Genomic DNA, 72,089 nt, shown 5'->3' on the forward strand with positions numbered 1-72,089 from the left:
TATATATTATATTATATATATATATATATATATATATATATATATATATATATATATATATATATATATATATATATATATATATATATATGTATGTATGTATAATAGTGTTGTATGTTTTAGTATTACTTTGAGTTATAATATGAGTTTTGAGTGAAATAAACCCATAAACTGCCAAACTTTGATGCTGTGCTAAGCTAAATACAATTAGCACTGAGGGTTAAGTTCCTTTTGAATGCAGTTCAGTGATTAATTGGTTAATCAAGTGTAAAAAAAAAAAGTTCTGACAAGGTTATTTTAGTATAAGTGATTAAATACTGGGGTTTTATCAATAGATTGAGTTTGTATTGTTTCATTTCATTTTAATGTGTCTACATTTCAATTCATTAATCTAAAACATAAAAATGAGAAATATGTATCTGTCAACTGATAATGATACAAAATTAGTACACCCAAATTTATATGTATATATTAAATAAATAATAAAAAAAAAATCCAATATTTCAAATGTATTATCTTTCTATTTCTAAACTATTTTTAAATATGTCCATTTATTTCTGTTTTGTTTAAATGCACCAAAATATACAACCTATATTTACCAAGCAATGGATAATATTTATTATCAAAATGGCGTGCATTCATTTATCTTGATTCATTTATGTAGCACTAGGGTTGGGTTTAAGCACTAGGGTTGGGTTTAAAGACAATGCCATCGTCCATCGGCAATGGCCGATAGACATTACAATGCTAAGCTTGCATCGAGATCCTCCACTCCACCCCAGTCGCAAACCCACTCACAAAAAATACACACTTAGGCCCCGTTTACACTAATACTGTATGTCTTAGTTTTAAAACGGCATTTTAGAAAGAAAACGATCCACATCCACACTGGCGTTTCACCTAGCATTTCTGAACAGCCCTCTGTCCACACTAAACCACTGAAAATTCACATCACATGACCACACGCACACACAAACACAGACACACACACACACTGTCAGCGCACGTCTGAGCTCCAGCAGTCAGCGGATGCTTTGAGCACAACACCCCAGAGAACAGTGCACGTTGCACAGTTTATCAAGGATGTATCGCTGGATCTCGTCTCACTATAGTTGTTGTGAGATATCTTGACTCTAACGACTCTTCTGTTTTTTTAATCTATCAGGTAACGTGTCACAGAGTCAGTACACTGCTTCAATCTTTCACTTTCATGCTTGTACTTACAGTAGTAATTTTAGCAAAAACCTCAGATACAATATAAAACCCAAAAAGTTAAGGTGACTCACTGTTTGAGGAAACCGATTGCAATAAACCATTTAAGCTGAAAAACTAATCCTAATGAGTACTGTGAACTTAATCCATTTGAGTAAAAGAAGCAATTTGAGAAGAGTAAAACCCTATAAATGAAGAGAATTCAACCCAATTGAGTACTGTAAAAGCCAATAAGTTAAGGCAACTCAACCCGTTTAAGAAAACGATTGCTACAAATCATTTGAGTTAAAAAACTCATCTATATGAGTACTGTGAACTTACTCCATTTAAGTTGAAGTAATAAAGTATTTAATTAACTCATTACCTTCAACACTGAGTTCAAAACTCTTTTCAAATGAGTTGAATTACCTTTCAGTAAATTTCGAGTTAACTCATTTCAATTGATAAAGTGGACTGTTGGGTTTTACAGTGTACTGTTGCTTGGTTCCTGTTGGTTGTGCACCTTTTTTACCAATCAAGTTTGTCGACGCCATTATAACGACAGATCACTCTGCCTATTCATGCCAGAGTCCTGCGGAAAAAGTGATTGAGAGGTGGTATTTTGTGTGTAACTTATCCTTATCCTTATTTATTTATGATTTGGTTATGAGTAAAATAAAGAGCATGCGAGTCAGGTAGTTGAAACGGTTGGCTACAAATAATTAATTTGTTATGAATTGATTCAATATTCATAAATAATTAATTCAACGTCAGCTATGATGACAAAGCCATCGTGTTTCACATTAAACATCGTACGATGCCAAATTGGTTGACATCGCCCAACCCTATTGAGCACTATTAGTGTTGTATGTTTTAGTATCAGTTGATTATAACAGCCCTGGAATTCTTTTGGCCACATTAATTGTGTAAAAAATCATCATATGATGAAAAGACAGAACTGGAACAAAGTGAGGGTGAGAAAAAGATGACAACATTTTTCCGTTTCAAATTTTGCTTTGTTAAACCTATGAAACACAAATAAGAACTAAAAATATCAGCGCTGTCATTGGATAAAAATAGATCAACAAGACTAGTCTCATCATTTCTTTGCAGCAAAAGACAGCGAGCATCTTTCATGGAACACAAATTGGATTTCAAACTTTTTGAACAATTTCTGACTCAATGCAGATGAACAGAAGAAAAAAACACACCTGAAACAAGCCAAAGATAATGAAGGAGAAACAAAAGGTCAAAACTTTCTATATATACACAATCCAAATAAACCTAATGAAGGTGAAACAAAAGTGCACTATAAATACGCAATCCAAATACTTTTTAAAAATATGCATATAATCACCACTGACATAATGACCAGATATAATTATTACACCAGAAACCAGCTTGTCATAGTCTCGAAAGAGCATCCAGCAAAGCAACAATTTCTGGCCAAGTCTTGGAAGGCCATGGCTTTTTTTGATGTCACCGAAGAAGGCGACTCATACCTGGCAATTGCCTCTCAAGTGAACCATGCACCTCCAGAAAATGGCCATTTATCAGAAACAAATGAGATGTCATAGGTCAGAACAGCACCCAGGCCTTGCATCCTCCACAGGCTTGCTATTTGTCACACCAAATGAGCAAAACAACAGGCTCTGCAGAGAACACTGCGAGGACAGCCTCTCCAATTAGTCAACTGATACAACACTGCTGCTATCGCCATCAGCGAGCCAGTCGGCAGCAAATGGTTTCCTTTTAAAACTTTACTGTTGCCATGCACAGAGCTGGGATTTAATTGAATACATGCAAGCTTGACTGAAAACATACTAGCTACATTAGGGCTGCACAATATGTTGTTTTAGCGTCATATGTGCAATGTTTAGTTGACACAATTCAGAACACGTGATTTGTGGGGTCACTGCAATGTTTAACCATAACATTTAGTTTAAAGTTCAATCCTCACTATTAAGAGAGAATTAACTATGACTTTTGCATTAATACATTTCTAATTTAATGCTTATAAATAGCTAGTTGGGTAGTGTTTAAAGGTTGCATGAAATTAAAATTAAAAGTTTTTTTAGATGTTAGTATCAGTATCGTTAGATATCTATAAGCTAGTGTGCTCCAAAACATTGACAAAATCCACATTTAGAAGATATAAAACTGATATAAACATGTAAAGCTTGCAGTCTGTTACTACCCGCCTTAATGGATCTATTTTTTTATTTACGTCAACTCACACTACAGTTTCTCATTACATCAAAACCAATCAAACACTCTCTAGAATCTGACATGCCCCGCCCCCTCCAAGACCTTCTCATTTGATTCACTTGAGCTCAACCTCTCTCACTGGCAGAGCAGTGATAAAGCAAAATGCTATTGGCTGCTTTATAAAAATGGTCCCACCCTCTCTTCGTGTTTCAGTTAAGATTATGTCAAACATAAAAAAAAATAAATGCATATTTCAAAGCACTTCATGGGACCTTTAAGTAGGAATGCAAAGATATAAATTTTTTAATCGATACCGATAATGATAGCTCTTTAGATTTGGAGGCCAATAGCCAAACTCTTACTGTTTATGATTTTTTTTGTAGGCAATAAAGCCACTTATTTGTAAATACTTTTATTTAAATGTTTTATGTCTTATTTGTACAGTTTAAAAAGTCAACGACGCACAAAAACCACCTAGATGTATATATGTAACTTCATACTTTTTATTATTAAATTTATTGTCCACTTATTTAAATGTCCTTCTGTCAACTTGTGTTGGTGTATGCATGTACCCTGAGCTCCCGAAAACCACAAAACAAATCAATAAATAAAAATAAGTCCCTGTGTGTTTGTGCACATTTTGTGAATAAAGCTCATTCTGATTCTGATTTAGAATATACTATAGGCCGATATAAATATACATTTTTCACATTTTTCTACATGATGGCCCTGTATGTGTTTGCTTATGTGCAATCATGCAGAAAAATGAAAAAAAATTCTGAAAAGTTTGTTTCTGAACTTTATTTACAAACCATTAATTAACGTTCTTTTATATAAATAAACGTTATTGCCTGAAAAAAAGCAACAAAGTCATTAAATATTAATGAAAATTAAAAAAAACAATAAAATAAAAATGTGCTATAACAAATAAAATGTTTTTGTTGTTGTTTCTAGATACAAGACTTTGTATGAATTTTTAACAGAAAGGCCAACTAGAAGTGTCACAGGCTACTTCATCTGTGAAAGTAAGTGTATGTGGAGTGTTTGTTTGCCGTTTAATAAAAATACTAAAAATAATATACAAATATAAAAGTAATATAAAATATTATTACAATTAAATTTATATAAAATAATATAAAAATATAAAAAATATAATATATAATTTAAAAATAAAAAAATAATAAAGAAAAGTATTTTAGCTTTCTCACACATACATTTGTTTCTCTTAGTGTCTTCTTTTTTAATGGCAAAAAAACTCCCACACCGCTGACATCTTCTCAACTCTCTAGTCAAGCAGCATTAGCTCTTGTAAGGCACATGTCTGCTTTGTTTTACATCACAGATGTGACAATAAAAAGCATGTGATGTTCATCCAGTGGAAATAATGCATGATTTATTAGCTTAAAGATATCAACCTACTTTTGTTAATACTAACAGTTTAAATTAAACAGTTTTGTTAATTTAAAATAGCTTTTATCGGCTGATATTGATAAGGCCGCTTATATAGTGTGCATCCCTATTGTAGATTTAAGTTAATATTGAGTAAGATTAGGGATGTAGAATATGATCATGCAGAATATGTACTTTATAAGTACTAATAAACAGCCAATATGGTAATAATAATGCTAATAAGCATCCTAATAGTGAGAATTTGTCTCTAATACTAAAGTGTTACAATGAAAGATGATTATTTGTATGTGTTAAAGGCCTGTGAGAACTTCAAGTCAGTTAAAAATGATAACAATTGTATTTATTAATATAATAATGACTATTCAGTGCTATTTTACATTTGTTATGCAATTTTTGTGCCTGATTAATGTTAGACTCCCCCCTGAAAACCATAAAGCAATGCTCATTTCATTTGTATCTTTGCTATGTTGTATTTATCTATGCTTGTAATTTGCTTATAATTTGCTTATAATTTGTTAAACCTTACAGAAACATCCCAATCAATCTGAAATTCACAATTACTTCCAAAAGAGCTATTTAAGTCATTTGGTGAAATTGTATTCATATATATCAGAAAAACTAAATATCGCAATGTCAGGTTTTTTTTTTTCCAATATCGTGCAGCCCTATGCTTCATGCAAGCGTTTGTGGCTTATTGTGCTTCTGATCACGTTTGGCCTACTCTGCCGTAAGTGTGCTGAATTACTTAACGAAACAATGAAATAAGTCACCAGAACAGAGCAGCGTAAATTATTCATTAATGCTTGGAATTTTTAACATTTAAACCGCTGCAAACTAGATTTAAAAGCATAGCCACTGAATTTCAGGCAAACACTGACACATCATGTGGAGGCTAATTTGGATTATAATTATCCGGGAAAAAAAGTGTGCTCCACAAATTGGCAATGTTATTTCAAAAAGTCCTTGGAAGTGAAACAAATGAAATAGTGGAAGAGAATGAGGCGCGGATGAAATAAGCCAAGTCACTGATGCGGTGTTGAGGGAAGCTTTTATTCTCCATAAATCTCGAGATTTCATTGTTTCTCATGTTCCAAGAATTTCAAGGATTTTTTTTTTTCAGTCTACGAAGGTGATTTGACTTTCACAGTTAAATGCCACGTTAATGAACATGACTATGAAAGCCTGGGAGAATTGTGTTGATATTTTAAATGAGTGGATTGGAAGAAAAAGGAGTCTTTGAAAACAAGAACGGTGATTTGCAGCAGTGCATCTGGCTTATGATCACTATAAATTCTATTTTGAAAAATCTAAGAAGGTTTTGTCTGGTTCTTTGTTTGTCAGTTGGCTCAGATACACATTGATGTAGCGCTCCAGAACGTCTGTTTCAATTTGATTGTAAGGAAGTGAAAATGATTCATTATTTAAATGAATCACACATATGGTAATACCAAAGCATACATTTGCAAAAAAAATGAATGGATTAAATTGATTAGTCTTAGTAAAGTCATACACCACCTGACAAAAGTCTTATCCAAGTTTTAGGAACAACAAATAATAACTTGACTTCAAGACTATCAGAAGTGGCTTATATGAAAGACGAAGGTCTCTAGATTACGCTTATTTTAACAAAATAAAATATGATCATGCCTTTATTTTTAATGATTTAATTAGGACAGTAAGGTCTGACTTTGCTTAGACAAAAGACTTGTCACCTAACAGAAATAATGTACAGCATAGAATATAAAGTCATGCTGCAGTGGAAAAAAATTTATATTGTATATGACTCCCATGAGCTTGGATGACTGCAATGACAATTCATTTCTGCAACGACTCAAATAACTTATATAAAGTCATCTGGAATGGCAAAGAAAGCATTCTTGCAGGACTCCGAGAGTTTTTCACGATTCTCTGAATTCATTCTCAATGCCTCCTCTTTCATCTTACCCCAGACATGCTCAATAACGTTCATGTCTGGTGACTGGGTTGGCCAATCCTAGAGCACCTTGACCTTTTTTGCTTTCAGGAAATTGGATGTGAAGGCTGAAGTATGAGAAGGAGTGCTATCCTGCTGAAGAATTTGCACTCTCTTGTGGTTTGTAATGTAATGGGCAGCACAAATGTCTTGATACCTCAGGCTGTTGATGTTGTCATTCACTCCGCAGATCTCTCGCACAACCCCATACTGAATGTAACCCCAAATCATGATTTTTCCTTCACCAAACTTAACTGATTTCTTGGGTCCATGAAAGTTCCAATAGGTCTTTGCAGTATTTGTGATGATTGGGATGCAGTTCAACAGATGATTCATCAGAAAAATCTACCTTCTGCCACTTTTCCAAATGGTCAACTAGAAGTCAAGCTATTAATTGTTTCTCTTACAACTGGAATTGATGACTATACTTTTGTCAGGGTGTGTATATGGAAAAACAGCTACGGAAAAAAATAGATGCCACTTCAAAATTCACAGTTTCTTTGGATTTATTATATGAGCTAAAGTAAAATGCTTGTTTATTTGTTTATTGATTTCTATTAAACGTCTAATAAAATCTCCTCTAAATTTCTATTTAAATATTTAAAATAAAATGGAATATTTTGTGATGTTCTATAAACAAATTTCTGGAGTTTTGATGAGGCTAATACATTATTGACAATCATTTTATCATCCAAACAGCCAAAAACCAAACTCTGTTTCTCTTGACTTCAGCATCCCTAACTTAAAACAGATGAGGGGAACATTTTTCTGGAGCTGGGCTAGACACTGTGATCAGACCCCATCACTCTTTCTATCCTGATAAGGGGAATAACACAAGTTAGGGTCTTTTAAAGCTCAGAGCCCTCTCCCCCGGACAGCACACCAAATATGCATAGTGTGAACTCGTGAAATTCCAGAAAAAAATAGCTGGTCAAAATAACAAATGTTTACATTTGTTGTGACTGAAAGTGTGGTAGTTGTTCATTATTATTATTATTTTTTTATTTTTTGCCTCGCCATATTTATTTTTATAGCTGTAGATAGATAGATAGATAGATAGATAGATAGATAGATAGATAGATAGATAGATAGATAGATAGATAGATAGATAGATAGATAGATAGATAGATAGATAGATAGATAGATAGATAGATAGATAGATAGATAGATAGATATGAATGAATGGAAAAGTATAAAGGTAAAACTGCCGTTGTGCTTGGTGGAAGTTGTGCTTGTCCTTCACGAGTGCGTCCTGAGCTTCATGAGCTCCTCAGCCAGGCAGATGTCTGCAGACAGCGAACACTGTTAACAATGTGGGGAGCTGTTCTTGGCACTGCGCAGCCATGACACTTTGCCCACGCACTCTCTCGCACACATGCTGTCCGCTCATTCCGCGCCGGTGGGGGAGGATAACTCAGGTTTGAATGTCAAAGAGTCAATGTATACAAACAAGTCTGGAAAATTGATGATGCCGGTGTATGCATGTGGTCTGTAAAGACTATTAATATTCCCTGTGCATATTCCATACGCTTCTCCAATGGGAGTCTGCTGGACTTTGAAGGTGGTGAGAGGAGGGGAGGAGAAACCGCTGTCTGTAAACTCTGGCTCTAGATGACATTATTAATCTCAATTTAGAAAGTCTGCGAATGCGCATCGAGCTGCGACAAGAGGAAGCGATACAGTAGCAGAGCTCCTCCCGACGGGGTGTTCCCAGATTAGAGTACATATAGCCTGCGCGTCCCCTGCGACCCATCAGTCCATCGATGGTGACCTTTCATACAGATAGCCAAAAGTTAGCTGTCAGCTTCTCGCCATTACACCCCAAAATCATCCTGGAGCAAAAAATTGATTTTTGTTTTGCAGCAGCCAGGCAGTTTATGGAGGGCAATTAAGAGCTGTTTTCCTCCCCTGGAAGTGGGCTCCCAATGCCGGGACCAACGGTTTGCCAAAATGGCTGTAAGAGGATGTCTAGCAGCTGCGATGTTTGCTAAATCGAAGCAAGGCCGATAGTCGGCAGATCTTTAAGGACTTGAAAGTCTTTTTCAGTAATAATAAGGCATGCAATGACAGCTGCCATCGTTCCACTTATTGAGTAAGTGCAAGCCTAGTCACATAGGAGAGCAGCCCACCATGATGGGAAAGATGTCACCGAGTAAGGAAGATGCAATTAAAGGCTCACCTGAGAGAAAATGAGTGCCGATGTCTCGGCGGGCTGTTATGAAGCCCCACGTGCTGAGTATTAGAGATAAAAAGGTTCATCAGAAATTCTTTCTGAAAAAGGCAGGAACGGTCGCCGCGAGGATTAGAAATCCCTTGTTATGATATTCATTAACATAATAAAATAAACAAATGAAATCTGTGGGGCATTAAAATTATAATCCACATCAATGGCTTTTCTGAGCAGTTTCTCCCCCTCGCAGAGAAGACATGCAGCATAAAACGACACCACAAATGAATTTCTTTTTTTAGGAGAAATGAAGGGGTAGTTCACCCAAACCCAAATATTCTGTCATCATTTAGTCTCCCTTTGTTCCAAACATTTTAAAAAACAAACAAAGATAATTTGAAGAAAGCTGGAGACCTGTTTTCATTGACTCTCATGCTATTTATTTTTCCTACTATGGAAGTCAATAGTTACAGGTTTTCAATTTTCTTTAGTGTTCAGCACAATAAAGAAACTCATAAAGATTTGGGACCACTTGAGGGTGAGTAAATATTGAGCCAAATTTCATTTACGGGTGAACTATCCCTTAAGTATAATTTAGAAGCACAATCATAAATTGTTCTGGCCAAATTTCAATATAATGCTTGCTGTTCTTAAAATTAATTTCTGCTGTCTGTTGTCGTTATTCTTTCTTCTGAAGTGGCTTATTATTTCCACTATGAGGAATACACAGACAAAATTGAGTAATCCACCCATAAAAACATAACACGGAATGTCAGAATATTGGCAAACTTTGGATAAATTAATCAAAAGCAGTGTACACCTAATCAAACCGCAATATGGATCATTGCCTTTGAATTCTAAACTGCAAGAGATTATTTACTACAAACTAATTATAATAATTCATATATTGTTGTTAAAGTGATTTGCAAGATTTCAATTTAAAGAGGCTTTTTTTCTGAGCAGTTTTTCCCCCTTGCATAGAAGACCATGTAGAATAAAACAACGACACAAATGAAGCTAAAATGCAGCCATGTTGATGATGATCCAAAATGGATGTCAACTGAGAGGTCTAGCTTTGTGCTCCACATTCATCTCAGGGCTTCACACTTACATTTATTTTTTAGGAGCACTAAGGGGATAGTTCACCCAAAACTGAACATTTTGTCATCATTTAGTCTCCCTTTGTTCCAAACATATTTGTCTGTGAAGAGAGAAAAAAAGATAATTTGAAGAAAGCTGGAAACCTGTATTCATTGACTTTCATATTTCTTTTTCCTACTATGGAAGTCAATAGTTACAGGTTTAAATTTTTCTTTCGCACACAATAAAGAAACTCATAAAGACTAGGAATCACTTGAGGGTTAGTAAATAATGAGCCAGATTTCATTTATGGGTGAACTATCCCTTAAAGACAATTTAGAAGCACAATCACAAATTGTTCTGGTCTAAATTCAATACAATGTTTGCCGTTCTCAAAATTAATTTCTGCTGTCTGTTTTGCTATTCTTGGTTCATCTCCTTTGTTTCTTCTGAACTGCCCTATTACTTCCACAATGAGGAATACACAGACAGAATTGAGCAATCCAGTCACAAAAACATAACATGGAATGTCAGAATATTGGCAAACTTTGGATAAATCAATCAAAAGCAGTGTACACCTAATCAAACCGCAATATGGATCATTGCCTTTGAATTGAAACTGCATGAGATTATTTACTACAAACAAATAATTCATATATTATTGTTAAAGTGACTTCCAAGATTTAAATGCAAAAGGTTTTTTTTTTCTGAGCAGTTTCTTCCCCCTGCAGAGAAGACCGTGCAGACTAAGACGGCACCACAAATGAAGCTAAAATACAGCCACGCTGATAATGATAAAAGATGGATGTAAACTGAGAGGTCTAGCTTTGTGCTCCACATTCATTTTAGGGCTTCACACCTACATTAATATTTTTAGGACCACTAAAGAGAGCCAAAACTAAATATTATTTCATCATTTACTCTCCCTTTGTACCAAACACGTTTGTCTTTCTCTCTTCTGTTGAACACAATTAAAGATAATTTGAAAAAAAGGTAGAATCCTGTATCCACTGACTTTCATTATAATTCAATTTTCCTACAATGGAAGTCAATAGTTACAAGTTAAAACTTTTTCTTCAAAACATATTCTTTAGTGTTTGACACAAAAAAGAAACTCAAAGATTTGGAATCACTTGAGGGTTAGTAAATAGATTCCTTAAGATTAATTTAGAAGCACTATCCCAAACTGTTCTGGCCAAAATTCAATACAAATGTTTGCCATTCTCAAAATAAATTTCTGCTGTCTGTTGTTGTTATTCTTGGTTCATCTACTTTGTTTCTTCTGCAATGTCCTATTATTTCCACTATGAGGAATACACATACAGAACTGAGTAATCCAGTCACAAAAACATAACATGGAATGTCAGAATATTGGCAAACTTTGCATAAATAATCAAAAGCAGTGTACACCTAATCAAAGACTATAGAATACACAAGACGTGTCACTCGTATCTTTTTGAATGGGGAAAATCGTATAAAGCCCAGCCTACTAGTACAGGAGCCAATCATCGATCGCTATATGATGAATAAAGCCCACCTTCTACTACATGAGCCAGTCATCGATCTATATAGACTAACGATACTCTGGGGGAGGGGCTCAGACCAGACTTGGGTTTCTGCAGATTTTGTGCGATTCGAACATGTAGAAAATGAAACTAAAGAGACAGTTGTTGTTTAATTTTATTGGTGATTCCTAATATAAAAATCAATCGTAAGCTTGGCAAGCAGTTTTGGAGAATTTGATGTTTCCTCATTTAAACTGAATGCCCAAGCATACTGCCTCAGAGGTGTTTCAAAGATGGCCGCTAAGTGAAATGACTTGCCTTAATGGGGCTTTGACATAATCAAACTGCAATATGGATCATTGCCTTTGAATTCTAAACTGCAGAAGATTATTTACTACAAACAAAATATAATAATTCATATATTATTGTTAAAGTGACTTCCAAGATTTCAATATAATAGGGCTTTTACATCAGTGTGTCCAAATATATTTTACAAGCACACACAAATGCAAGTGAAATGCTCACAACGTAAAGACCTGCATCTCTTGATCGGTCACCTTTTCGAATCCCATTTTCATCCATAGATGTCAGGATTATCTTCACTATCTCCCTGACACAGTTTGTTTCTGTTTACACTGCCATGTGGCGTTTTATGTGCTGTTGCATTGTGCATATTGATATTTCACACCAACACAGTCCTCTGAGTTGTCACAGGTTGCATAACATTCATTCTGGCTGATACACTGCCAATTCTGTTTGGCACAGGCTTTCGTCGCCCATGGCAAAATAAACATCAAAACCTCACCATGCGCGCCAAACCCAAAGAGATTCGGGTATAGCGACCTCCGCGGCTCAACGTGGATGAGGATGAAGCCAAGGAAGCAGATTTAGAATACATCACAAAACCTCTGATGAAAAAGAATCTCATCTCAAAGGGTTTTAGCTGCCGTCCGCAGACGAGAAGGGGGGTTGGAGGAGCACGTCGTGTTTCAGGCGCAAAAAATAAAGTCGAGGAGAGGGGAGAAAATATTGCACAAAAGCATGTTAAAAATAACTCGGAACATGTGACCAGGTGCACTAGAGGAAAACCTGATTCATGTCAAACTGCTGGATAATAATCCACACAGCACAATTTCAACAGATGGGATGATGTCTAGTGGGACCTGAAATGTAAGGCTTCATGGAGAAATGGCTGAGCACATTAGAGTTAATATCCACCTGATATCATCTGTGATCTCAAAGTAGCAGCTGAAAAGCTCCAATGTGACGGATAACGCCAGCATCTGGTTCTCAAAGCGCTTGCAGACATACAGACTAACGTAGCTACCCGTGAGGGTCTTTGATGAGCCAATCGCAACAAGCAACAACAGCTTGAACCCTTCAAGACGCGTCTCTCACTCCAATGTCAATCACAGGCACAAAAATAGCAAGCCGTTCCAGCCTCACCGGTGCTTTTTAAACAGAAAATGTATGTTGTCTTAAGGAATGCCATCTGCATAATACCTCATAATCCTGTGAATCCTGCGAACGTGTGTCTGACAGCAACATAGGCAGAGCCCGCAGGAGAGGTTTAATCAAAGGTCAGGACAGAATCTTAACACCGTTTACCAGCACGGCCCAATCCCTCATTTGGTGCGGCGCCAAATCCCAACTCTGAGGGGAAATGTGATTTCAAATGACTTATTGTACAGTGCATGCTGATGAGAAACTAATGTCATTAAGAGAGTATGCGAAAGCAATTGTTCCGTGCGCTTTTCATGCGGAATAACAGTTTCATCTCTGTTTTGACACAGCAAACAAAGACGCGTCAATGGTTTATGACCATTCCTACCTTTGCACACGGAGGGAAAAGAATGATTTACCTTCCTGGGTGAACTATATATTCAGGCTGTCATAGCAATACTGATGACAGACAGACGAAGTGTTTGTTTTGCACTCGGGAAAATGCGGCTTTACACAGACTGAGTATTACAAAATAAACTGTACTTATTGCTTGCGCTAGACGCCCTGTACACAGCTTCTTCTTCAGTTTAACCCCTGAACCGTTTTTCCTCCCATTCAAAATAACCGTTTAACATAAAGATTCGTGTGTTTTAGAGGTTCAACTTAAAAAAGATTGAGGACAACAGACAATTTTCACTTTCAGCCATCGGAATGAAGACGGACAGTACGGGCAAAGCTCAAACATCTGGAAATCCTGAAGAGATAGTGGCACTTATACAAGATTAAACAGACCACATTTAATAACATTTTACTGTGGAAGACTAATGTTTCCTTTCAAGAGCATTAGCATTTTGATAACCGGCTGAAGACTTTTCTTCCATTTGCGATAAGGAGAGAATGCGAGGACAGCGTGAAGTAATTGGCGCGCCGCATGTGAAAAGTCAGCATTTAAAAAGGAGAGGGTAGAAATAGGGAAATAATAAAAAAGAAACATTTCCAGGTAGATGAGAACTGAGGGAGTGCTGATTCTTGAGTTCAGAGATGGTTCGCTACGGCTCAGGGTGATTTCACAATTTGAGCAGTCCTCTATGTTGAATAAGTCAAGTCTGAACTAATTATGTAAAAAACTGCATGCCTCAGCACTATGCCCAGAGTTAGCCTGACGTATTGCACTATACTCCATTGAATACAAAGCTCTAGAGCCTCACCCTTGCGTCTAAAATAAGAGGTAGATTAGCCTCAATCCGTTATTGTGCTTCCCCCCTCCCAAAAAAAGCTTTCAGATTGGGTTACAGTGTAAATGGAAAGAAAAAGTAAAACAATGACTCATCTGACCTATGAGTAAGGCCTGGTGTACCACACCACGGTAAAGCCGCTGGCGGATTTAAGACACATGAGCGTGTAGCCCTGCCACAGGGTGTTGGTGACTGGTCTGACAAAACCATGCTGTGCGAAATCACTTTGAATTATCGCTGTTATCATCACCAGCAGGCCCCAGCCCCAGAGCACCTAAGGACAAAATGCCCAGCATTCAGCTATGAGCTCTTGATGTCCATGAAGACTGACATGACTAGTAACCCTTCCTCAAATACAAAAGCCTCAACGAATGCACAGAGCCAATTAAATCATATACAAACAAACACAAATTAAAGGAGATGTTAAGCGCGCCGCTAGTGCCCTTCAGCGGATGTCATGTACACGGAGACTGAAGGTCAATGCGGCGGCGTGTTTTTCTTCACTTTGCTGCTCTCAAGCTATTGACCTGTAAAGCCACGGTTCTAATCTGTACACCACGATACGTCAAACATATTTACAAATATTACTGTGATGAAAGCATTTATCGGTGACTCATTCCAGTGTCTGGCAATTCTCAGTCACCTCAAAGGATCTGAGAGCTACAAGAACTCTAAATGGAGCTCTATTTGCTGTCTAATTAAAGACTCTACAGAATCACGTTATGTCAGGTCAAGCCATTTTGCATTAATATGCATATATTCTACTTTATTTACAGAACTATGATTTGATAGAATATAGTTAACAGTTTGATATATGTTTATTAAACATCCTTTTGACTATGTTCTTTGACAGTAAAACGCTAGCAATATGCGATGTTTAACCAACATGTTGTAAAGCTAGAAATAAATAAAATGTCTAATTTTGTTGTTTTTCAGTACATTTGCAAGCTAACCATTTAGCTTCCTAGCATCCTATTAGTCTACTGTGTTATTAGCTCAGCATTTCATTAGCAAATTGGCAGCAGCTTTTAGCAATTCAATTTAAGGGAACTGCATTGAATTTAAGGTAAGCTTTTTATTAGTTTTTGCTTTTACCAGGAATCAAACCCACAATCTTGACATTGCTAGCCTGAAGGGTGACCCCAAGCAATTCAAATGGCTCCCAATAAATTCTAGAACACTAGCTTTAGCACCTCATTTCAATTATTACAAGACTTTTTCTTCTGTTAAACATCAAAGAAGATACTTAGAATAATGTTAGAAACTGGTAGCTACCTTTATGTGTATCTTTCTTCTGTTGAACACAAAGTGAAGTTTAACAAGCTAATTTCGAGAGGGGCATGTGATATGATTGATCATGGCTGGTCTCTCATCTTTAATCATCAGTAAGCCAATCGGATCATTCCAAACTCACTATAAATAGCCCGACTAGCAATACTCCCTTATCTTTGTTTTTTGAAGAATCCCCCATCCACCCCATCTCCACCTTTCCTCCTTTACCAGGGGTAGCTCACGAGAACTACCTGATCTTGTACCCCCTTACATGCCTGGGTTCAATTATCTCCGAGCTCAGGGTTCTTCCCCGGGACAGCATGCCAAACCTGTTATTATCATCAAGCAATATCTAAGTGTGAACTCTTGAAAGAAGATATTTTGAAGGTGGTTGATGGCACCCAATGACTTCCATTGTAGAAAAAAATATACTATAGATGTTAACGTGTCAAATATTTTTGATAAACTATCAAATTGATATACTATCAAATGCCTTCTTTTGTGTTCAACAAAAGATAGAAACCTATAATATCCCAATATATCTAGGACCCAATATCTAAGAAGAGCAACTGACGTCTCATATTAATATGTTACTCTGATAGTTTAGCATATAAATAATAATTAGCCTGGCAGCCTAGCATATACACTCATGACATCCACTATTTATTTGCAACATTAGCAACCGATGTTGTAAAAGGACAACCAGAAAGGCTGTCTGAATTATCTAGAAGAAAAGATTTGCATTAATGTGATGCATTTTAAACAGGTATTACTGTACAAACGGTCCAAAGAGGATAGCTTTCTTCAGGGGAGATCTAATCTAGCACAACATCAGGCAAACTCCTTATTTGTGTAATTAAATCACTGTTTTGTTTGGCTATCTATGATTTCATTTAACACTGATTAAAACAGGAACCTCTGAAAGGTGTCGCCACATCTTCATCCCTTTATCCTCTCTTAATGGTTTGTAATATAGAGACATAGAATTGCTCTGCCCACCGCGAACATAATTTCAATTACATTAAAAATGTCAACACAAATAACTGTGCCAGCATGAGATCTACAACTGAGATACTATGTGCTTGGGGTGCTGTCTTAAGCGGATGATGCAGGTGCTAAACGCTAATGGTTTTGAATGCTACAATCCACAGCCAATTAAGATTTGCAAATGCGTGTTTATCAATGCAAACAGAGTCGGGATTAAAAACAGATTATCCTGAAATCCATTGCCATGAGGGCCAACATACACCATTACATTCCAATAAACTGCTTTCTACACCGGGCCAATCAGCATCTCCTTCCCAGAGGCTATTAACCAGCTACTCTGCCAGTCTTCTTCATTCACAGACCATCTACAAGCAGCAGTATCGATTGCACTGGAAACCCTTAATAACCCAGGACAACAAACAACCAACATGGATACTTTCTTCTTGAAACTGCAGTTACAGTTCGCCCTCTGGGATTACACAATAAATCACTTGCTTATCGCCCAGCACAAGGCTTCTTGGTTGGTACATCACATTAATGAGATTCATCACATGTCGGTGCTTTTAAATCTCAATCACACACTGCTAAAAAAGACCACATTCGATAAACAATTTTGAGACTGTGTTCTGAAAAAGACTACATAAAAAAAAAAACAGATTATTAGAGAAGGTTAATGGAAAACTCCACTAAGTCCCCAGGAGTTAAACAGTTAGGCTTTAGAATTTATGATTAAATTTAGCTAATCTCCAGGTCTCACAGTTGCATTTTTATCGTAGCTTATCTTATCATATTAGGCCATTAGCATCTCACTCAAAAAAATGTTTTGATAATTGTCCTATTTTAAGAAAAGTTGGTTGGAATGACTAGAAACCATGCTCTCATTCAAATTAAATAGTCAAGGAACTTTGTTGCCAAATCATAGCTGAAGTAGGTGCAATTATATTATGCAGCACCTGAAAATAGTCCCCAGCTTGGTAACAACAATACGTAATATCATTGTGCCTGCTGCGCCGATTTAAAAACATTTTTGAGCAAAATGCTAATGGTCTAATTGGATTTAATTATTTATGCTAAGCTAAGCTCTGCTACCAAAAAGGTGCTCCCACACACCCAGAGATCAGATGAATGGATAAAAATGGTAAAACTCAACTGTTTAACTCTAAACGACCAAATAAAGTGGAGAGTTTCTTTAAACAATATTGTATGAAAGACCATTACAACTAGGGCTGTGCGATTTGGGGAAAATATCTAATTGCATTTTTTTGACAGATATTACTATTTGATTGGTGATTTAATTTTGTAGTCAAGATTCAGCTCTATAATCTGTAAATTACGGCAACAATTCTCCAACAGCTCCAAACAATTATCTGTTTTTGTTCGGTGTGATTTGAAGCCAAAATGTTCCCATATTACAAATGCAGAAGAAAGTGTGCTCACTCAATTGGCTAGTAAGACTGTCACACACAGACGACAGTCACGCATTTGCTCTGGGCGGGGGAAATTAAATAATACATATATATTTCATATCGCAGCCTCTTGCAATTAATTAATCAACATTTCAGCTAAAGCAACATTTCAAATTGCGATTGCGATTCGATTTTGATTAATCGCACAGCCCTAATGACAACTATAAATGTTTATGTAAATCGTATCTCCCATGTTCTCTGTGGAAATTAATTGAGAAAAAATTTTTAACAAAATTAAACAGCCAGTTCAATCATTTCATCCTGTGATCTTCCTCTTTTGCATGGTTGTCTCATGACTTTTCTCAACATAAAATGTTATTGTTTTATAATAATCTTCCACAACTCTCTATGGCCTATATAAATTTAGGATTGTAAAACAGCCTACAAACTCAAATGACCGGTTATAATTGGGCTCATTAAAAAATGTGTTACAGATATGTAACGCAATCTAAAAAAAAAATACAGTCAGTCAGAATTATTAGCCCCCCTTTGAGTTTCTTTTTCTTTTTTAAATATTTCCCAAATGATGTTTAACAGAGCAAGGAAATTTTCACAGTGTGTCTGATAATATTTTTTCTTCTGGAGAAAGTCTTATTTGTTTTATTTTGGCTAGAATAAAAGCAGTTCTTAATTTTTTAAAAACCATTTTAAGGTCAAAATTATTAGCCCCTTTAAACTATATACTTTTTCGATAGTCTACAGAACAAACTATCGTTATCCAATAACTTGCCTAATTACTCTAACCTGCCTAGTTAACCTAATTAACCTGGTTAAGCCTTTAAATGTCACTTTAAGCTGTAGAGAAAAATAGCTTGAAAAATATCTAGTCAAATATTATTCAATATCTTGAAAAATATCTAGTAAAATATTATTTACTGTCATCATGGCAAAGATAAAATAAATCAGTTATTAGAAATGAGTTATTAAAACTATTATGTTTAGAAATGTGTTGAAAAAATCTTCTCTCCGTTAAACAGAAATTGGGGGAAAAAATAAACAGGGGGCTAATAATTCAGGGGGGCTAATAATTCTGACTTCAACTGTTTAAATATTTATTAAGCCACATACTTACTATTGAAAGAAACACCTTAGAGGTCTTATTCTATGAGGAATGGATACAAATCTATTATTATCTACATTCATAATAAACATAATAAACTCAATAAACAAAGTATTTGAAATCTAAGGTTTTGCTCAAGCTTCACTGGGAGCTTTTTTAAAACAGATGAACCAATACTGCATGGTGATATCACAGCCTGGTGAAAATAATAAGAAAAAGGAAAATTGGATTCAGAATATTTAAGAAAACTTGCCAGCTGCAGTGCCAAGTCAGATTGGAAGCTTTAGAAATAAGACAAAATCATAGACCTTCATACAGCAGTTATGAGCTCAGCTTCCTCGAGGTTTCAATTCTCTCTGCCCCAAAAGAGGCAAATGTCCTGATTGGCCAGTTATGGATTTGACTGACAGCGTTTAATCATGGCTTATAATTTGCACAGCTCTGTAATGTCCTTCCTCTGAGTATGCTCTTGCTTGAAAACCATCTGACATTACAAGTCGAAGTAGACTATATTTGAATGAAATGGATCTTGAAATTTGAACTCATCTTGCTGGTATGTCCGTTTTATTCAGTGACCAATTTCCTTCACCAGACTGTCAAAATGGTTCTTTCTATATACACTAGACATACGGTTATTATTTTACAGCATATAAAACTAAAATAATAATAATAAAAATGAAAAACCCATAAAACAAATGTTGTCAATCAAAACCTTTTTCTCTGTTAAAAAAACAACAACAACACACACTCACTGTGTTCAGATTTTCACAGAAAAGCATTTAAAAGTTCATCTATTAGTGCCAAATTCATTTGGTGTGGAAAATAACACCATAAATCATCTGAGGCATGGAGAAACCATACAGAGCGTTTTGACATATTGTTGTGCCATGGATCTTGGCACATTTTCTTACATTTGTTGGCACTGTGTCATAGCCATAGTGATTCAGACTCCATTTGTTGTTAAAAAAAAAGGAAAGAAAAGCATCGGCATTGTGTAGGACCATCTACGGGCTCAGCTGTTGGTTTTTTGCAAAATATTCCTCTGTGGGAAGCCACGATTTAACCATTGACTTGAGATTGAAAATTGGTCTTTTGCCATATACTAAGCAGGGTGCAGGGAGCACTCCTTTATTGCAGCTGGCCATTAAGCATTATAATTACGAGTCAAAATTGTAGGTTCTTATGTTCTTGTGCCTATATGGCTAACAAAAGAAAAATAGCAGATTCTTAATTACCTTATTACACTATTAGTGTTAGTTAAACACAAAATGCCCCCTCTGTCACAACGAGCAATTGAGTCATTTTAAACATTGTACAAATAAAGTCAGTCAAACAAATGCAGGACTTAAATACCGATCAAGAGATGTATTCGCTTTCACTGTATGATAACAAACTGAAACAGTGTCTGAACGGATTGAAATGAGACCATACATAGGTGACAGTGGAATTAGTCTCTCAAGTGAAGTATCACAAGTGTCTCTGCTGTTAACCTGGTAAAGGTTAAGACCTCTTCTCCAGGCTGCTTCAAATAAACCAGAGCCTGATTAAACTGGAAGTTACAACCGCTCTCTCATAAAACAGAGCCCAGGGTCTGTGTCCACAAATACCTGTGTAAATCACACTCGCTATCATAACTCAAGCGAAACAAATGTAATGATAATTTGAAGAAATGCTGTGATATATTCAGAAATAATATAAGAAAAAACATAAATCACATTAGAAAATAATGGCAACTACACAAACCTATTAGATACAAGACGTATTTTTGATTTGCAATATGGCATGTGATAATCTATATGCGAAGTTAAGTGTTCAAAGCAGCCAGTTTGTGACTAAGCTACGTCCACAAAAGACTACTCTATTCCCACAGCATAAGGCAGCGAGAAAGCAGTCATCAGTCCGTCTCCGAGTGACAACCTGAAAGGTGTTATTGTTTTTGTCATCTTCTCTGTAACCCCTATTTCACATTTCAGCGTCAGGTAGGTTTGCAACGCACAGTCTTGTTCCCAGCAATCTGACTCCCACTGTCAAGCACAGATGCATTTATTGATCTCAGTGTGAGAAGATGCGAAATAACCTGAACTTTCCAGTCGCAGGTGAAGCAGCAAAGTCCTTGGAAACAGCGCTCAGAACTAACGCTGTAGCATTTAAATGCCATCGATCTCCAGCCTGTTTAATCAAGCAGGTAAATCGGTGCAAGCGCAACTTTGTGATCGTTAAGATTTGCTCGCAAAGTGGCACCAGTGCACTGGCATCGACCATTATTACAGTGTGTGTGAGAGAGAGGGAGAGAGAGCATGAGATATGGACCATTCCTTAACTCGGGAGATCTCGGAGCATGCCTGTATACCCAAACACATGCCATGCAGAAAGCACCCGTCTCTCTCAAGTCCCTGGGAAATAGTCTCTCAACGCCACAAAACCTCAGGCGTGCATCAAGATGCAAGAATACAAGCCAAGCTTTTGAGATGTCACCACTAACCTTTGATGTTGCAATAAGGCTCAAGCGAGAGTCGAAAGAGAAGAAAAAACGTGTCGGCTGAAGGTTTAACGGCGGCGCACTGAAAACATCCCACGATTTCGCGTTCAAATTCCTCCTCTAACCAACGCGCTCATTTTCCTTTCTCCCCACCGCTCATGTGTCTTACCTGAAGGGCATCTCCCACGACTGCAATTAGCTGCCAAGATTTCATTGTGGTCGGGCAGCGAAAACGCAAAGGAAAAGTGCCTCCTGTTTTCTCAGTGGAGGTAAACCGATTGCGCGCGGAGAGAGGCGGCACGGGCAACGGAGAGCGCGCGAGTGGTAGTCAGTGGACCGTATCCACGTGGTGCCATGTAAATGACTGCATCTGTCACTCCACGCGCCTGTGCCACAGTCATCCTTGTGTGATCCTTCTCAAGTTCACAGCATCGAGTCTGACTTTGGCTCAGGGCTTTAGTGTAAACAACTCGAAAGTGATGAACAGAATCCTACAGCTTTTCTGCACCACAAGCCCTTCTAGTTAAGTGCTCAGATATATGCATGCGGTCGCAAAGTTGTGTTCTGTAAGCCAGTTTGACTGTGCCATGTTTATTTTACGAGCTGAATATGTTCGTGCGTTCTGTTTATCTTAAATAAGATCTTTACTGTATTTGTAGTATGTCGTACACTACGCAGTGTTTCAGCACTGGAGAGCATGCAGGGACTGTTAAACACTGACAGTTTAACCAATTAGAAAAGAGATACAGAGGTGAAATAACTGTCATGCGTGACCATCATCCCCTGATGGCAGCAGTAGCTGAACAAATATAAATGATAACATTTACATTTTCACTTCTGACAGAACGAGACCTTTTATATTGTTTTTGCCACTATTGTGAGATATCGATTCATCAATGGCAATTAAAATGTTTAAATGAATGACTAGAATGATGCAGCTAAAACTCAAAGGAGGAATATACTATGGGTTTGTATGATGATATTTTTCAGTTCTTGACTAAATTTATGTCTGTGGTAAATGTAAGGCAAGGCAAGTCTATTTATATATCACATTTCATACTCAGTGGCAATTCAAAGTGCTTTACATAAACAGAAATAAAAGAGACAAGTATAAAAAAAATAAAATGAATAATAAAAATTATTTAAACAGATTAAAATGTGGTAAAACAGGTTAGAAAAGAATGAAAAATAAAAGAAAGTCATAATAGTGCGATCTGTCGGACGTAGCACAGTGCTCATTCAGTAAAGGCATAAGTAAACAGATGTGCTTTCAGTCTAGATTTGAACGTGCCTAATGTTGGAGCACATCTGATCATTTCTGGAAGCTGATTCCAGCAGTGGGAGGCATAATAGCTGAAGGCTGATTCACCCTGTTTTGACTGAATGCTTGGAATTTCTAACTTATTTGATCCTAAAGATCTGAGTGATCTGTTAGGTTTGCATTTAGTGAGCATATCTGTAATATATTAAGGTCTTAGGCCATTTAGCGATTTATAGACAAGATTCTTGACATTTTATGTTGTTTGACCCTTAGAGCCAAGGTACACATTCACCTTGTGAACCTCATCTCTGTTCCCAAATGCAATGACTTCAGTTTTCTCTGTTTAACTGAAGAAAGTTTTGGGACATCCAACTGTTCAATTTATCAATGCATTGGCAGAGGATATAACTTGACCATATCAAATACACCTATTAACAAACACGCATATTGTTTTTATATAATTAAATAGATGCAAGAATAAACATATCTACATCATTTTCCAATACTTGAACAGTTCAATGTAAATGATAAATAAAAAAAACATATTTTTTGAAGCAGTTACAGTTGAAGTCAGAATTATTACACGTCATCATATGACATCTCGATCTCTTGCTTCATATGAGATGGACGATGGCGACTGCTATAGAGTTATTCCAGTTGAGTTATTTTTTTGGTATTTATCTTCAGGAAATCACTGAAGGCAACGATATAATGTTATCATAACGATATAATGTGGCAATAAGCTCCTAACTGTATTATGTATTTACACCGTGGCCATATTCATCAATGTAAACACATGAAAACAATATTAACATTATACCAAACACTGTAAAAAGCTAATTCCCAACCACTAGACTTTTCTGACAGGGTTTTCGAGTGTCATCGAGTGACAGATGTAAAAGTATGTTGTCGAAATACTATATAGGAATTATTATTATTATGGATTATAGACAGTGAAATTTAGCGATTTTTATTTCAGCGTTTCATTTTTTTTAAACCATGACGGAAAAACATAAATGTGGTTATGAATGTATTAAAACATATGCTTGTTTGTTGTAAAAATTCATAATAATGACAAAAAAGATACAAATTTGCGCATCTACTTACTTTTTTTACGAAATTTTTTTGTACCTCTTGCTTCCCAGTGTGGTCCTGGAAAATCTCCATTTCAAGGGCTATCTAGACCTAGATCTAAGAGAATTGGAACACTTCTACCCCTTGACGTAAATGCGCAAAACAAGGGGTAGGGGTATGGCTGACATACAAAAAGGTCTGGACCGGTCAAGTAAGACAACTATACTTATCTAAGGAAAGATCCACTGGAACATCGGTTTTCTCTATTTTACATGTAAAATATTTATATTCATTTTTATTATTATTATTTATATTTAAACATATATTTTACACAATAGTAATTCACAATTTTATTATTTTAAAAGCACGTGTGACTAATCAAAGTTCATGCAAACCATTTAAAACAACCAATTGTTTCTACAACCCAAGAACCAGGACTCTTTGTACTCAGAATCAATTTACACACTTTAGGGACAGCCATAGATGTATAAACGACTTTTATCTGTAGCCTACAAATATTGGCATTATAGCAATGTGAGCCTCAACACTCCCCAGTCTCCACTTTATTTGGCGTAAAAACAATAAACCCCCTCCTGCATCCATATCTCTATCATCATCTCCTCAGCCATCTTCTTTATCCTCTTACCGATCTGACAGATATATATTGCCGTCGGAAAGGATGTGTATTGCCGTCGTTAACCCCATTGCATTAAGTAGCCCGCTCTGACTGTGCCCTGCCTTTGATATGAAATGCAATCATAGTAGTCAATCTCACGCCTCTTAGCAGTCACCGCTGATAAGTTTAGCAGGAGGCCTCTCCCGGACTTTCCCCATACCTTGCATGAGGTCGAGAACTTGAAAGGCATTAGTCGACTGCAAGGTCCTTGGCGACTGTGACATCTGACAACCCTATGACAAGAAAATATCTCCCTTTTTTTTCCTCATGAGCAGCAGGAGGCTAGTGTAGATCAGTGTGATAGCAGTCACCGCTGCAAAATCCCGGTGACAGTCTACATAAATTGGGTTAGCAGCAGCCCCCACAGAGCTGCATCAGGCAGGCAGACTAAAGGACTTGTCATAGGTGACCTCTGTGTAACTACATCCCTGCTGCTTTGAAGTGCCGTGAGACATGATGTTTAATATGTATTCCATCCTGCCCTGACATTCCCATTTCTTAGCACCTCGCGATGTTTATTAGGGTGTTTTTATGCATGTGGCCTTTTTATCATATCATCATCAGCAGTGTCATCTGAGCATTTCTCCCCCAACTAGATGTGGCAAAATTATGAACTAACAGCACTGGGATGTTTATTAGCTGACAGCCATCCTTCAAGCAAAGCGCGTCATGTTTGAGGAGTGTAGCGTTTGAGTTTTCTCAAATCGCTTTTTAGACCTCCAGTGAAATGGCACTTGACTGAAATGAAAAGTAACAGCAGACTTTAATCCTTTTCATCTACGAGACGCCATAGAGGCCTACTTTTTTATTTATTTATCTTCTTTTGGTGCCATTCCTCAAGCCGTGACGCTATTCCCTCATGCATTAAATACCCAACACATTACAAAATAGGCCACCTTGTAGGGCCCTGCGTGTTAACGCACAGCATCCCACTTTAGGTGCAAATGAGAGCAAGGGGACAAGAAGAGGACAGAGGCTAGAGAGATGGACAGTTCTGTACAGAGGATTAGAGATTCCTCCTTGGCAATGTTTATGGTTATTTATGAGCCTCCAACACAATATCAGTAATGGGTTACCGTTCATCCAGGTCTCCCTGGGTGCACCCCTATACGTTTACACAAATTAAAATTGGCAACACGCCATTTGTTTCCACAGTGCCTCTTGCTTCCAACCAGGTTGCTAATGGGATTATTCAGTTCTCGTTTTTATGAGCACAAACAGTGTTGGAATCATCCGTGTGGTGTAGATTTGTTCCCCTGTTTCCGCTTTCTCATCGTGTTTAATTTAATTTCTGACTGATTTGTCCCGTGCTGTGATTGACAGATGCCGCTGCATGGTTATCACAGGCTTAGTATTTCACGGAAGACAAGCAGGTGAGTTAGCAGCACATATACTGTAGCGCGTCAAGGACGACTCTTTCGATAAGCTGATAGAATCTGGCCCGTCGGTAGCAGAGGCAGCGGCAGTCTCTATAAATTGCCATTATTGAATATGCTGTTCTTCATGCCCATGTGATAAGAGTGCATTAAACGAGAAGGGTGCACAATGCAGGGGAGAACTGAAAGGAGACATTTCGATTTCATTTTCATCTGTTTAATTTGTTCCTATTACGCCTAATAGCTTTACCTTTGTGCTCGGGCCTCCAAATCGGTTAAGTAATAATTGTAACGTTGACATGTTGAACGATGACAAGGCAAAGCGGTCGAGGAGATAGTTGGTCACGTACAGTATATCCAGGAATACGCTAAGAGGATTTCTCTCTCTCCACAGCTTCTGGCGGGGGGCCTGCCTCATCTCTTCATTGTCTGCACGGCTGTTTAAATCTGCACAAATTATTTATCCGCCATTCCCGTAATTACCTCCTCCCTCTTTAAATAAGAGACACCGCTTGATCGCCAAATTGCCTGATGGTGACAATAACTCGTATTTGTCGGAAAAGTTCAGGGGCTGTGGCTTTCCATTGTGCAATAAAAAAACGAAGTCAATAGAGAGATTAGCGTGCACCGAGAAACTCAATATATATTCAAATATGAACAGCAATGCAATTCAGAGTTAGCCTTCTAGACTATTATCTTAGGATAATCTCATCAGATTCTGTTTATTGCTTTCATTTATTACTTTGCCATCCTCCACAATTCAGCCAGCACTGTTTCATCATCTTATTTGCTTAGAACAACTTTGAAGCACTTAACAGTTGCTTTCCCCAGGAGAGGCGGTCAGGGCCTCGACGCCCGGAGCTGCGCCCTACCTCGAAGCCTAATTGAGGGAGATGGGTAATGGAAGTGACTTCTCTGTCTTGCGAGAGAGAAAATTCTATCTCGCCACTAATCCACAACAAACTCTGAAGTTCAAAAGCATGCGACTCACCGGCGGAGCTCCAGAAAGAATTAAGATGGCAATCTACGCTAGATGAATGCTTATCTAATTGAACTGATACTTTATGATTTAAATTAATGAGGCAAGAGGCACCATGACAGAAGCGTGGCGTTGTTGCTTTGTAGCCGCTTCATTCGCAGCCATGTAATTTTGTTAATACGCAGATTGATGATACCAAAATGCAGGAATACCTTTGGGAGCGCGCTGTAACGCTTGTCGGTATGATTGAAATGCAAGCAGGGCTTTTCTCCGTGCACTGGGTGGCCTGTCGATGGATATACTGATCGGTGGCTTGTCTTTGTAATACAAAAGCAGCATGATGAACGCTGTTGGGCATGTTTAGAGCTGCCATCTCGATTTCGTCCGCCATTACACCGCCTTTACCTAAAACACAGATATGTTCTTTAAACCGGAGTTGGGCAAGGGAGCCTCATCCATCATCATGGCAACACGTGCTGCAGCTCTGCTCATACCTTTACAGCCAAATCAATAAAACAATTCCAGCCATCTCCTTCACACTCCCGAGTTTCACAGTGATTATCTTGAGCAGCATTCATATTTCTTCCATTTGTGTATAAAACGCCTTGGGCTTCAGGACGGAATGTTGAACATAATATTGATGGATGCAAGAGTCATTGACCTCTATTCCACCATGTTGTGGGTGCGGAGGGCTCGTTAGAGTTTGCTGAAGAAATCTCCTACATTGAAGGGACTGGTCTTTGTGTCTGTCTTCAATGCAAGTGAATGAGTGTCTTGAGGTCTCAACAGGCAAAGGCACAGAACACGAGAGAGGGAGAAAAAGAAAAAAAGAACGAGAGGAAGAAAAAGACAATGTGTGTCGGCAGTGGGTGTATTGTATGTGGGCCAGGCAGAAGATAATTTAGTGCTGAAAGCTTCTGCTATCCTGTCAATGCGTCCTGGGAGTACACAACTTTTTGTCTGATCCATACATACATTACTTCATTAATAACAATTCTGGGAACATTTCTCAAAGCAACAGTTGTTCCTCAATAAACATTCAATATCAATGAACAAAGTTTGGTGCTTTACCATTTCATGGCAGGGCTTAGCATCATTCCAAGACATCATTGCAGGAACATATTGGGCCCTATTTTACACCCGGCACAATAAGGTGCAAGACGTGTTTGTTGCTACTTTGAGACCAGCGCATCCCTAATTTTCACGTTTTGCAGCATGTTGTTTAAATAGCAAATCCATTTGAGCCACTTTGTGGACTCATGGGGGTGCTGGTCTGAAAAGGAGGTGTGTTAAGGTGCATTGTTGGCTATTTTGAGTAACTGAAATAGAACGCACCATTGACCATCTAAAAGCTGGTCTAAAGACCAGTGCAGAGCGTGTTAGTTACGCTTAATACACACAGGATGTACAGCCATACACAAATATACATATGAAAAAATTAAAGAATTAAAATGTTACAAAAAATATTTTTTTCTACATAAATAAACCACTACCTCCATGTCTTCTTCATGTCGGGGGGCTTTTTTCAGTTTATTCATGACAATTTGCATTTGTATATTGTTATTATTATCATTCATTCATTTTTCTTTTCGGCTTAGTCTCTTTGTTAATCTGGGGTTGCCACAGCAGAATGAACCGCCAACTTATCCAGCATATGTTTTTACACAGTGGATGTCCTTCCAGGTGCAACCCATTACTGGGAAAACACCCATTCACACTCATTCACACACATACACTTTGGACAATTTAAGCTTACTCAATTCACCTGTACCGCATTTGGACTTGTGGGGGAAACCGGAGCACCCGGAGGAAACCCACACGAACCCGGGGAGAACATACAAACTCCACACAGAAATGCCAACTAACCCAGCCGAGGCTCGAACCAGTGAACTTCTAGCTGTGAGGTGACAGCACTACCTACTGCACCACCGCGTCGCCTTGTTATTAATATTAGCAGTATTATTTATTTTAGGCATATTTATATTTGTTTAAATAAAAACAGGTTTAGATTTGTCCACCTGTCGGGTTTTGGAGACGTATGTGTCAACACATGAGGCACAAGAATAGGACGTGTGTTTGGACAAAACTCCAATATTATTGTTCATTTATTAGTTTGCTATGTATGTAGGCTAATGGATGTCTTCAGTGGAGTGTGTACAACACTGTTTCTTAACCACAAAATAAAGGAGTACAGTAAAGAGTAAAAGTAAAGCAAAGAGGCCGAATGGAGGAGGCTCGTTTTTTATCCTCGTGCTGCAGATGGCTTTATAAACTGTTTTCTCGCTAGTGAAGCATTCAGTTTTTATATTTAGTTTTTCCACTTACAAAGTCCGCCATGTAAATAGCAAATGGGCCATGGCGTGACACAACTGACTCTTAAAGAGAATAGGAGATGAGACTTTAATGCATGTTATGCTCAAAACACACTCATAACTCATTAAGAGAATTAGCACAACACTGTTAGACCATGCGCCGGGGTGCAAACCGTATTTTTCCGTCCTTAAAATAGAAAAAGTGGATTCGGACACACCCTTATAGCTTTTGCACCATGTGCTTTAGACTTTGCTCCTAATTCGTTAAAATACAGCCTCTAGTCTTTTTGTTACAATGTTAACAAACTTGTTACTATAATATGTGGACCTGCTTTTGATCATGTCTTGGACAAAACAAATAAGCTAAGGCTAGGATTTTTGCCATAAGTTGATCATCTGGTTTGATGTGTTCTCCAAGTCTTGACTGTCATACTTTCAGGCATTAATGACAAATGAGATCCCACAGTGTGATGTGGCTTATACCTAAAGAAAGATGTTCATACAGTATGAAATGCAGCAAATGCAATGGTCTATTTTAAACAGTTTAGTGTACATTCAGCATAACAAACAGAATATCACAAATATCATAATGATCTTTCATTACAGTGTTATACAAATCTTATTCTACATCTTGTAATCCATGTATTCAGAAACACAAGCTTACTCTGGAGCCCAAGACCTAATATAAAATTTGAAGTTTCACAAAATAATTTCGAGAGGAGCACGTGAAATGATTGATTGCGTCTTGTCTCTAATCTGTAATCATTAGTAAGCCAATCGGATCATTCCAAACTCACTACAGATAGCCCGACTGGCATTACTCCCTTATCTTTGTTTTTTGAAAAATCCCCCAATCCACCCCATCTCCCCCGTTCCTCCTTTACCAGGGGAAGCTCTCGAGAACTACTTGATCTCGTACCCCCTTACATGCTTATTGACCAGGCAGGAGCCCTGGCCTCAATTATCTCCGAGCTCAGGGTTCTCTCCTGGGACAGCATGCCAAACTTGCTATTTTAATCAAGCAATATCTAAGTGTGAACTCTTGAAAACAAAGAAATAAAACCTGTAAAGTATCATTTAGAGGAGATATTCATTATTTACAACATTATTCTCAATGTTAATTTGACCTTGATGAAGTTATTTAACAGAAACTACTAACTGCATCATATCAATAATGACAGATCACTATTTTTGTGTCCATGTGGTTTGAATGATAGATAGATAGATAAAACTACTAGAAGTTTGGGAAATGGTTGTGGCTAGTTAGACAATTTCTGCATTGCTACATACATACTATGATAGTTTGGCACCCATGAGAATGAAAGAGAGCAGACAAATGAAAAGAAAAGCTAGTTTACATCTGACCATACATATTTTAAAAGACATATTATAGATGACATTGTCAAAGGTTGTCCCGATAAAAAATGAACATGAACATCAAATGAAATTCCTACTTAATTAACTATTAAACTATGTAATAAACATGAGACCGCATAACTGTGATCACGAACCATGAACACTATTACCACAGTTGGCGACACGGTGGCTTAGTGGTTAGCCACACAGAAAGAAGGTCGCTGGTTCGAGTCTCGGCTGGGTTAGTTGGCATTTCTGTATGGAGTTTGCATGTGCTTCCCATGTTTGTGTGGGTTTCCTCCAGGTGCTCTGGTTTCCCCCACAGTCCAAAGACAAGTGGTATACAGTAGGTGAATTGACCATAGTGTATTTGTGTGGATAAGGGTGTATGGATGGTTCTAAGTAGCTGGTAGTATCTAAGTGTTCTTGGTTGTAGCTGAAACGGCATCCGCAGTATAAAACATATGCTGGATAAGTTGGCAGTGCATTTCGCTGTAGTGACCCCTGATGTATAAAGGGATTATGAATGAATGAATGAATGAATGAATGAATGAATGAATGACCATAGTTTAATAATATTATTTGTAGTAAAACTGTGGTTTTAATAAATTCACCAAAATATTGGTTAATGGGGCCATTTTTACTATTAGGAAATGAACTTGGTAAATATTTGTAGTAATAATCAATTATTTATTTCATTGGGTTTACTGTTAGAAGGTAGTTGTAATAAAAAAAGACCATATACACAATACATGCAAGTGCAACACTCAGATCAGACCATTCCTTCTCAGTAATACATTTAATAAAAACACAGAAACAAACAATGCAACATACTGTTATAAATTATTTATCCATTTCATAATTATTTTGTAGATTTAGTTTTAAAAAGTGTTGAATTTACATTGGCATCTTGATGCTTTTTAATTATAACTTGCCAACTCATAAACGCAAATCCTTCCTGGAAGGACTTGAGCACACCATATGGTAAGATAGTAAGCAAAGCTTTTTAGCTTTCCATTAAAAGACTAAACAAAAACAAAGTGCTTAATCTGCCCACATTTTAATTAAGAATTAAAAACATACTGTAAAAGCCTTTCGTAATTAGGCACTAAATAGTGACTTAAAAATCACCTCAACCAATAAACAGGCCTTATGCACAGATGCACTAAAACTTTGGCTGTTTCTCAATATGTGTTCTTCAGCGTTCTTGCATCCTCGTGTAACGACATCATCAGCTGCCAAAGTTCAGTTCCTAAACTCAAGACCACAAGACTGGAGTACGCGTGAAAGTTCTTGATAACGCGTATTTGTTCTTGATAACGAGGATGCGTTTATGCAGACTTGAGCAAAATTCACTTCAGAAGTCCTAGAAATCATTGTGGCTGAGGTGGGAAGCACAGCATTTTATGTAGATTTATTATTAAAGTTCAGAGATATAACTTATTTATCTTGTTTCCCTAAATGAAACAGTGAATATAAACATCACTATGAAAATCTTAGTAAAGGCATAAACACATTAAGGGTTTTATTTGTATTGTGCAAAGTCTATACAGTGGCTACGCAGTGGCGCACTAGGTAGAGCTGTCACCTCACAGCAAGAAGGTCGCTCGAGCCTCGGCTGGGTCAGTTGGTGTTTCTGTGTGGAGTTTGCATGTTCTCCCTGCAATCGTGTGGGTTTCCTCCGGGTGCTCTGGTTTCCCACACAGTCCAAAGACATGTGGTACAGGTGAATTGGGTAAGCTAAATTGTCTGTAGTGTATGTGTGTGTGTGAATAAGTGTGTATGTGTTTCCCAGTGATGGGTTGCAGCTGAAAGGGCATCAGCTGCATAAAACAAAATGCGGGATAAGTTGGCGGTTCATTCTGCTGTGGCGACCCCAGATTAATAAAGGCACTAAGCCGAAAAGAAAATGAATGAATGAAAGTATATACAGTATGTAAGGTCTTTATGCATAGTATATATTGTGACAAGGGGAAAAACAATAAATTGTTGTATGAATGCTGTAATGTTTCAATTATTTTCTGCTAAAATGTGTGAAGGTCATGTGACCATCAGGAAGAACGCAGCATCTCATTTCTCACAGGACGGATTCTCTGTTTTCATGGTTCGTTCTGAGTTCGTTCTTCCAAGATAATTTGGCAAAAGCAGTCTCCACAATAACACAAGTCCGTTCTCAGTGTTTTTGGATTGGAAAAACAACCTTTAACATCTAGAAACATCTAATAGAAATGCTAACAGAGGCATGCTAACCAGCCAAGCAACAGCAAAGCCATCCTCACCCCATCACCCACTCAGCATTTATCAACCCCTGGTTCATCACCTTCAACAGAGTTTACTATATTTAATAAAAGACTCGGCACCGCTCTGAGAACTTGTATCAGGAAGGTAAGTCAACTGGACCTCTAAGCTGTGTCTTAGAGAAATAGGGAACTTTAGGATGCCACAATACACTACTCAATAATTTGACACGGAGCCCTCCATCCCAATGCCATTAAAAAAAAAACGAGAGTTAGTAATAGCAAAGTAGGGGGACACAATATTACTTTCTTAAATTATGTATAGTCTGTAATACATACACCATGATAAACAACCTTCATGAAATATTTAACCGGCTCCCCCCGATCCTCTCTCAGTCTCTCCATTGATATGACTTTCCTCTTTAATAGTGTGGCGGCAGACACATAATAACCTTTGTCGTCGGAAACATGCTGCGCTGTGCGTTAGCAGCCGAAAGAGAAGGGAAAATAGGAAGAGGAAGAAATGCAGTGCTAAATGTTTGCTTCGAAATTCATAAAGCGCATTACTGGGTGAGATGGAGCGTGAAAGGATTCTATCCAGTGAACACACATGCTGGCTACACTGGCTCAGAGCATATACAGGCCTGGCTGCTGTTTTCTACCCTCATTTAATTGCACATTTCCATGGTTACAGCCATACTTGGGGAGAGAAAAAGACAATAAACAAAAACAAGAAAACAAACTAAAAATATTGCCATCGCAATCACTCAAAGCCAAAATAAGGCCGGGGTGAAGACGCTACAAAATATATAAGCTCAATATTTATTTTGACATCAAGCTATTGAGAAGGAAGTCCTTTGAAAATCAAAGTCAAAAGGCTTACATCTTTGAGACAGTGAAAACTTTGCTTAGTCACCTAGGAGACTAGCTGTATTTTTAGTCGTGTAGCCTCTGGTGTTTTGCAAACATATTTCTTCCTTTGTAATGGATTTCTCATTCGGAAAAGTGCACCGGGTGAAGGTAATTTCAGACAAGAGGGCCGCCGGAGCACGCTCGGACACATTTACATGTGAAGAATACGGCCGAGAGCATGACCCTAGCACATTCATTCCTCTCTGCTCAAGAGTTCAGACTTAACTGATGCAATTCCAAAGCAGGGAAGATGCAACGCCACTGCAGTACAGTACATTTCCCATCACCGTGAACTACTCCAAATCCATTCTACCTCTCCCCTAGCACTGCGAGAACACGAGACATTCACACACAACACTGCATCTTTTTTCCTTTTTTTTCCCTTTCGTCCACTGGGGATACATCAAATGAATATCCACCAGCATTGTCTGGCTTTTATGCTGAGAAAATGGAGAATGCCAGTATGAATTCAGAGTAGAAATAGCATGCCTTCACCGAGCTCGGGGCTGTCACACTGTGTATGTCAGTCATGTGACAAGCACAATGCCATTGGTTTGGGTCTAGATATGCTGACCAAAGAATAAGAGATAAACTCTGATTCTTCACCCAGACAAAATGAAACCTTCACTGCGCACAGCTGAGCTCCTCCACGAGCCTTTGGATGGTTTACTCGATCAAGAGCAACCCTCTTAACATAATGTCAGAAACAATACCCCTGTCACAAAGCTACCATCTGCCAGTTAGTTTGCAGCAATCTGCAAGACGAGTGACTAATGCCCGAATGAAGGGTTTCGGTGGAAGAATGTAAATGAAGAAAAGTCAAAGCAAAATTCTGTCAAACAACATAACTCTGGAGTGCACTGGATATGCCTTTTGTGTCCATGCTAAGCACTTACTGTTTTTATATAGAAAACTGTTGTCGTTAAGAACATTGCAGTCGTATGAACACACCCGCTAAAGTCAATTGCTAAAGATGCACTAGTATTTTCCTTCAAAAATCTATTTTATTTGATATAAAAGTGATCAAACAGTAAAAACGAAGGGTGTAAAGGCACAGATATTCATACCAAAAATCAACTAAGGTCGCAAGTTCTGTCGATACAAACATAGTCCGTTGATTTGGCGTTTCCCAAATCCATTGTTCCAACGAACATTCGCAAACTTGTGCACTTGCAACTACACCTCTAGAGCTAGGTTGGGTTCAGTTCCCAGTTATCCCCCCTCTGCCCTATTTCTTTTGAACGTTCCAACATTTAAACTTGGAATGATAAAAAAAATTTAAGTCATCTCTCTTAGGTGTAATTTGGTTTCAAAGGAATTTTTACAGTTCAGTTTTAGCAATCTTCATATAGACAGATGCGTTCCCTTCATATTGCACTTTGGAAACATTTATGCCATTTTGAACGCAGCCGTGGCTCATGCCGAAAGCTATAGGTGACCTATAGCGAAATTTTCATTACGTCTCCAAAGCTTGTGAAAACAAAAATATACAGCATACGTTAATGGTTTTCATTAACGTATGGTTATTATATAACGTATGGTTATTATATAAATGGTTATTTATTAAGAAATGTGTCTGTACTGTACATGACATGAGCCCATTGGTTAGAACATTTCTGCAGTGGTTTGAATGTGTCAAACTGTAAAAGTAGCCTTTTACAATAAATTAAATAAAAAATAAATCAATAAACAATATCCTCTTTAATAATAATAATAATAATAATAATTATTATTATTATTATTATTAATATTACTGTTATTATTATTATTAAGTATGATTTTTTGCTTAATAAATAGACTATAAAAACCAAACAATTAATGATTTATATGATTTATATATTAAATTAAAATATGTGTTAGCTATGTGATTTTATGTTTTAGAATAGAATATGGAATATTCTCAATAATATTTATAAAAACCAGCAGCTAGCTCTCTGCATCTCTCATATGGTTGCCAATTGAAGGTAAGCAGGGCTGCGCCCGGTCAGTACCTGGATGGGAGACCACATGGGTAAAGCTGGAAGTGTTGTCAGTGAGGCCAGGAGGACCTGCGGTCTGTGTGGGTCCTAACGCCCCAGTATAGTGAAGGGGACTCAGTGACCACTGTGTTTTGTATTATATGTGTAACTGAGGTCCTGACCCTGTGGTTGTTAAAAATCCCAAAATTGGCCACTGACCTCTGTCCATCATGGCCTTCTAACCATCCACATATCCTAATTGGCTTCATCACTGTGTCTCCCTTTCTACCAATCAGCTGGTGTGTGGTGTTCGGTCTGGCGAAATATTATTATTATTAATTATTATTAATATTATTATTAAAAAGAAAACATAGGCCCTATACGTGTCATTTACATTTTAATTTTAATATGTAAAACGAGTGCATGTTTTTACCAAGACTAATATTGGATTTTTTTTAATTCGTGTGTGTGTAAAGCAATATAATTTGCACAAAAAAATTATAGGGTTTTTCTCTAAAGATGTTGTTACTCCACCCCGTTTAGAGCATCAATATGGACGTTTTATGTTATAACTAACGTGGTTCAAACAATGGATCTGTGACAGAGACACTACAGTTTTGGGAAACACTTGAAATTACATCATTCTTTTCCAAAACGATGCATCATACTATAATAGTTATAATAGTCCACGAGTTATGTCTTTGTTTGGAAAACGCACCACTGTAACCATGTGTACCAAAAAAAAAAAAAAAAATCGCATTGTTATAACCACTGTACATGTGGAATCTGATTAGAAACCTTGCTTTTATTTTTAATTCTCTCATTTTCAATTATGGATTTCATTTTGGAAATATCAAGATCAATTTTGGTCTATGCTGTTTAAGTTGAGGCATAAATAAACCTTCACTAGACATAATATATTCTAACTCCAATAATCTCAAGAAACTTTGGGTTCCCTTTCAGTCGGCCACTATGCAATAGTGTCTGACCAATGAAATTGAATCCCGTTATCTCTGTTCTGTCATCTTTTGATGTTAAAAATTCAACCCTTCAGTTTAACAAAAAGACTTTTATTGACCTTTTAGTAGTTTGAAACAGTATGTTGTGTGAGAAATTAAATGTGTCAGTAAAGTAAAAATGTCAACCCAGGGCGATATACTTCAAACTATTAAAAAATGTCAATAAAAGTCACTTTTTCAAGTGTTTCAACATCAAACGTCACAGAAAGAGAAAAAATCAAGGTTCCATAATGCAATTCAATACCCTAAATAAATGACAAATATGGAAAAGTGTTAATGTATTGTTTGTTTGTTAGAGTTTATAAATCCCAAAGAGAACTTCACGTCACAGCAGAGCTCTCCATACTGTAAGATAAATAAAATAAATTACATATATAAATAACAATAATATTAATAAAATTACATTCCTACTGCTCACCTTAGTTACAAACAACGATTATACACTAGTCCATATCTAATGCTATTACAATTCAGCATAATTCATCTATTATGACTTTGGTTATACAATCTGACTTCCTGTCTCTTTCTCTGTAACACCGGGGCTGAATTAATATTGCGCTAAAAGAGCTTGCACACGCTTGGACTATATCAAAAAGGGGATGACTATCATGGTTCATCATACTGACAAATTTGTCCATCACTCGATCATGCACATCTCTTCTATAGTGGGAAGTACACACCCCACAACAAAACCTGCCCTTTTTATTAGCTTATTTAATTTGTTTTTCTCCTTCTCCAACAGTCCACCTCCCCAGCAGGCTACAGTATACAGGATCACAGAAAACACCACAGAATCATAAAAAGTCTTTAACTGTGTCTGACAAACACCAAAAGACTTCAGTCGTTTTAATAAATGAATGTGACTCGGAGGCTTCTTATACACCTGCATTGTATTTTAAGACCAATTGAGCTTGTTATTCAGATATACACTCAGGTACATATACGATGAAACAATCTCAATTGCTGACTCCTGTATAATCACTGGCACAGTATGGATTTCTTTTACTGTGTAGGTGATAAGAGACTATTAAAGACTAACAAAGCATAGCCTTTCAGATTTTGTCAATTTTGACAAACATGCATTACAACTGTATAAAATCCGGGTTGGGTTAAGACAAATTTGGGTTTTTAAATTGTTGTAACCCAACTTTAATCCAAACTATTTTGGATAGTCTGCATTCTTCCCAAATACGGGTTGAAATAAGCCAGCTTTTTTTTTTTTAGAGTGAATAAGAGAAAATTTTACTATTTTCATATAACGTTTACCTCAGCTGTCTACTATCAAACACAAACTCGCTGCCATTTTTAGGTCACTAGCTGATAACTGCAAACACCAATTCCTGGGTTTACAGAAAAGATGTGCAGCACTGAGAGACATTAATACTTGGCCAAGGTCAGTACCTGGAGTCTGTAACTCAATAATCTGTTGGCTAAGATATAATCAGAGGGAGACAAGTAGTTGTTAGTGGTCCCTGCACACTGAAGAATGAATCAATCCATCCAGTGACAGAACAATTCCACGAGCGGGGGATCAGCTTTTCTCTCCAGCCAAGATGACAGACAACTGCTCTTGATTGGCCATTGAGCAAGACGCGTCCCAAGGAGCTGCAAGACAAAGTGACATAAATGCGATACATATTTCGTATGTGATAAGTTCGTGCATTAGCTGTTCAGAAAAAAAAGCGTATTATCATACTCTTGTCCTAAAAGATGACAGTAATGGGGGAAAATTGCACCAAGTAAGAGACTCAACGTGATTGAGTCTTATTGCATATTTTGCAGTTTGCTGTCCATCCATATGCGCAGGATAATAAATATAATCACAACGCATAACACAGTTTACCCAAAAGACACATTTAATCATCGAATTTCAAAACAAGCTCCAGCGGGAATATGTTTAGCCCACATCAAGTACATTTTCTTGTGTATCGAGCACACTATTTGGCTGTTTTAAATTTCCCAAAATGCTTTGACCCTGCAAAAACAACTTGCATACATTTGCTCCTCCAAGAGCAAAATCAATTAGGTGAGTGACCCCTTTTGTCACAAGCCGTTTACAGCGGCATGTTTATTTGTTGCTTTCTCCACCAGTCAACATGCTCTTATTCACCATGATCAAGGTCACTCTCCTCTATTTATTCTGCATTACCGAGCCATCGCCACAAAATCCCTTTCCTCCATCCAAGTCTGGACTGATGCGCAATGACCCGACTACCGTGGCCAATACAACTGCGGAGAGAAGCCAAATTGCCTTACTGACTCTGCCTCCGTAAGTGCTTAAATTGCAACGGACAGATTGGACATCGGTCTTCACTGGACACAATTAACCACAGAGGTGCAGCTAGTGAGCCCCAAAAGATCCCTCTGCCCTTCAGAGTTATCAGGTGCGCCTGCGGGACCCTGATAAGACCAATAAAGTCTGGTTGGGGCGCAGCGGAGGAACGCTCCATTCATCCTCAGAACAAGTCTTTATCTCGCGCTCTCCCTCGTCCTCTGTCAATATTCCCCAAACGTGCCCCTGTTTGACCATATCAAGCAAATTATTGGCATGAAAGGCAAACGGATTGGAGTGAGTCGAAGGGGTTGAGTGGTTAGGTGGCACGAATGGCCAGTGGATCTGTCGTGAGGGAGAAGAAAGGAAATGAAACTACTGACATGCATTCCTTTGCATTTGAATGAACGGATTTGTTGTGTAAAATTTCGGTAAGGGCTTAGGGATACACCAATGTAAAGATTTATTGAATATTATGTGCGCAGTAATATGGAATTATCAGAATAGAACATTGTTTTAAAAATAGGTTTAAAACTGACTATGTATTATACTGTACTGGTACTGTTTATTGTATTGGATTAAAAACCATAAGAAAATATTCAAAATAATTTCCTTTAAAATTCGATACAATTTCATCCACAAAAGAAAGAAAGAAAGAAAGAAAGAAAGAAAGCCTAGATCACAAAACCTTATATTGTACAGGTATATTTTTAGCAATAACCAAAAATACATTGCTATTTACATTATTACAACATCAAAATATTGTATACATTAATTAAAAATTATTTATTTTTCTTTAATGTCAAAAATCATTAGAATATTAAGTAAAGATCATGTTTCATTTATTTATTATGTAAACAGCCAACTGTAAATATATCAAAACTTAATTTGTGAATATGCATTGCTGAGAGCTTAATTTTGTAAAACCTTAAAGACAGCTTTCTCAATATTTAGATGCTGTGCCAAATATTGTTCAATCCTAACAAACCCTACCTTGATGGAAAGCTTATTTTTTCAGCTTTTCATTTTGAGATTTATACATGTAGAGATTTATACATCTCAGTTTTAAAATAATAACATTTTGACTGCATGGTCTTGTGGTCCAGGGTTTCAAATGTTAAGAATGCTTACTTTAAATGCAACAAGTCACATTAGAGATCATTGACATTGTATATATGTGAACATGAATGAATAACAGTTTGACATCATAGAAAGTAGAGTAAAAATATAGAATTAGTATACGTAATATAATTATAATATAATATAATATAATATAATATAATATAATATAATATAATATAATATAATATAATATAATATAATATAATATAATACTGCTAATATTAATAACAAGGCGACGCGGTGGTGCAGTAGGTAGTGCTGTCACCTCACAGCTAGAAGTTCACTGGTTCGAGCCTCGTCTGGGTCAGTTGCCGTTTCTGTGTGGAGTTTGCATGTTCTCTCTGCGTTCACGTGGGTTTCCTTTGGGTTCTCTGGTTTCCCCCACAGTCCAAAGACATGCGGTACAAGTGAATTGAGAAGGCTAAATTGTCCATAGTGTATGAGTGTGAGTGAGTGTGTATGGAGGTTTCCCAGAGATGGGTTGCAGCTGGAAGGGCGTCTGCTGCGTAAAACATGTGCTGGATAAATTGGCGGTTCATTCCGCTGTGGCGACCCCGGATTAATAAAGAGACTAAGCTGAAAAAAAAAATGAATGAATGAATGAATGAATAATATAATATGGGGTGGCATGGTCAGTGTTGCCAGATTGGGTGGTTTCCTGCCCAATTGGGCGGTTTTGAATTTGATTGAAAAAAACGACATTGGCAGATTGACAAAATATGGGCGGTTTTGAAACTGAAATTTTATATGCAACTCATTTAAGAAAAGCACAACTGTGTGCTCCTACTCTGGTAATATTTGGTAATGTGTACCTTCTCATGTGTTATGGCACCTTGCTGCAATTTTAGTTTCCGTAAATTGGATAATAAATTTGAATCTGGGTCTGAGTCTGTTATTATTATTAAAGTCTTGAGCTTGACATCATAGAAAAGCAGAGTAAAAATATCTAAATATCAGTATAATATAATATAATATAATATAATATAATATAATATAATATAATATAATATAATATAATATAATATAATATAATATAATATAATATAATATAATATAATATAAATCTATAACATTTTCCAAATGAAATTCTGTACTGTTTTTCCATAATAAAAAACAAACTAAATCTCCATTCATTTTCAGAAAACTCTTTATCATATGCTCTCCCTCAGTCAATATTCTCCAAACGTGCCACTCTTTGACCATATCAAGCAAATTATTGACATCAAAGGCAAATGCAGTGAGATGGGAGCGAGTCAAGGAGGTTGAGTGTTTTGGTGGCATGAGCGGGGCGATGGATCTCTGTCTGTCGTGAGAGAAAAGAAAGGAGCGTAAGAAATCCTCTTACGGGTGGAATACTGATGAGAGCGTGATTGAGCTGGTGCGCGAGCGATGGAGAAGTGATGTCACTGATGAGGCTATTGCAGGCAGCTGGAAATGACAGCAGGAACCTGACGCCAGCTCTGCCTTCTGGCTCAGACAGACTCCCGCTGCTCACCTCTCACACCGCACAAACCATCTCAACTCCAGTCAACAACACCTCCACAGCTGCCTTTGGTAGCGATGTTGAGAACACCAATATAAAAGAGCTTTGTGAGCACAGAAACAAGCCAGGAAAGCCCAATCTGCTACAGATTATATGTAATAACCTCACAGCACAGCAAACACATGCATGTCGCATGTTTTTAAAGCTCTATTTCAAGATTCGAGATTATTTGATTTGTGCTCTAAGGAAATTTGTCTTGGACACATGAGCAGCAACATATGCCACGTACATCAAAGGTACATTATATTATACAACCCAGTGGGCATCTTGATGTCAAAACAAAAAAAAGGAGAAAATGTTATAAAAAATTGGCATCAAAACAACACTAATCTGCTATTTATTTTTGACATGTTTTTTTATGCCAATATTAGATCATATATTTATATTTGATGCCATCAGAAAGATAGCTTACATGAATTGCTGCAATTCAAAATACAGTGTAAACATGTAACTTGTAATTGAATTAATAAATGAATAATTGGTGAATAAATCTTTTCTTACACTGCTAACAATTTCCTGTCGAGTTTACAGTAACTTACTGACAGCACTTCACCAGTAAATCAATTACAGAAGAAATACTGTATTGACATTTACAGCACCATTTTTACAGTTTTATATATTGTTACTGTAAAATATACTTTTTTTCACAATGCAAGTTTAAAATACAGTAACATGCTGCATAAATATGCTACAATAATTTTACAGTTAAATACTGTGTAATATACATGAACAATTTATATTATAATAATTTAATTAAAATACATATTGTGTCATCATTTTGGTGGTCAAAAAGACATCTATAGACCCTTTCACACATACAGACCTTTCAGGGATCATGTGTGAACAGGCCCTTTTTGAAAATACCGGTAAATTCGTTCTAGCAATTTTCCGGAAAGAGAAGTTGTAGCATTACTGGTAATTTGCCAGAATGCTGCTCCTATAAATGCAGAAGGAAAATTTCCGGAAAGAGCGATAAGAACGCACTGACGTGAGATGTGTACTTCAGCCGATCAGAACATTCAAGTGCATTCACATCCGCGTTGTTTATGAAAATAAAAGCCTTTGAATATTTTTCCAGACACATTCAGCTGCTAGATGTTGGTCAGACAACTTTTCTATGTTCCTTCTTAATGCAAACTGTGTAAAAAACTATTGAAAACATGCTTATTTGTTTACCTTCAAGCTCTGCTTCAGTTGTTGACGCGTATGTACATGATGTGAAGGAGTGCTCTGGTGATCGCCAGCACACACACATATTATGTACATCTCGACATGTGAAAGTGTTCCTCTATATGTTTTGAAGTTGTTCACAATACTTATCCATCCACAGAATTTGTTATGTAGTCAACTGTGTAAACATTTAGCTATGGTTCGTGCTTCTGCCTTTGGATGTCTCTGGGACAAAGCAGCTGCATGAATGCTAAAGCTTTAAATAAAAGTGAAACCATCAACAAAAGCCCAACCCCTTCTATATTTACAAATACAAGCACAGCAATTTAGAGATCATTTCTGGTTAATGATGTCAGAATTTGCCAGTATTTTGGAATGGATGTGTGAATGGTATTTTCCGGAAAAATTCCAGAACGTCCTTACATGTGTGAACAGCGCTTATGTTATTAATTTTTACCAGTAAAGCCGTTCCGGAAGTTTTCTGGATATTTTCTGGTATCACTGTGTGAAAGGGGCTAATGTGTGGATGTCAAATGAATGTTAAGGCTTTGACATCAAATTGATTTGCACTATTGACGTGTTCTTCGATGTAATTTGTACATGAAGGTGCCCATTGCAAAATAATTCAACACCTAGAATTAAAAGAAGAAGTGTATATCATAGGTTCAGGAGATTCACTGATAAGAGAAGTCTATTCAGGTATCTTTTCCTATATTTAATTTCAATACTATAACATATGCCTGAGGGAAGCAGCTCGTATTCTGAGTACAAGACATGAGAGGGATCTGCAATTATCGTCTTTGCCTGATTAACTATGGCTTTTCAAAGAAAATTTTAAGGGACCATACTCCATCACCCCCATCACTTTCATTGCTGTATGAACCGGTCCATTTATATGCGACTTAACTGATATGTTGCCACATCAAGCTGCTATTCCACAACATAACACATTCTCTATCAAAGCCTGATAAAACAACATCAGTAACCTCTGCCCAATACCAAACACCCTTCTTTACAAAAAAATAAAGCTGCTATTTAATAACACATACAGAGCTTAGATGGATATTTCAAGAAAATTTACAATCAATATGCACGCCCAAGTATTTATAAGAGTGAGCCTGGGTAATACAACTGTTATGGACCAGTAATGGAGAATGGTCGCCCCAAATGACCTGTATCAAAAACATTTTTCCTGTTTTCTTAGTATTTAAAATGATGCCTCACAGCAACTTTTTAACCTCTAAAGTAAAACAAAAAATTTCCATATCTGTGTCTATAAGTCCCAAGACGCCCATATTATCCTGAAAACTTATCAATGAAACCTTATAATACTCATACAGTACAATCATTTGTGTGCAATGAAAACAAAGTGAGAGAGCCCATGCATCCTAGCGGAACCCCTGTGTTCACAATTTTAGACAATGATTCATTCTTAGCTGATGGATCTTGTTGGTCAAAAATGAGTGATACCACTAATTAATAGGGTTCATAAACATCTGCCTAAGTTTACTAAGGACGTGGGGATGCAGAGTAGTGAAAGCAGCGCTGAAATCCACAAAGAGCAGACTAGATTATTTATAAAAGATAGAAAAACAAACTTTTATACAGTCATATATTGAACTGCTTGCAAGTAAATATCTTATGGAAAGTCTTATGGAATTTAACAATCTGAAATATAACATAATATAACATAACATTACTTAACATAGCATAGCATAGTATAACATAACATGGCATGGCATGTTTGGCATGTGACATAACATTACAATGTATTGAAGTTTTATCTGCTAACATAAGCTAATTGGGTTAATTCTAAGTTAAATAAGTTAATTCTGCAGACGCGTGCATTATTCTGTCCCTGGACTTAACTTGAAAAAAATCTTTAGGTTTTCAATTTGTTTATATTTTAATATGAAACAATGTTATTTGAACAATTACACAATTACACAATTACACCTTACACTCTTTTGACATAACTTGACTTTCTTCCTATTAACTAAACATCTATGAAGAAAAGCCAATTTTAACTCCCCTGTCATTTTTAAGTCATCAGAAATTTGTCATTTTTGTGTCATGGTTTCACAAGCATTTAGTTGGCATCACTAGTGTGTCCTTTATTGTAAATAATTAAAAAAAAAATAATAATAATATAGTTGGATTAATCTATTTAATTTAGTGAGTATATCATGATTGTCAACATGATTATAGATACCTTGCAGCATACATTGTGTAAAATGCATTATCATGAAATATAGGCACTGGAGTTCTGTCACTGGTGTTACTTTTCTAATGGGTAACATCACTGAAGATCATTGTGTTTTTTACTGGTGATTCATTTGCGTCACTGGTGATAGTGTGTTTTTCCTTCTGTCGCATTAAAAGAATATGTTGAGATATGCAATCATTTAAAAAAATGATAAGCCTGATTAAAACAAATTTCAAAAATATCCTTGTTTGTTGTATTATTGTTCTTTTCCTGTAATTCCGACTGCATGTGAAGGAGGTTTGGCCATAGAAGAAATGTTGTTTTTTTTCTTCACTTTCATCAATTGGTGAAGTTTTGTTCCTCTCCACTGTTGCCACTGGCTTGCTTGGTTTGGGACTTGTGGAGCTTGGTGGATTTGCTCTTCAGCATTTGGAATTTCAGCAGTGAAATTTAAACCACACAGAACTAAACTAAACTGAACTTCAACTCTGAAAACTGGACTGACAGTTTCAATTTACTAGAATTTCTATGTTAAGTTGCTTTGACACAATCTACATTGTAAACGCGCTATAGAAATAAACATGAATTGAAATGAACGTGCTGAAAAAAACCTTTAATATTGGCAAAAAAGTAGGTAACAGCAGTGACAAATAAGGGACATTTATCTTTAAATAAATGTACAAAGAATATTTTAAAAACCATTAAAGTGTGATGTATGTCTTTTCCTAAAGTCAAAAGGCAATTGATTAGTGTGGTCCAAGTTTAAATGTTACAAATAAGAAATAGATTTTTTTGACATACTGCCATACAAAAAAGTCAGGTTTCTGTAGAATGACCCAATTACATTTAGCTAAAAACAACAACAATTTAATCTTAATGTTAACTTTAACATGAACAAATAAAATGTTTGATTTTAACCATTTTAGTACACATTTCATGTCATTGAGCTTGCGTGAACTAACACAGTACAACACCACTGTATAAAAGAGTCTGTATAAAACCATTAAAACAAGCAAGAAAATCCCAATCTGCTACAGATTATGCCTAATAACATCCCAGCCAAGGAAACACATGAAGACAGCAACTTTTCAAAGCTCTATTTGCACACCAAACAAAAATAAACTCTCTGGAACAATCATATACGCCTCGTACAATTCAGAAAAAAAACAGATCATGACATTTTAACCATATCAAAGATGGAGAAAAGCCAATCAAAACATGAATATTAGATTTATTTTTTGTCCACCAGAAAAAGGCCCCCGACTCACTCATCCAAGGCATGAAATTAATAGCATTCAAAAGCAGCAGGCAAAGGGGAAATGTGTTTGTGTAGATCCTTTGCTTCCTCCCCGCCGCAGGCACTCCGCTACACAGCTATATTTCACAGCAAAAGCTAACAATGCTGCCGTCTTAATGACCCTAGCAAGGCCACATTATTCCAGAATTTGTTTGTGCATTTCCACCCCCAAATATGCAATTACTTCGCTGCTCGTAAACAAAAGTAATATCACTAGATTTCATATCTGACCCCGCGGTACGAACCTATCCATTGTCCCCTCGCGACAACACCTACGTGTTTCACCCTCGAGACAATAACGCGAGACATTAACAAATCAAAGTTTTATGTCTATAAAATGTCACATAAATCACACACAGTGGGGATCCAAGAAGCCTATGATTACTAGTAAAAATACTTTGGTATTTATCATTAAATGTGAATATTAATTTCATAACGTGAGCTTAATTTATTCTTGGGATGTGCTCATTTAAATACAAATATTCATTTAATTCATATTCCTTGGGCTTAGTCCCTTTATTCATCAGGGGTCGCTACAGCGGAATGAACCGCCAACTTATCCAGCATATGTTTTACATAGCCGATGCCCTTCCTCATTCACACACACACACACTACGGCAAATTTAGTTTATTCAATTCACCTATACAGCATGCTTTTGTACTGTGGGGCAAAAGCCATGCCATCACGAGGAGAACATGCAAACACAGAAATGCCAACTGGTCCAGCCAGTTGTAAGATATATTTAAAGTTATTTAGGTCACACTTTGTTTAAGGTACAATTCTTGCTTTTTAAAAAAAATAAAATAAAACATTAACTAAGCTCAATAAACTACTAAATAGCAGCATATTATTGGTTATTAAGGTAGTTGTTGGGTTTAGGTATTAGATTTAGGATTAGGGGTTTAGAATAAGATCTAATAAACAGTTAATATCTAAATAATAGGCCGGTATTGAGCCCGTAGGTAACTACGTGAATTAAGACTCAGACTACTCAAACCATTATTTGCAGTTCTTGAACTGCAAATAATGGTTTAAGTAGTCTGAGCATTTTAAGCACTATTTTTTTTTTTTGCTTGATTAGCTTGTTGGATGGTTGTCAAAACCACACTTTTTGATGTACCAAAATCATTTCCTAAAGATTTAGAATGAAGAAATAATACAATAATATACAATGCTTATTTTAAAAATACTAATTTATTAAATCATATATCATTACTAAAAAATAGAAATCTGTTTAAGTTATTACATTTTTAAAAAGTCTAGCCTATTATCATTTATTAGGCAAATAACAAACTGGCAGACACATTCAACTTTCCTTAGTCAGAATTTAAGACACCGAATTTGGCACCAAAATTGGGGGTTCCGCTTGGTCTTAAAGCCTTTTTCAATAGATTTTTTTCACAATTCATTATGGCATAGCAGTCAAAATAAGACAAATGAGCTTATGTATGGGACAAATTCTGGACCTTTGTCAGTGAGGGGTGGGTCTTTCGAACACCCGAACCCCCCTCGTTACGGGCCTCATGTTCATGGAAATCTTTATTTCTTTAGCATTCTTTGATAAATAGAAAGCATTTTTAAACTGAATTTATTTTTGTGACATTATAAACATCTTATGAACTGTCACTTCTGATCAGCTGAATGCTTACTAAATATATTACTAAAGTATTAATTGTCTTTTTTTCACCATTTCTTAGCATTGTGGGATGATCTTTATAAAGTAGTCTAAGAAAAACTAATAGAAACAAGAAGGAAAATCTGCATCTAATTAAATATTTCTATTATTAAAATTTTAAAATATATGAACACATTACCTATCATTTGTATTCCTATTAGATCAAAGCTCAAAACCTTTCTTGTCTTATCACAATCATTTACAGTACCAATTAAATGAGTCATGCAATACCTTCTGGTATTTTCAATTCAAAACTACAGACCTGAGGAAATCTCAGCTGAGTCATTTACATGAATGGATATTACTGTCAATCATTTAACATTTTTGAGGTAAAACATTTGACTACTTCAATCTAAACCTTTCTTTCTTTCAACAGTGAAAAGACACTTTGCACCAGAATTTGCGATCACTTCTTTGAACTATAAAATCTGCCTGCTTTAATTTAATTGGTCACCACAATTATTTTGACAGTTAGACGGGTCTAGCAGACAAGACTACAGATGTACTTTTTAAAAGATTTTTGTCATCCTCATAACAGAGCACTGTGTGTTGGACTGCAGCAGAGTGATGCAATAATTTCACATAATAAGGGAGACTATTTAGCTATTTCAAATCTTTACTTATTATTTATTTCCTCATTTTTATTTTATTTATGCATTCATTTATTTGAAGGGAAGACCTATCTCTCTCGATGTTTAATACAGTTATGATACAGCCCTCTATGTGAATGGGGTGTAGAATGACAAGCCACTGGAAATTAATCCAGCGTTGACAGTGAGCATGCTAGAATATCTATGCAAAACCTGAAGTATTTCCATCAATTCCAGCCGCCGAGTCACTGTAGTGCTGTAGCGCTGGGAGAAATGAGATGGGATGGCAGGTAGAGATGTGGAGCTCATTATACTATGCTTTCGCTGGATGAAGGGCCTGTTTTACATACAAATAAAGGGACAGTATGCATATATTGTGTACATACTGAATTAATATGTACATTACAAGGCAATTTCAGGGCCCGAATTCAACCCGTTTCCACTGGATGGCAGTATCTGTTCAATGAAAGACAAAGATGGTTCTGCATTCAAATTTGACTTAATGCACCACTTAATTTAAGCTTATTATATGTGTGCAGGAAATAGAACATGCTACTTGACTGTGGCGTGGTTCAAACTACTAAGCAGAACTACTCATAATAGTAGCATACACTGATCAGGTCACTAGTTAGGTGACTGCAAATGTCTCATGACATATACATTTCCGGTTTGTAACTAAAGGCATTTGACTTACAAGAATTCCTGCTCATATCTCTAAAAGTTATAATAATAATATAAAATACTGGCATCTTCTTGCTACAAAAGTTGCACATAGAAAATGTCTCCCTTTTATATGGTCTTTCAATGACCAGGAAAAAAAACCCTTCAGCATTCTGTTAACCACCCATTATGTAGATTGCAAAAATTGTCTGCATAACACAGACAGGTTTGCATTTCAGATGCAAATGGAAAGCAACAGCACAGATTCTGTGGCAAGTGCCCTTGTTAATTTATTCTAAATTTAAATTCAAGTAGATATTGCTATGCAGAACGTGTCAATGTTAAACGACCAATCAATAATTTACATTCTCTCTGACCGATTCCTCAATACTTGATAAAAAATACCATTGTGCCTGTGAGTCCATTACTATTCAGCTTTAGCAGCGCTTCAAAAACACCCAGCAAGTGCATTTCCTCCTACAGCAAGACAAAATAGCTGAAAGCTTTAAGGGATGCTAAGTCAATCCATCTGCTTATTGAAGTGGCTCGCTGAACTTTTGACTTGGCTAAAAGTCCATCTGTGTGGCATTACAAACATGTGATGAGGCATCCCAATGGTGTCTTGCCTTGGGAATTTGCACAAAATGGGACACATTCCCTGATTCCCCTCAACAAACACATAGGCATTGGGTTCTGCAGCACTGTAGTGTCACATCTTGTAAAAGTGTCAAAAGGAATCCCATTAGGGACCAGGATCATGACGAAAAGACCTGGACGGAGTTGTCCGAGCCCAGCGAGAGGTTAACGGAGGATCAGAGAGAAGAAAAACAAGAAGAGGTACACTGCCACACAGAGTTACCATTTATGAGGTCATTGCCGTTCCCCTGGCTCTGGCCTTGCAGCTATTTTGAACTGACCTGACCTACATCTTGTCGGCAGCCGGCAGCAGACCTTTGCCTGACATGAGGCCATCTCTGGGCCAAGCAGTCGCACTGCTTTTCCACTCGTAAATATCTGTTGACACGAGCAAAACATCCTTCACTTTCCCATAGCTCATGTCTTTGCAAAGCATTGTGGGTAGCCGGTGAGGCGTATTAAATACTCTTATCTTCTGCTGATTATATGGTAGCATGTATGGCACACGGTTACTGTAAATCACTGCTCCTTTTAGCTTGACTTAAGCCCAACTGTGTAATCATGGGTCCCCCAAAAGAATAAAGCCATTCACTCAAAATGATGAAGCCTTATAACCTCACTTTTTAAAGAGAGATTATCCAGTCCTCCCAGAAGAGAAACCTTTCTAGTTAAAGGTGATGTGTGTGTGTGTGTGTGTGTGTGTGTGTGTGTGTGTGTGTGTGTGTGTGTGTGTGTGTGTGTGTGTGTGTGTGTGTGTGTGTGGTAACACTTCCATTTCTATGGTATCCTTTAGACATTCTATTTACTGAAACTGACTTTGAAACTATATGCCCACTAGGAATTATTACATTATTAGCGGGCTGTCTTCTAACACATCGTCTAACACATTTCATAGTTCTCAATAGACATTATTGACTATAAGTAAGTAATGCAAGGCTGCTAATTGGCTGGAAATACTCTCATAACCAATAGCTGACAAATTACTGTATTCAACAGAATGTCTAAAGAGACCATTGGAGTGCAGCTTTTTTTGTTTACAGTGGTGGTAAGAGTTCTAAAAAAAAAAAAATCACTCAAGTAAAAGTCCATAACTTGCCCAAAAATGTAGTGCAAGTATAGTAAAAGTATATGTTGTAAATATTTCTCAAAGTATGAGTAAAAGTCAGAAGTGTACCGAGTACCTGAAAACCATACTTGAGTAAAAGTACAGATACCTTACTGTAAAAATTACTCCATTACAAGTCACCAATTCCAATAAGACTTGAGTAAAAGTATTAAAGTATCCAATTTTAAAAAGAAATAAAGCATTTCACTCATACTGAATGTAGGCTCAGAGAACACCAAGAAAGGTTTTATTTCCTAATATAGAAATTAAATTTAACACCTCAATGTTTCAAAATGGCAGAACAAAATAGATAAAAAAAAAATAGAACAAAAAGTCTCAGTCAAACTCAAATGTTTAAAAAAGGCACAAACAATGAAAGAAAAATCTAGTAAAACGTAAAAAAAATTCTGTGGTGCATTTAGTTATTGTTTAAGGCTATTTTGGTCATCATACAGTAAACATCCGTCATCTCATCAGTGACATTCAGTCTAAACAGTCTCGGGGTCATTGTGTGTAAAGTATCTTCTTGGACACTCTTAATGCTTTTAAACAGTTTGCTTCATGTCTTAAGCTAGTTAAGTACGATGCGATTTACTTTCTATGTACGATTTGATTGAACAGGAGTCATAGGACTGATTCTAATCCCTATAGACAGGATATAACAAAGTAGTGACTGCAGGTTGAAGGAAAGTAGTGGAGTAAAATACTGATACAGCACTAAAAATGTACTCAAGGGAAAGTAAAAGTACATCTGTAAAACTACTTAGTGAATTACAATTTCTGAGAAAAACTACTCAATTACAATAATTTGAGGATTTGTAATTTGTTACTTTACACCACTGGTTGTTTATAGATTTAGCATAAATGAATAACAGAACAAAGCTTTAGTGTTTTAAAAACATTACTGCATGTGTGATCCTCCCAAACAGACCTGCATAGCAACACTGTTCCAACCAATGTCGTGCTTATGGAGGCGGGGTTATGTGTTTGTCTTGCCAATTGCATATGTGTGTGGAGCAAATGAAACTATCTAAAAGCAGTGATTGGGTCTCATTTACCAAACATGCACAAACATTTATTTGTGCATATAATCAGTACTATTGAAATCAAAAGTACTGATTATTTTAACAAAAAGAAAGCGAGGTTATTTTAACCCTGCTCTTACAGTGGTGTTTCCTTATATATTGAAATCAAGACTTAATATCTTGTCATTTTGCTTTTATGCAAATGTATCCTGATTTAAGAATGAATGCTTAAATTTTCATAATAGAAACATAAAAAATACGAAGTATTTGCAGATTTTTGCAGTATATCTAAATTATCATCCATACCAGCAGAAGATAAGTAATGGCTAAAGTAAATACAGGCAGCTGGTATCACAGAATAACACCTGACAATACATTGTTTATTAATTCTTTAATTAAAGTCAAAGCTGACAGAATCGAAAACGGCTGAATGGAGCATACACTAACCTATGGATTATTCAGTCATAAGATTACGCCATACAGTCAAAAGCAATGGCACGAGAGACAATTGTATGTGTGGATGTGAATGCATGATGTTCAAAATGATTTAAAGTACCCATATACGCCTGTGTCATTAGATTCAGTGGTTGTTATCTGGGAATAACATACCTTGGAATATAGCCAATTCAAATCAAGTGTTTCAGACAGCCATGAATACATAGGCTGCTTCTGAAATCCCATACATCTGTACTATATAGTATGCTAAAATCAGTATGTGAGCCGAGTAGTATGTCCAAATTCATAGAATTCGAAAAACAGCATGCGAAAAGTACTTGGATGACCTACTACTTCCGATGAGATTCTGAAGTTTGCATCTGATGCTCACTACGCTATCCCATGATGCCCCACGAGAGAATTCATGAATGGAAGTGACGCAACGGACGTGGCTAGGTCACATGATCATGACAAAATGGTGGATGTAGTACATCCGAGTTCCATATCCTGTATAGTATGTACTTTTCTACTGGTAGAGTAGTACATTTAAATTAAAATGCAGTACCTACTGAGTAGTAGGTGATTTCGGACACAGCCATTGCTTTTTCCTTACTGTTTAAATGCTCTTTAAATAAGCATTCAGACAGACTGTCGATATTTGAATTATTCATCAGCTGGGGGGACTCTGTTATCCCCTTATATCAAGAAAGACTTTTAGATTTGTACCATTATCATTATTTGTTAATTAGTGCCATTGGTGTGAACAGGCTTCAAGGATGAATAACACTATAATGACAAAATTTCCAGTATAACAGCACAAACAGAGCAAATTAATGTGTTTTTCTGCAGTATTTTTTAGTAAGATTATTCGGTGAACCGCTAAGGACACAGAAATGACACACTTCAGCATGAAACATGAGGGTTCCCGACCCAGTGGATGAGAAAGCCAGGAAACATTAGTCTGCTAATGGACGACCAGCATGTGTGTGTCAGGATTCAGGGAGAGCCTCTTGACTCAGCAGTGGTGTTTCTGGAATAAATCTCCAAAAAGCCTTTGCATCATTCAGCTTGACTCCTGCCCAGACACAGTCAGTGTGCACTCTAAACGGCAGGCTGCAATGAGAACCAAACAGAGAAATGGCAACAGTTTATGGAGAACAAGAGGGCTTCTCTTAGAAGCCAAGCACTCGATAACACAACATAACACAACACAGTCAGGCAAGTTTGAACAAAGGACTACAGAAACATGCTTGGACAACCTGCAACCTGGTGCTCTAATAGACAGAAAAATAAACAGAATATCAACTTTTATATACACAGGATATCCAAATGCATTTGCATACCATATTTCTCACTTACAAATTCTTTTTCCAGAAGTAGGAACGGCTTATCCACAACACTGTTGTTTAAAACACTGCAGGCAATCAACTAATACTGTTGGATTCAATACCAAAATCTAAATGAATAAATTAATTTAAATTGGAATTTGTTTTAATTAACACAACAATCCAAAATGTTTTCTGTTAACATTAGTCTGTTCATTGTTAGTTTATGACACTAATAATGTAATAATAACAATGAACAGCATCATTTACAGTATTTACAGCCCCGTAGCCAGGGAAAGTTCGGGTGGTTCGAAACACCCACCCCCTACTGACAAAGTCCAGAATTTGGCCCCCATATGAGCTCATTTGTTCCATTTTTGACAGTATGCCATCATAAGTTGTGAACATAACCAATAAAACAAGGCTTTAAAACTAATTTAATTATGAATTATTTTTAAAATGGACAAATTTTGTCAGAGGAAATGAGCTGGCTAGCTACAGATTGTAATTTGAAATTGTTTTATAAGTTTTAACAGATTCCTAATTGTTGTTTTTTTTTAAATGGTGGATGATAATAAATTGGCATTTAAAAAAATAAGTTTAATAACTTTAAACTTAATATTTAGAATATTTAAACTTAATAATTAGAACAATTTTGTTCAAAATGTTTTATTTGAAATTGTAATGTCATTACATTATTTATAAAACTGTAGTAACGCAATGCAATTTGTAAATAAACACAATTTTTTGTAAAAATAAAATAGTATGGTAACAAAATGTACGAAATATTTTTGTTGAATCAGAAAAGTGTGGTAACGATAACCATCCGACAAGGTAAATTTAGTGCTTAAAGTGTCACTAAAATGCAGTATTTGAACCTTATAATTTATTAGAAAATGAGGCAAATGACTGCGAAAAGGTCCACATTTTGAGAAAAAAAATGACCTACTATAATATGGCTATGGGCATGATTTTTCATTCAGTTAAGGTCCATTTATAAATACAATCTTGTATATGGTGGCTGAATGGCTAGCACTGTTGCCTCACAGCGAAAAGATCGCTGGTTTGAATGAGTGGAGTTTGCATGTTCTCCTTGTGTTGGTGTTGGTTTTATTCAGGTGCTCCAGTTTCCCCCCACAGTCCAAAGACAGTGGCTATAGGTGAATTGAGTAAACTAAATTGGCCATAGTTTATGAGTGTGTGTGTGAATGAGAGAGTGTATGGGGGTTTCCTAGTACTGGGTTGCTGCTGGAAGGGCATCCGCTGCGTAAAACATATGCTGGAATAGTTGGTGGTTCATTCTGCTGTGGCGACCCCTGATAAATAAGGGACTAAGAATCAATATTGTTTACGGTTTAGAATGAATTATACAATGCAGACACATACACATACACCCAAAACAATTACTTAAACATTAAACAATATCATAATGGTTCACAATAAATAAACATTGTGATGTTAATGTTTAGTACTCTAAAATGCTGTGATAAAAAAAATTAACTGTAAGTTTCCTTAATTTATTCGGTGAATAGCGATGAAACAACATTCCCTATAGTGTTATTATGTACAATAGGGTTTTAACCTCTTTTTTACCTCTCAAGTGCTATTTTGGGCTTCACGCCTGGATTTTGCCTACCCAAACTCAAAAGCTTCCCAAATCTACATGCAGAGATTGCAAAAGTTTGGTATCATTCTAAAAAGAAAACCCTTTGAATTCACATAAAAACATTGTTGAAAGTGATTAAAACAACTGTATATGTTGTCTGTGTTATAATAAACCCCTACAAAACATTTGAAAGCGTACCTTTTTGGTTCTGTGTGGTCTAGATTGCTGTAAATAATTTTGTTGGTTCCTCCCCATGTCAGTAATCATAGGAAAAAAAAATGTCTTGATTATTATTTATGCAAAAGTTATTATATTTCAACTGATGAGAGAACGGAATCACTTATGGGGTATTGGGCCAGTACGGATCTTTAAAATTTAAAAAATGCGGAAGCAAATGACGTCACGGACCCAGTACCAGGAAACACGGACAAAGTTACCTTTTTGCTGCTGTTAAACACAATTTATTGCATCTCTTAATGTTGTGTTATCAAAAAAGTGATTATTAGTTGTGTGAATGATCCTGTACACTTATGTATATTTAATTACTTTTTTAGCTTGAGGACAAGATGTATGTATTGAGATTCAGCATGTCACTTTCTAGTCATGTGTTATTTATTTTCTAGTCATGTGTCTAGTTCAGTGTATTTCAAGAGTATTAAAATGTACCTGAAATAACTTGAAAACCTAAAACCTATGGTTTCTGCCATATTTTCACTGTTCTGACAACCACAACCTTTTTTTTTTTTGTTTGTTTGTTTGTTCGTTCAGGTAAATTATAAAAATGAACAATAAATCAAAATGTAAAAGACAAGTCTAGATAATACAAAAATATTTTACTTCATTTCAATGGTGAAAGGTAATATTATATGAGAAGCTGATGAATTAACCATTAAATTTAATCAATTAATTAAACTCATGTTAACATATAGAGCCTTTATGTTACACCTTCACTCACAGTCCTGCTCCCACAAGGGTTAGCGACTGTCCAAATCCTTAATTATCTGGGAATGAAGTGAAAATGAAAAAGAACCCCATTCCTAGCTTTGCAAAAATCCACTCATTAAAAAGTCTTAAAAGCATTTAAACAATGAAAATCAGACCAAACGATGCCACCGCATGTGTTCATTTTACGGCCACTCAACTCTAAAGCTCTCTTTAGACCTGTTTATGAGCTATCGACAACCTTGTTCTTTTCATCTACTAGACTCTATCAACCAGCAGTCAGGACAAAACATTCAGATGCCGCTTGCGGTTAAGCTGTTTTCCTCTCCTTTAAAGAGCAGACCACGACTGCAAACACCGTTCTACATCGACTCCAAATTTAGGAACCCCTCCGACAGTTCCAGACAGAACTCGAAAGCTCAAGATGCATCCGGTGAGGAAAATTAAATCTATAGTCATCCATCAGAAGGCTGTAGAGATGCTCAGGAGCTTGCATGGGAATGGCTTCTTTACCACTGTCATCCAATAGCAGGCGGCCCAGCAGTGATTATGTGTGGACACACTGGCTCTCATAAATAAGCTCTGCCATCCTGCAAGTGGGGACCTGAAAGGCGACAGGCCCCGGGGAGACATTTAGCGTGCTAACCGAGCCCGCGAGTATTCAGAGATTAGAAAGCTGTCTTTTTATGTGCCTGCCAATATTGAGACGGTGTGTCGTTAAACTCATCACACTTCCGAATCGCAGCTTTAATATGCAGTATCATTTTTAAACAGAGTGCTAAATGTTGTATCTTGGTGGCTATGGTTTTTTGGGAGATGATATGTGTGTGTTTGTGAAATCTGTCATTTAGCTGACGTTTTTATACAAATGATTTATGGCACGACAATTTAAGGAAGGTCTCTAAGGAGAACCTCACTGGCAAAGGGGAACTTCTGAATAAACCCACCTTCATTGCCATGTTGCACAAAGAACACAGCTGCATTTAAACATCAGCAAAAGTTACTCTTGAGCAGTCTCTAAGGTTGTTTTTTTTGCTGGACGAGGTTATTTTTTTTGACTACAAAATACTGTTACTTAAAGGGAAATTTCACCCATAAAATGTCAACCAACCTACTTGACGTTTTGTTGAACATAATAGAATATATTATGATCAAAGTGGAGTACACTTCAGATTTCATTTTTGGGTGAACTATTCTTTTAATAATACCAATTTTTACTCACATACAAGGCTATAGAGGAAGGCATTAAACAGCACATCTTTTGTTAGCTGTTTGAACAGAACTGTGTGTAGGTTTAGTGTGTCCACAGTCATATTTGAGTGATAAATAGCCAATAAGTCTCTTTTTTTTACATTTCCTGATGTCAAAACAGGATCCAAATCCCACCGCATTGTGATGTGATAGTGTGGTTTCCCCACCCACTGACTGATTGACAGCCGCATATTAACATGTCTCCATATTAGCGCGTATAATCATATCAACAAGACAAGGCGTGCATAAACCAACTGGGATTGAAAGATCTGTTCAGCTCTCTGTGATCATCAATCATCATCAAATGTGACCAAGAATGAGTTTTACAAGTTAAAATTTTTCTATAACAGTGCATGCTTGTAATGAATTACAGCAATTTTACCGTCTTTATCACCACAGCCGCACGTCAGTACAATTATAATAGAAGACGCTTCAATACCAGTTTGTGAATATTAAATCAGGTTTACTTTGTACATTAACATAACGGATATCCATACAGCAGTGGATATTACCGTGTATCCCGTCACATTTGCCGTGCAAAAACAGTGCGAAGTTGAACACGCGCATTATGTGTGTATGTGTGTGCGTGTGTGAAATTTGTAACGACCTTGTGTGTGACTTGTTGCAGAAAGACTTGAATTAACTCCACAACAAACACATCAAATAATTATTGGGAAAGTTCTTACTGTAGCATTTCTCACAAAAGTTACATGAGATCTGCTTCCTTCATGTCTGTCACTGCTGTTTATCTGACACAGCTGGAGATTGAGGCACACTCTTGACAGTAACGTGGAAACAGTGGGCAGGGAGAACGAGCATTAAAGGCACAGGCCACAAAAACAGCTACATGGTTGTTCAAAGCAGAAAATTCTAAAATTCTAAAAGCTAATATAAATAATCTGAAGGGTGTTTTGAGCGGAAACCTTACAGACACATTCTGGAGACACAAAAGAGTTATCTTAAATCTTGAAAAAGGGGTAAAATAGGGGCCCTTTAAACAAGAATATTAATACAGCATATTAACTACATTGTGGCCCATTCCTTGCAGATTCCTTATGTATTGATGCTTCTGTGTTGATATAGCAGCAAATGCTGTGACCCAATTTTGAAACTTTAAAAGTATTAAAGTATTCACTTTAAAAGTAATATTTTTGCACCAATGAACACCTCTTGGATTAGAAACAGGAGAGCACTAAAATTTATTGACTGCCTCAATTACATATAAAGATATATTGATTGCTTTTATGAAAAGCATAAAAAAACATACACTTTACAGTCGTTTTGAATTTACTTAAACTGTATTAGTTTGTTAAACTCAAAAATACAAAAGGTGAATGGTGAAAAGGTAAATAAAAATTTGAACATAATTTTTCATCATGTCAATAAGTATTGCAGTTAAGTTGAAACTATTAAACCTGACAAAATTTGACATTTACTGTGAGCTGCATTTTAAATAAATGAAATATTTAAATGTTTATTTTTTTATTATACGCAATGTTCAATTTATGCACTACATTGTAACTTCTGTTAAAAAATTTAGGAACTTTGTGTTAAGCTGAACTTAAACTGAGCAGAAACTGATTTGTAGTTCCTATAGCATGATTTGCAACACATAGAATGAAGCAAAAGCTGCAATTATGTGTTATTCTGTGTGTTTTTGCACAAGATTAACAAGGAGACATGAATTAGACTTTAATGTTTTGTTGTGTTGGGATTTAAAGAAGTTTGTGCTATGCTGATATTTGTATGGTTGCCATTGTGGTATAATCAGTAGAGCTTTAATTTAAGATTAGGATGGAATGCATGGTTCATAACTATAATTATACAAGGGAATTAAAATATACCACTCAAAAAAATTAAGGGAACACTTGGAGTAACATTGTGGTGTTTAAATGTTTCCTTTTTTTTGAGCAGTATAGTTTCAGTGGTTATTACATTAACAAGATGTTTGTGTGACATTGTAACTTTTTTCGAGAGTTAAGAGACACCTTTGTGTATGCATGTTAAGTGTGTTGCACGTTAATAAACACTATTAAAGAATAGACTCACACTTAATAAACAGATTTTTTAAGTTGACATAACTTGGATTTATTGGTAAATTAAATTGATGTTATAATTTTTAAGTAGAGAACAGTTAACTAGTATATTTAAGCATATTTAACCAAGATTTTCTTGGTTATTTTACATATAGCCTCAAGTTCAATTTACTTAAAAAGAGTGATGCAAAAATGGTGCATTTATATTTAGGTTAATCCAATACAAGTATTGTTTTATTAAATGTTCCTGCTTTGTGAGCCATCTTTGTATTTCACGACACACACATTTCATAAAGGACTTTTCACACATTTTCTTGAAATCTAAAATGGCAATATATTCTTCAATCTGCACTTTGACGTCAGGCTTGGTATTCTATTATATATTTTTAATGTATGTTTTTGGTATTGAAAAAACTATTGTTGCATTTGTATAACAAAAATAATAACATTTAAAATATAATTCAGTTCTAATCTGGTTATGAATTTATTCATTTTAAAGTGATAATAATTATGCTTGAATATATTTCGTAAGGCATTAGAAACTGTAGCAATTGCATGTGTGATGTGAATGTGCCTAAAATAGGTTGAAAAGTGGCTTAAAAGTTTAACTCAATGACACTAATTATATATCATTCAAATAAAATGAAATTGCAATACGCTGTTCCAAAATAATACATTAACTCCACACTGAAGTGTAAATTACATAGGGTTTCTGAAAGTATATTATTTTGATAATAAGTACTCTGTAGGCGTAAGTGCACTTTTTTACAGATTACATGCAGAATGACTGGTTTTCACTCAGTCTTTTAAATCCCGTGCACAAGTAAAACCTCATGATTACGCAAGGAACGACTGATTTTCTACAACTGCAATAACTGCAGTATTTGTTTTACGCTTAGAGTAATAATACAAAAGAGATTTGAAAGCACAAATGATACCCTATCTGAAGTCATGTCTATCAGAAATAAACAGCCTTTTCCTAGCAGATTTAACACAGGAGGTGTCAAACTGAGGCAGTGATATTAATTGTTTTTCCTGTCTATTGGCAAAAGAACCTATTGTCTGAGACACTGAGAGTCAATCCACATCCAAAATTTGTTTTCACCCTAGAAAGGCTTATCTTGTCTTGACATTTGAAAAAATGAAACATATCAGTAAATTACTCTGTGAATATTGAATCCGCAATAAATTAAGTACCGTCTCTCATGTCTAGTGGGATCAGCGTATCGCGATGCACTTCACAAAGTCTGCGGTAGAAGAAGGGAGCTGGGGAAAAATGACTTTTTTCTTGAAGATATCTTGAACAAAACAGCATCTCTCTGATATAAGGCCCCGGGCTCTTTATATGAATCAACCAAGCAAGGCTACTGCTAACATGTCTGGATTTCTGGGCTGAAGCTCTGAAATTTTATAGAGTCTCACTGGGATTTCAGCCAACACAATGTCTCTGAAGTCCACAGTCATGTCAAATTTGGCTTTTTCTTCAGCAAAGATCTGTGGGGCCCCGCTGAAATGTTATCATGTCACATGTGATTTGACTTTTTGTTGAAACAAAAAAACTGGATGACATCTATGTGTCAAAGAAAGGATTGATCACCCAGTTCTCAGGGGTTCAAATGTGCATTGAAATCTGAGGTGTTGGCTTTGGCTATAGAAATACCAATTACACATTACACACTGCTACATAACATACACTTAAATCACCAAGTTATAACAGGGGTTCCCAAACTTTTCAGCCCGTGACCCCAAAATAACAATTTCAGCGACTCATAACCAGTGGTGGAAAGAGTACTGAAAAATGTAGTGCAAGTAGAGTAAAAGTATCTGTTGTAAATATTACTCAAAGTATGAGTAAAAAGTATCCCTTTTAAAAATACTCAAGGGTAGTAAGTAGTGAGTATTACACTGTGAATGGTAGATTTGTGCATGAGTGTGTGAAAACGTAACATTCTGTAGTGCATTTAGTGATTGTTTAAGGTCATCTTTTGATTTCAGTCATCATACAGTAAACATTTGCCATCTTCTCATCAGTGGCATGCAGTCTAAACAGTCTCTCAGTCATTGCGTGTAACGATTTTGTCATGAGGTTGTTTTGTATAATGCAATTTTCTTTGTGCCATTTGATTGGATGGCAATTACAAAACTGTTTATTCTACTTCTAGTACTCTGCGAGCCAATCACCTTAGACAAGAAAAATAATAAAGTAGTGCCTATAGGTTGAAGAAAAAAAATGGTGTAAAAGTACAGATACATCACTAAAAATGTCCTCAAGTGAAAGTAAAAGTACACATTTTTAAAACAACTTAGTAAATTACAATTCCTGAGAAAAAATACTCAATTACAGTTAATTTGAGTATTTGTAATTTGTTACTTTACACCACTGCTCGCGACCCCCACTGGAGGTGATTAAACATACAAGTGGTGCACAAAACAGTGCACACACACCAATACCCCTATATAAACAAAAGCATTCTGACAACAGTCTAACAACCAAATAGCTGTTTTTGAAGACCGCCCATCCTCTGTGTTGGGTCGTGTGTGTGTTTTTTTTTTTATATCTTTCGTAAAATCAATCTGATGCAACTCACGCTATTGCTGTGCGATTAATCTAGCATAAACACGCCAGAAGTTGCAATCCAATAGAAGAATAAAAAAGGCTGATGGCTTTTTAATTTGTATGTTTTTTAATGTAACCATCTTCGTATCTTCTGTAGGTCATGTATACAATATGGTAATTCTAATAGTTTAATCAAATTTATTTGATTTTTGGTCACCAAGCGACTTCCCATGCCCCATCACAAAGCAAAGAAAACCCCTTAAAGTTTCACTGTTTACGTTTCCCACACTGTAAAACCCAATAAGTTATGGTAACTCAAACCATTTGAAGAAACAGTAACACTTTATTTTGATGGTCCATTTGAAAAAAAGGAGCATGCAGATTGTCTAAAATAGATTTACTTTATGATTTTGTTTCTGTCCAGATGCCTCAATGCTCAAAAAAAAAGTCCTAAAGTATAAAAAGTCACCAAAACCTCATAATGTATGCCATATAGCATGTTCTAAAGCTTACCTACTCTGTTACAATAACAGGTAATTGTACTTTGTTTTTACCAAAACAGTACATACTTTATGGTTTAGTATAAAGTAGGTAAATCGGGATCCATTACATGACTAAACAAGGAACCAAACCAGGCACAGGTGAACAAAATCAATAAAAAGTAACTATAGAAATAATCTAGCAATGAGAACAAAAGAAATAGAAGCAAAACACAAGAAAAAACATACAAACTAAAGGAAATTATATATAACGGAACATAAGAAACCAATATTTGCTGTTTTTATTTACAAACATTCCACTGGTGACCAAAAGATGAAGCACATATACAATACACACCGTAGCAATGTCTGCCTGAGCTGAATAAATAAGCCACAAACAAACATTAATTCTCAACACTACAATATTGCGGTGATTTAACACATTTCAAGCCTTTTCTAAGATGTAGACCATACAAAGCATGTGCAAATATACTCAGCAGGATGTATTCATTACTTCACAGCAATAACGTCAGAAAAGCAAGCTCAGACAGTGACATCTCAGCATGTCCTTGGCATATACGAATCCCATTGAAGGCTCGGTGCATGTGCAAAGCAAAGTGTGTGGGAAAGTTCCAGAGAAGTCTGAATATCAAAGGCGCTCATGCCTGGCTGAACCACGAGCAATGTCCACCTCAGGAAACTCAAGCCTCTGACACCATAGCTGCAGGCCACAGACAAAAGATTCCCTGTCAGCTGCGAAAGCTCTGCAGAAACCCAATTACATTCCCACCACTGTCCCGCTCATCCCCTCCTGCCCAATCTGCTCCATGATCAAGAATGACAGCAACATGGGAGAGCCTTTATACACAAGAACTAGTGATCGATCCAGCTTCTCTCCAATTAACAGCAAGGTAAATCCCTCTCCGGGGTCCCTCGAACGTGTTGCCAATTAGTGCTGGATGGCAGATGCTTGAGGGCACTTTCAACATAGACCCGCGTCTCAAATTTGTTTAGAAATGCAGAGGCTGTTATTCAATTTCGCTCCCTCTTAATACCTCATGCCTCTTCACACACCGCTTATCTAGGGAATTGCGATTAACAAAGACGTCTAACACACACAGGGTTACCGATTGCGGTTTAAAGGCCTTCCAATATTCAGTCCGTATCGGCTTTTGTTTATTCCACAGCTTCAGAGAGTCAGTTCAGGTATTGCAGCAACGCCAGAGCTGTAATGAAACAGCGACAGAGGAATGCTATTGAATGCTTATTTCTCGCTGACCTTAAAAATGCAGACGGCAGCACCACAGAATCTATATTTAAAGTAAACACGGGTTCTGCTCGACCACCTTTGACACTATCTGAAGCGGACGTGCATTTTAATCCAGGGATTGTGAGATTTAAATAACCCCTGGCCTAATCACAGCCCTCGCTCGCGGGTCCTTCACGACGTACGATAGAGAGCTTTGGCCGTAGCTGGTTATTAACAATACACTTCATTACACGGCGCATACGCTCAAGTGGAAAGGCAGGTTAAAAATAGCACGCTTTGAGATTTGGTTCGTATGCTTTAATAGCTCATGAACATAACTAAAACAAAATGTCCGAGGAGGTTGCCTGGCAACAAAGGCAGCTCGATTCAAAATGTTTCTACTTAATGAAACAGTTGAGTAGGTGGCGCAGAATCAGCCCAAGGAAACGGTTTTGGTCGAAGCAGACGCATGCAAATCGACATTTGCACTCGCAATCTTAAAAGCACTGATGGCAAAACATTGTCTGGGGACTTCCTCTCTTTCTTTGTGAAAATGAAACCAATTATAGTATGGTCAATTATTTCCAAGTTAATTGCCGTTAAAGCCTTCCTTGTCAAAGGCTAATGGCTATAATCCTGATAAGAGGTCTAATAATTACGCCGGTTATAGGAGTAAATGGATTTAAGAGTCTGGTGGCAGGTGAAAACAGGCTGGCTTTCTTTCCTTCTGCATTTTACTCGAATGAATGAGTAAGCTGAGGGTCTGTTATAGGAACGCATTGCATTTTCCAGCATAACTGGGCTTGACTCTTATTGTGGATTGAACTTGTGAAGCAAACACTTAGGAGGAGGCACCGTCATTCATAGAGAAGTGTAACTGTGCCCTTATCTCATTGCAGAGGAAGCTTTTACCATGACAACCAAGGTACACTAGCAGTCAAGCAGCTTTGTTAGAGTAATGCCTGCTATTATGGCTTTACAAAAATAGTGTATTTATTTACCCTTTCAAAGACTTAATAAAAGCATTCACAATTTTTCTTAGTATACTGTTAATGATTTATGTAAATTACAAAGTAACAGTAATATAAACTGAATTTTACCGTAGGACAGTTCTGCAGTTTGTTACCATATTTTAAAGTTGCATTGTGAAAATTACTGTACATTTATAAACAATATAAACTATGAATGCATATACAACAAGATAAAAGTTGCTGCATACAGTAAATGTAAATACAGTATTTTGCGGTAATGACTTACAGTAAGTTACTGGCAAACTGCTGGCAGTAAGTTACAGTAGATTCTACAGCAAACCGTTAACCATAGAGTAAGTTTATATTTACACACTATGAATCATCTACTAAGCATTAGCAAATAATTAATTCATTCTCTGTTAAGCATTAACTCTACATTAATAGACATTAGTGCAGTTTATAAATACAGCTACAAATGCTGTATTCTTGACTTATAAGCACATATAGTGTGCTTAATGATTGTATTTTCATACTTTGTTAATTTTTTTCATTATTTAATTAAGTATTGCACTATTTACAAATTAGTTATTTAACAATAGTTGGTGCAATTTAAAAATCATTTAGAATGCATAAGTAAATGATTAATCATCTTACTGTTCAGCCATATACTAATAGTTAATTTGTATGTTAATGAATGCTTTATTAAGTCAACTTCACCAAGTTTTGTGAACTAATCTAAAGTAAGGGCTATTTAAGCTTTATAAATCCCTTATAAATGACAATTAAGGGCTCAGTTCTATTCTAAACAGGAAAAAAGAAAATACATGACTTTATTAATTTCTATTCATTTGAAGACACACAAATGAAACTGTATCAAATGAAAAATAAATCTGCAGTCTTATGCAGAATATTATAAAGTTAAATTGTTATACTGTTGTAGTTTTATCCAATTTTATTTAATTGTATATATTTCTAATTATATTTTGACACACCTGTTATTTAGCAATGTTTAAAGTAATTATATTTTTTAGATAAGATTGCAAACATTTATTGTTAATTTGAAACTGAGCCTTAATTGTCATTTATAGGGGATTTACAAAAGCATAAATAGCCCTCACTATTAGGTCGCAAGACTGCAAGAAATTAATTTAATAAAGCATGTATTAACATAGTAATTATTACTAAATGCCTGAATAATAAAATATATAAATGTTGATTTGAATGGTTTAATAATCATTTACCAACTCATTCTGAATGATTCTAAAAGCCACAAACTACTCTTAAATACAAATGGTTTGGTAATAATGCAATACTAAATTTACTAATGAACAATTAAGTAATAAAGTATGAAAATACAAATATTAAAGCCAATTATAAATGTGCTTGTAAGTCAAGACTACAGCATTTGTAGCTGTATTTACAAATTGCTTACTTTTAAGTTTATTAATGCAGAGTTAATGCTTAAAAGATAATGAATTAACTATTTGCTAATGCTCATAGTAGATGATTCATAACATGTAGTTATAAAGTGTTACCCAGTGTAGGGAATCAGAAACAATTACAATTTAGTTTCAATTTATATGATTATTTATTAGGATTCTTTGCTAAAACTTCAAAACAACAGGATCTATATGGAACAGAAAAGCAACATCCTGCCTAAAAAAAATATCTATATATTTTAACATGCTAGTGTTGATGTTCATTTTTAAGCATGTACTTGTCCTTTTGATTGTTTTATTGGTAAAAACAGTAAGAAAAAATGTTAAAGATGAACATGCAAGTGAATGACTTCAAATAAATATAGGGGATAACTAGTCAACATTTACTTAATTTTTCTTTTGCTATGCATTTGTTTTGCATTGTAAAATAAAATCCAGTTTCTTTGAAACACAACTGCTTTTTTTCCTTTCCAAAAACTATCCAAATCCTTCACCCTCTCTCTTCCTCTCTGATGGTGGAATTATTTGCCAGGTTTCATTTCGAAGACATGACAAGAATGTAGAAGTCAAAAATTGCATAATGTACCAGGGTGCGCCTGATTACATCCATACCAAAACAAATAAATGAATAAAAAAAAAAATCTGCTTTTTTTTAAAAAAAATGTCTGTTGTCTTGGTTTAAGTGAAAACTAATAATCTGGCAACTCATGCAAACCATGTTTAAACTATTGATACATTAGTTTGTTTCTTAGTAGTGGTGTTAAAACATGATACGTTTCAAATCTAACATTTTTACAATGAGCTAAATAAATAAATGGTTTAGCGTTGGGCTAACAACCCTCTCAATTTTCAAATTTCCAAATCCTTCACCCTCTCTGTTCCTCTCTGATGGTGGAATTATTTGCCACCCAAAAACACATAAATCCCAATAAAATGACAAATAAACCGGAAGCCAAAAAAATGAAAGTATCTTTTAGCTTCCCCTGTCAATGCTTGGAGTATAAATGGGTCTCGTCCTGCAGGACTTCTGCAATCTTCTCAATGTCCGTTTCATGATGGCTGTGTTTATAGACTGTATATAGCTGACATGCCCTATACCAATGACACCAAAACACAGCTCCTCATTTTACAAGTAATGCATATATTTTGTTGCCATCAGAAGATGACCTTTAAAAATATATAGCATTTCTGAGATTTGCAGACCTTGGGAAGGTTATGATTGCTGAGAAATCTTCTACAGCTCAAACATGATCTATGACCTCATATTAAAGAAGCACAGAAGCTAAGGGGGAGGGGGATTAAAAAAAAAAATCACCAAGGCCACACAGATAGGTTAGCTCCATACAATAAAAACCAAATGACCTCAACTATCACCTTTTTGAAATTCACTGCATTCTTTGATTTCCTCTGAACTTTGGTTAATTGACATTTAGGAGGGGAAGCAACAGCCTGTTGAGAACTTAATTGCAGCACGACAGTTTTCGCTTTCTCTTCAAATAAAGGTCGAGACCTTACCTCCTCCGTCGTTAGAGGCATGCATATGCGATACTCCTTCAGGAGCATAACGCCCACACTCGTCAAAAGCGTTTGGAAAATTCATGAGTAAGAAACGCTTTCCACTGACTGCTCCCACTTAGTTCACTTCCTTCCTCCGTTGAAGTTCTCCAATTGCCTAAACCCAAATGCTTTAAAAGACTTTTAGTAGCATTTCCTGTGCCGATTAATTCAGAACCATCCCTACAGAAATTCTAGCATGTACCTGTGATGTTGAGCAGTCGCTGACATTGACCAATAGGAGCAGGGAAGCTCCAACTATACTTAGCTTTCAGACATGGTAAACATAAACAAAAAGATGGTTTTGGTGGTGCTGGTGAAATATAAAATAAAGTTTTGTGGTGCTTTTCTGATGACAAGACAGCCAGTATAAAACACGCAGCTTCAGTGGGCACTGACTATTTATAACCTTGTTTCCGAAAATAAATCAATAGTTTTATCATTAAAAAAAGGCTGGCCAGAAAGCATTAATGCAATCTGACAGGTTTCATTTCGAAGACATGACAAGAATGTAGGAGTCAAAAATTGCATAAAGTAGCAGGGTGAGCATGATTACATCCATACCAAAATAAATGAATGAATAAATAAAAATCTGCTATTTGAAATAGCTTGTTGTCTCTGTTTAAGTGAAAAACCAATAATCCTGCAATTGATGTAAACCATGTTTAAACTTTTGATAAATCAGTTTGTTTCTTAGTAGTGGTGTTAAAACATGATAATTTTCATATCTAACTCTGAGTATTTCATTTTTATGTTGGGCTAAATAAATTAATATGAGTACTGCAAGGGTTAAATCACTCAAAAATTGAAAATTCTGTTATTAATTACTTACCCTCATGTTGTTCCAATCTCCTGAGACGTTTGCTTGTATCTGGAATACAAATGAAGATAAATCTGTGAGATTTCTAGTGCTTTATGAGCAGAATAAGTCCTGACTTATTCAAAGTCCAAAAAAATTTTTAAAATATCTTCAAAACAGACCATATGCATTCAATGATTAAGGGAACAGTTCAACCAAAAATTTTAATCCATTTACTCATCCTGCACATGTTTTAATCCTGTTTCTTTTTTCTGTTAAACACAAAAGATTATATTTTGAAAAATGGTTTTAAACATGTAACCATTGACCTCCATAGTAGTTGTATTTCCTACAACAAAAGTTAATGGTTATATGTTTACAGCTTTCGTCAAAACATCTTATTTTGTGTTGTACAGAAGAAAGAAACCCATAAATACTGTTAACAATTTTTGTAAATTACACAGTATTTAGCTGTAATATGAACTATTTTACTGTAGGACAGTTATGCAGTGTTACTGTATTTTAAAGCTGCATTGTGAACATTACTGTACACTGAAAAAAAATGATTCAAAGATGATTCCTTGGATTTACTCAACTTTTTTTTCATTAAGTGGCTGTAACCAATTTGTATGAGCTGAATTTAAACAAATTAAGTTGAACATAAATACATTTAATTTGCTTGTTTAAATTTAACACAAATAAATTATTTGCAACAAATTTTTTTCAGTGTATATTTTACATTAAAGTTATACCTAAAATTATGTTATTACATATAGAGCAAGATAAACAGTGTTGAAAATGTAGATGTAGTATTTTTGCTGTAACTGGTTTACAGTAAGTTACTGGCGAATTGCTGCCAGTAAAATGTTAGCAGACACTCAAAGGTGAGTAAATAGTGAGTACATTTTCATTTTTTTGTGTGAACTATCCCTTTAAACTGGATTATCATCAATCTATGAGAATGAATTTGTGCGCACATAAAACTAAAATAAAGAATTTATTCAACAGTTTCTTTTCCCCAGTGTCAGTATAGGGATGCATTCACACGTTGTGCTTGGTCACACTTCTGATGTATACCTTGGATACATCTATGTTTTTTCAAACAGAGGAAGTTGTTTGTGGGCAACCGAGGTATACATCAGTGCACAGTGTGCATGACATATACTGACATTAAAGAGAAGAAAGATTGGTTCTATTAACAAACCTTTTTCTAAGACTTTTAAACTACTAATTAGCTGCTTATTAATAGTTAGTATAAAGCAGTAGTTAAGTTTAGGTATTGGATGGATCAGAGATGTAGAATAAGATCATACTTTATAAGTACTTGTTACCTGCCAATTATTAAGATATTAGCTATTTATAAGTAGTTAATAGTGGAAATTTGTACTTAAACTCAAGTACTACCTCTTAGATTTCATCCAAAATATCTTAATTTGTGTTCCGCAGATGAACAAACGTTTGGATTGACATGAGGGTGAGTGATTACTAAACCTTTAAGGCTCATACAGTCTAGCGTCCTCTCAAGATGCAACATTTTGAATGTTCTATTTCTACTCCTACTTCACCATAATCCTTTTGTACTAAAAACGTCAATAAATGTCACATTGTTAAACTTTTTGTAGCATAAATAAATAAATGTAAAACATCCTTCAATCGCAAGCTGATGATAGCTATTTTCAGAGTATACATTTAAATTTGTTTAATTTAAAGCTTGTATTTTGAATGCTATTTTAAACAATGGTTATTTGTAAAATATATAAAATATTTTATATAGATTAAAAGATTTGACAGATAATTTGACTTTTACAAACAAAAAATAGAATACTATGTGTTAAAAAACCCACTGAAACCTGAAGCATTTTTTTTTTATCCACAGTGATTGTACTCATAATAGACAGATTTAAATCATGGTCACTTAGGACCATGCTCATGTGATCTGAACTAATATGGCAGTATTTGAACAATTACAGCTTTAGTAAGAGCGGAATTTTCCATTATTGTTGCATGAAAACATTTCTGCAACTACTAAACATTTAGAAGTGTAAAAAGTGAACCGAGAAGAAAAATAAGACTGTTATTTAGTGTAGTCATGCAGCAAAGCCTATTAAATGTCAAACATTTTGTCTCTGTCTTGATGAAAAATTTCATTCTTTAAAGGAAAAAATGTACTCTGATGGGCGATCATCAATTTTAACAAGGCAGCCTATTTTAAGCATAATGCAGATGATGCAGGTAAAGTTTGCTTGCAGTTTGCAGTCTTCAGCAGGCTTTCACAGTGAGACGTGGACATGTCATGTGTATGTTGCAGATTGGATTCCTGCTGACATGACAATGGCATTTAATTAGAGCGGGTGAATGGATGTTACCTTTGGCATGGTGATTGCCTATCAGCTTCTGCTGCGCCGTCATTGTCACTGTCACATCAGTCTGCAGGTAATCATACAAGAGAAGAATGTCAATATTACATAATCACAGCCAGAATGTGATATCGCTGTCTCATACATGTCCAGGCCATTCATTTTTCATATTCATACATTTTGTATTCCACTTGATGCAAATATCACTCACATACCAGGAGGTGGGGAAGATATGCATTTTCACATAAAAATATCTAAAAACAAACTTGCGCTTTACACTTAGAATGATAACTATTATGATAAATATATAGTTCTAGAAAATATCCTGAATGTCAACACAGAGAAAAAATACTGTTGAAATCATTCATTCATTCATTTTCCTTTGGCTTAGTCTTAGGCTTTAATCCACACAGAAATGCCAACTGGCACAGCCGGGACTTGAACCATCGACTATCTTGCTGCTAAGCGACAGTGCTAGCAACCACTGAGCCACCGTGCCGCTACTGTTGAAATCATTATACCTTTTTTTCCTGCTGATGAATGATAAAAACATTATTAGCCAATGAGAATCCATCTTGATTTAAAGAGCTTAAACATTTAAAGTGACAGACATTGAAACACCAGGGGTCTGTTCTTCGTACGTGGATTACTTAATTAGCTGGATTTGGTTGTTGACGATTTGACACTATCCAGGATCGTTTCGTTTGTCAAAACTCATCCGCAGGTTTATTTCATGAAAACAGGATTAGATCGGGTCTTTTCAAGCAAAGTTAATACTGAAAGTATGTACCAAATGCTGATAATTTCTTACAGTAGTAATCTACAGATTATATACACTTGGGAAAATAGTAAAATAAAGTTTATACAGTTAAAAAGTTTATATATACACATTTATAATAATTAAAAATATTTAATAATAAATAATTCATAATATTTATGTTTATATACATATAAGTTTTAAAATATATATAAAAATAAAACTTAGTAAATAAAAGTACAAAAAAGGGGTGGTTCTCCCCAAGGGGATCAAAGAGAACATTTATTAATATGGATTTTTTAGATACAAATGTGCACTATTTTAAGGTACCGATCCAGCTTTAGTACAATTTCTGTAAGATAATAGACAACATGCACAATATTCAGCTATTTTTG

This window comes from Danio aesculapii, chromosome 3 (genome assembly GCF_903798145.1).
Source record: "Danio aesculapii chromosome 3, fDanAes4.1, whole genome shotgun sequence".
In the NCBI taxonomy this organism is placed as follows: domain Eukaryota; kingdom Metazoa; phylum Chordata; class Actinopteri; order Cypriniformes; family Danionidae; genus Danio; species Danio aesculapii.